Source organism: Lepeophtheirus salmonis, chromosome 10, assembly GCF_016086655.4.
Source record: "Lepeophtheirus salmonis chromosome 10, UVic_Lsal_1.4, whole genome shotgun sequence".
NCBI classification, from domain to species: Eukaryota; Metazoa; Arthropoda; class Copepoda; order Siphonostomatoida; family Caligidae; genus Lepeophtheirus; species Lepeophtheirus salmonis.
The window spans coordinates 13,074,397-13,146,485 of record NC_052140.2 but is presented as its reverse complement, the minus strand read 5'-3'; the positions used below and the strand labels follow the sequence as shown (position 1 = coordinate 13,146,485).

Below are 72,089 nucleotides of genomic sequence, written 5' to 3'. Positions count from 1 at the left end.
TTTTTTCATTCACGCATATCAGTATGAACCAAAAAAGTTATTTCCAACCATGTCGATATATAGGCTCCTAAATATACAAAGGGCCGGGTAAAACGTATAGAAAAGTAACAATATTAAGATGAGTTTGTTAAAAATATGACAGATTCATATTTTCTAGGATCCAGATCAGTTTGGATCTTGGAGACATGAATACTCTAGAAAATTATGAGTAACCGAATTTCTGGATCCTAATGTGAAACAAAAAATATGACGGATACTTGTATTAAACTTTATAAGTTTTTTATAATGAAGTACAGAATTAAATTAAATAAGATCGAGATTAAAGCTAAATTTTTACTGATTAATGATGCCGAAACAATAAATAACCAAATGTTATATCTATTAGAGCAGACATATAAATTATTGTTATAATTGTTTTTATAATAACATTGGACACGCAAACCCTCTCTTCCGCTTCAAAAAATATTTTTTTGGAAAAAAAATTCTAAAATACATGGTTATTCATAATAAATTTCAAAAATTCACAATTGCTACAAAAAATTCAAAAATGAAATAAATTTCAAAAATCTATAGCTATTCTTAAAAGAAATTTGAAAAAATCACAAATCCACAGCTGTTCTCAGTAAGCTTACACTTAAGCTTACTTACACTTTCAAAAATGCAGGCCCAGACCCATTGTTGAATAAACCGAACTTTTATATTTTAATACCAAGTGATTTTTTCATTTTTTTAATATAATTTTTCATAAAGGAGTTTTAGAAGAGTTATTTTTTAATACAAAAGATGCAAAGTTTATTTAACAAAATGTCTTATTTTTTAGGTTTGGATGTCAAAATGGTTTATCATTAATTTTTGTCAATTTTGTAAAGGTCTTGAAAATATTGGTTGCTCCCAAATATTTGCGATTATAATTATTCAACTTGGACAAATTTCACCAATTTAGAATTCTTGTACGACACTAGATCGTATAGTACCTAAACATTTTTGGCTCTCTTTCATCATTATCTTTCGTGCTATTTGCGCTCAAAGAATTTAAAATAATTTCAATATATGAAAATATTTTTTTTGTATATTAGAAGTTGAAGCAGTCTACTGATTTGTATAAATCGGACCAATAAACACTCAAGAATGAAATTGCGATTTAATAATTGAATAAAGTATTCTACCAAAAAAATTTTGTCAATATTTATTTTCGAAAACAAATACACTTTCTCCACTACTCTAACGCATGATAGCAAATGACCGTATTTCCAACAAAAATTTAAAATTTAGGCTCTAGAATCAAATACTGTCCACTCAACTTCTACTTCTACATCTTTATTTCTACGGATTATAAAAAAAATCTTGACACACCATGTATAAATATTGAAAGTTCTTCTCTCTATTACCGTAATACATATTCTTCCCCTCCCCCTCTTAAAGCATTTAACAATCAGCTAATATTAACAAGGATCTTAATTCAGTAGAGCCAAGGCTTATAGAAATACAAGGTTAGACCATCATGTAATCGGGCTAGATAGAATTTTCAATTTGAGGTATCGTACTGACTGCGGGGCAGGACATGCAGGTTTTGACAAACCGTTCAACTGAGCATCCATTTTAGTTATATTGAAATTAATTGATCGAAATAGTTTGAAGGATATTTCGTCTTAATAAATAAAATTAAATAGTAGTTCAACTAAATGTGTTTGGGAAATAATCATACAGATCTGGCCTAAAAATTAATAAAGATAAGACTGCTATTCTCCCAATTGGTTTAGTGGTGTCTGGATAGATCAACAGATTTGGCACAATACTACCCCAGAATATCATCAAGATATTTGAAAACTTTGAAAATAATTATTAGGTCTTACGAAACTTTTGGGAAGTAATTGTTTATAATGTGAATTTTACACTCTTGTCTCGGTGTTTAGTTGTTGTTATTTTTTTAAATGTTTTATTACAATGTCCAACAGCAAAAATGGTACCAAAATATTATATGTTCTATTTAATAGAGTTTGATCCCCTGATTCCAAATATGGCATTATTTTTCAAACATAGCCTCGTGGCCTTCAGAAAAATGGCATACATTTTTTGTTATGTTTGACTATTTTTAAGGTTCAAAGCTGTTTAATGCACTCGGTGTTGAAGATAGGGATAAATTATGTAAATATATTTTAAAGGCGAATGTTAAAAAATTCTAAAACCATTTTTAAAATGTCGACATCATACGTTTAACTCGAGTTATCTTTATTTAAAGTAGAAAATAGGTACTTTCAGTTCAGAAGCTCATAGCTTTAAAACGAATAGATTCAAAAAGCTTAAAAGTATTGCATTTGATAGGTGAAAGTATGCACTTTATATGAAAAAAAGAGCCTCTCAAAAAACGGTCTATATCGTTGTCAATTTAAGATAAGGCCACGACAATATATTTACTCATTTTTGACCTGATCTCATAATAAAAGTCATAAATATTCGTATGACCAAGCTACCTGGCTAAAAGAGATAGAAACAAAGACAGAAAAGAAGAAAAAAGATAGAGACAAAGAGAGAGAAAAAGAAAAGGATTTCCTCAGAGGACTCCCTTGAATGTCCATTTTTTGAAATCCCTTACTCACCACGGCTATGCAACGAGTCCTCTTGTGTCCATGAAGATTGAAATAATTTATTTATACAATTTGAGAGCTGAGGCTTAATGTTATAACAAATTTTATAATATATCATTCTTTTTCTCTCTCTTTGTTTCTATATAATTTCTTTTTCTCTCTCTTTGTTTCTATATAATTTCTTTTTCTCTCTCTTTGTTTCTATATAATTTCTTTTTCTCTCTCTTTGTTTCTATATAATTTCTTTTTCTCTCTCTTTGTTTGTATCTCGAGTAGTTGGGGCATACGAATATTTATAGACTTTTATTATGAAATCAATTGAAAAATGAGTTATATCCTTGAAATATTGTCGTGACCTTATCTCAAATTGACAACAATATAGAGCGTTTTTGGAGAGGCACATTTTTTTAAATCAAAGTTCATATTTTCAGCTATTCAATGAGATATTTATAAACTTTTTGAATCTATTTGTCCTGAAGCTATGTTTCTCTGAATAAAAAGCACCAATTTTCTACTTTAAACAAAGATAATTTGACTTAAAAGGGTGATGCAGACATTTTAAAATTGATTTTAAAATTTTTTAACGTTCGGCTTTAAAATATATTCAGATAATTTATCCTTATCTTCAACACTGAGGGCTTAAAACAGCTTTGAACATTAAAAATAGCCAAAAATAACAAAAGATGTAAAACCTGTTTCTGAAGGCCACAAGGCTATGAAAGAAAAAATAAGGCCATATTTGGAATCAGGGGATCAAATCGTACTAAGTTTAGCATACGCTGTTCTTGTTCATAAAAAGAGTGTGATTTTGTTGGATAGTGTTGTTTATGCTCATGTTTCTCGTCATATTCTATTGTTATTTGTTTTATTGCATTTATTCATGTTTTATTAATTACTTGAACTTTTTTATTGCCGTGTATCAGCACCTATTGAAAGGTTCTTTGGGAGGGGATTAATTTTATAATAAATTTTTTATGTACATATGTTATACATAACTCAATTCCTCTACCTACATTTTTTATACTATAATATAAGTGTTTATGACCCTTAAAAATAATAAAAATTCCACGTCGGTTTTGCTATTTTTAATTAAAATAGATGTTCCCTTGGAATTTTTTAATCAAAATATGTAATGTGTATTACTACAAAACCCAATAAAGGTTGTTTTTTTTTTTGTTTTTTTATCAATCATGGAAACTACCCCAAACTTTCAATGCAAACATCCACAAAATCTATCTCACTAGCTAATGAATTCGAACCAGAGATAAAATAAATAGTTAACACAATTAGTATAGTAAGGAAACAAACTAAACAATGCGTTTGGGAGAAATTATTCTCTTGAACTCAACTATGTAGGTTTATGCCCCGGTCGTTTCTAGAGAAGGAAATATTCTTTCTGTATATGTACAGTTATGAAAATCCGGTGAACATCCTTTCCTAAATATAAATGCAATTATATTGACAACCTGATTGAACATTCGTGCGTGCTCATAAAAGACCCATGAGTATTTTTTGTGGAGATATAATTCTAAGTCCTTGTTGGACACTGAGTAGAATTGACGATCTACATCGGAGTAAATCTAGCAAATGTTCTTTTTTATATCGTTTTCTCCTTCCTCTCTTGTCACAGTTGATCTAATGAAACATCCTGAGGGATATTCTTTCTCTCCTCCAAAACATTCTACAAATTGTCAGGGGTACCATGTTGATTTTTGGTTTCTTTTTTTTTTAACATGCCCATTTCCTATTCTACACTGGATTTTTATAGACTTCAAAGAAGATTCCTAGGTCAGATGGAGTAAATTTAATTCTATTATTTTTATTTGTACATAATCAGTGCAACTCCATCTGATCAATTAAAGGAAATTAAATTTAAAAAACAAAACAACAACTCGACAACGATTCAAATAGAAGAATTGCTTATCACTTCTCTGTTAGTAATTATCATTAGACATGAAGGATTATTCATACTAGAAAATACTCATAGATTGACGAACAAGCATAATATGAGGCAAGAACATAATTCCATCATTATTTTAACAGAAAACAAACATTTAATGCATTTCATGTTGCTTAATATTGCATATTTTGATTTTTTAAATTCAAAATGAACATCAATTTCAACCAGAAATTAACGCTAAGGACGTATAAACCTCGTTTATTTATATATTAAGTCGAAATATCTTTGAGGCAAAATGGCTTAATGGTTGTAGTGCATACTCTATGTTGCATTTTTTTCAATTATTAGTTTGAAATAGTCTTGGAGCACTAATACTATTTTAAATATAAAAGGTTCTCCTCTTTATAGCAGTAATTAATTTTTCACACCAAACTCATATAACAAGTAGATGATATTCTCAAGGGCCTTAATTCAGATTGTTCCATATGTCTAGCTAAAGGTGTCTGCAGGGGGTCCACTAGAGGGGATGTACCCTTCCCCAATAAAGGAATTTTTGTTTTTTCACTAAAAAATTTTTGGGGTCAGGATAAAAATAGAATGAATTTTTGAATTTTTTTTCCAAACAAATTAATATTAGAAATTTGTATCCTTATTTTTTTTTTCCAAAACATTTAATATTCGTAATTTTTCTCCTAAAAATTAAATTTAGTTCCGAACCATTTAACTTTCTGTGAATGGAAATGGATCCTTGAAATTTTTTTCGGAAAAATGTAATATTTGAAAATTTTTTTCTAAATATTTAAGTCTTGTGAAAAGCTGTAGATTTTTGTAATTTTTTTCGAAAAAATGTACTTTTTAAAATTTTTTCCCAAAAAGTAAATTTTTATGAACAACTGTGAATTTTTGAAGTTTTTTTTCCAAAAAAATTTAATTTTTGGATTTTTTTAGTAAATAAGTTCAAAAAAACTAACCCCCCAAAAAAAAAAAAAATAATAATAATAAATAAAATAATAATACATATATATATATATAATCTTGAGGAAGCCACTGCAAGCTACTGACATAATTTTATTATTTTTCTTCGTGACCCATGTAAGTTACCCCACCCCCTACATCATAGATAAAATTTATATAAAAGCCTATGTTTAGTCTTGGTTGGAAAAATAAGCTGAAAAAATTGAGCTTAGCACTCCAAAATACAGACTTATTTTTGAAATCTACTTTATATAATAGTGATTAATAATAGATTGACCAGACATCTCCGCTTTTAGGAGTATGTCCTCGCTGTACGTACCACCAGAAATGTTCCAACCTTGGGTCAATAATGCATTAAACAATTCATCTTCATAGTGATTATAGATTCTAGCTAGTTCATCTCAAAGTATTTTGTCCCGATGTGACCAATGCGAGGGAAATAGTAGCATTTTGGGGATTCAACGAACAGTTCTCCTAACAAAGAAGATTTGACATCATTTGGGGTGCATTGAAGCATTGTCTTTAATTCTTCCAACTCACCCTTATTAGAAGATATAATTAGTGACTTTTGGGAAGCATTACGGTCTTCAAAGGTGTAACCTTTTCCCGTTAATTTGGAGCGGGAATAGTTTCCCTCTCTGCATTTAAATAATAGGATATTCTATCATTATTACCTTATGTATTTCAAGCTTGGGAGTGAATTACCTACCAAGCTGAACGCTTGTGCCTGTTTGGGCTGAATAAATACAGACAGGGCATTGTAATATGAGGTTTTTGTTATATCTATCACTACTCATAATTCACTTTGTGAATTCATGAATTTTGCTTAGTTAGTTATAATTGATGATATCCTCAGATACCGTAGCGAAAAAAACGTCTAGTTGTAAGAAGAGCTGTGGACTCGAATCGCATGACTTGGACTTTAGTCATTAATCTAACGGCTTGTGACTCGTGACTTGACATGGCGAAATAATTACTTGTGACTCGAGTCAGACTTGAATATAAATGGGTTGCGACTCATAGGGGATTAAATTATATATAATGTTAATAAACATGTCTATACCATTTCCAATTTAATATGAGAATAATCCAATTCAAAATGAGAATAATCCAATTCAAAATGAAAATAATCCAATTCAAAATGAGAATAGTCCGATTCAAAATGGAAAAGTCCAATTCAAAATGGCAATAGTCCAGTTCAACACGGAATAGTCCAATTCAATATGGTAATAGTCAAACTCAAAATAGGAACAATCAAATTCAGTATATACATATATAAAGTATTACTCCTTCAATATATAATTATCTAATCCAATGATTGTATCATCTTTTTCATAAGTACTGAAAATGTATCATAAATATAATATTTAAAATGTTGCATCTCATTTTAGGGTTGCAATTTTTAAAATCTGCTTTTACATGTTATATCTTCTACAAAATCGCAGTTTCTACAAAATATGTATATATAAGTGCATACCTTAGGGGTCAATTATATACTAGACGTAGAAAAAGTAATAAGACATTCTAAAAATACAGTTTTGAATAAGTGTTGCTCATTAAATCTTAAAGTTCCGATTAATTTTGAACATCTTAGATTCTAAGCCTTTGATTGATTTACATGTGGTTAACAAAAATTATTTATATTTTCCGATGTAGGCAAGAAGAGTCATCATAGTTAATTTCATCCGCACAGGAAGGACCACCTCGGAAATCATGAAGGCCACAGTATGTTGGATCAGAAATCATTTGGCAGATGAGAACAACCTTAAGCACAAACCCAAGAGTGGAATACCCACCAAAGTGAAGCCTAAAGACATCATGGAGGCCTTTAAGGTCAACCCAACGATAAAGAGGTCAGAGTACGATACGCAGAGGCAGATGCATCGGTCTATTGTGGGCAAGGCCATCCGAAAGGATAGAGGAAGGTCGCTTTGAAGAATTGAGAGGCCATCCCTGTCCGAACGTCAAAAAGAATTCCGTCTTCAGCGATGTCAACAACTCTTGAATTAACTGAAGCACAACAGCATCCGGGTAATCCTTTTCTCTGAGGAAAAGACCTTTACTGTTGACCCCGTCTACAACAAACAAAAGGATGGGGTGGTATGCTTTGGCAAGGCTATCGGCAGCATCAGAATAGTCACCAAGACCAAACATCTGATCTTTGTAATGATGTTGGGGGTTGTGACATCACAGGAGAGAAAATGCATCCAATATGGTTTCCTGTTGATTACCGATTACCCGCAGCCGACTACTTGATGGTGTTGAAGGAAAATGTGGTCCCATAGATCACTAAGAACATAATGAAGGCCACATACGTATTTCAGCAGGACGGAGCTCTAGCCCATACTGCTAATACTATACAAGAGTAGATGAGTAGCAACATGATCTTCTGGCCCAAGAACTCATAATGTGCCTCTCCTTTCTCAATATTTCGATTTACATAACATTTTCTATTCTGCTATTAGATACAAATGTTGGTTGGGAACTGTTAAGTGATTATTTGTTTAGTAAAAAATATAAGTGATTTCTTAACTTGGTAGACTTATATTGGAATATCTGAAAGTTATTGCAATTCCTCAGCTTATTGAGAATGGAATCTTATCACATTTCCTCATTATTATTTTGATTACGTTAAATAATTAATAAATTAATATACATAATATTAATTATGTATATTAATGTTCCTGATTTTTACTTTGGTTAATTTTTTAATGAAGACTATGTCTGGAATACAACTATATATATTATAGTACATTTTATTAATCAAAAATATTTACTAGATTTGGTTCAAGTTGTGAATGCATTACTGAAAAAGCTTTATTATTACATAATTAATATTTCTGAGGAATTTTGTTAATTTCTTTGTATTACAACAACAACTTCTTCGCCATTAAATCAATCAAAGTTAAATCCGTACAAACATATTTTTACGATCATTATTGAGTAAATATGAAATTTTTATGGAGTATGTATGACATAAAGAAAAGTTGGAATTATTTCCTATAAACTCTTTTTCCACTCTATTCCTATTCAATGAAAGTGTTCGACTATCATTTTTCTTCTTATAATCGAAAATAGTTATAACTTCATCATATACAGTGCATCTGGTGACTTCTTTTCATACGCTCAGACTTTCATAAATTATTTTTTAGTCGCTCGATGGGTCCAAAAGTTAAATCATGTTCCTTTTTTGTAAAAAGAACAGATTTTTCACTCAATTTAGTCAAATTGTATCCATTCATTCTATAATCAAGTTGTACCTCATGGTCACATAATAAAATACCCTCATTTTCGTTGGGCAACATCCTTTTTCATCGAAGGAAGCAATAATTGATCCTATTATAAATACCCAGTGGTAAAACTATATTTTAGTAATAAAGATTTTCATCTATGCTAATAATGGTCATGTAGTATAGATCTAATGGTATAATTCGGTATGAAATAAGTTACAATTTTCATTATCTCCAAAATATATAATATTCGATCGCCGGAGGGATATATATGATGATGTTTGTGCTATCGATTAAAAAAGGGATTGCTGTAATTCACATTAACAGGTTTGGTATGTTGCCATTATTAAAATTAAAAGGGAAAAATATCGATACGACGAAGATACATTATATGCTAAAGGACTAACTCATTTGCAATAACTATAGGTGTAAAATATTTTTTTGAATATTCTCACAGGAATATGCATACTTTTAATTGACGTAACTTATTCCTTCTTATGAAGTGATTAGTCCCCCGGTCATTTTGGAATATTCTTCATTTATATCAACCTTCTATGTGGAATAATAATTCGCACAAGGATAAGCTCTTCTTATATAAGCGTAGAACAATCCCTTCATTCTTCTTCCATTTCATAATCCCACAATGATTAATGGATTACTACAATGCAACACTTTTAGCTCAAAAGAAGGAAGGCATTTTTGAGACAACCTACGAGGCGTTCTAAAAGTATTTGACCACACACGACGAATTAAGAGGTTTGCGTAAAGTTCCAATCCATTTTTTTCATTTATATGAGCTAAACTGGATTCCTTATTTAACGAAAAAGAGTGGTATCATTTTCATATGTAAATAATTGATGATAATGGAATCAAAAAGGTTAGAGATTGCCACATTGGTCGTTGGCGACCATAGCAACTCTGTCATTGTTCAGAGGCTGAAGGTTAACCTTCAGCACAGTTTACAAAAACAGAAAGCTTGTGGAGGATGGATAAAACCTCAGGAATCAGTGACGTTCACGAGATTATAAATATATATATTTTTTTTTTTTTTTGGGGGGGGTGATTTTTTTCGGGAAAAAACCCAAAAATTATAATTAAAAAAAAAACATATATTATTTTCTTTTTACAAATTTTGAAAATTAAATTTTGTGTGAAAAAAAAAATTTTTAAATATTAAATTTTTTTATTTCAAATATTATTTTATCTTTATTTTAAATAATAAATTTGCTACAGTCCTTACAGCTCACGCCCTGAGGACGTCCCTATAGAAATTTGCCCAGAAGTGGTAGACTAATAAAAAAAACACACTTGAAAAATATGAATTTCGGTTCCTAATAACTTTTGTTTGATCTTAATCCTGTGAATTTTTCGATATGGTTATACATTGAGGGGCCAAAGCCTGTTGAGTCCCCACAGCAACATCCTTACCTCAAAGCCTCTGTAGAGTCACATTGGAGGAGGAGGTCTAGGACATACTAAAGTATGGACTGCCTTCCCACCTCGACTGGAGTCTGTGATTGAAGATGGTGTAAGTAAATCCAATTTATAAATAACACTCTTCATAATGTGTTAATAAAAAGTATTTTTAAGATTTTCCTGTACAACCTAATTCTGATCTATTGTACATGGTTATTTAAAGCCCAATCAAAGACTTTTCACACACGATATGTTCATCTACTTTTTATTGATATCAGAGGGGAATAATTAGGGTGGGGTGGGATAATTTTTGTAAAATGACACTGATTTTTAGACCTTTATAACTTATTCATAATACATAGTGATGAAGATATCATAGCTGATATTATAGAAAAATATTCAATGTATCATTTAAAAAAACAACGATCTATTTAAAAAATATGCATCTCCATACTGTGAATTTGTCAATTGAATGCCTGCATTTGCCCAGGAGAGCTTGCCAAAATGGCGGCATAGTTAGATTGGGTACCCAGTGGATTATTCCTGTTTAAAAATTTACCCTTAGTTTTAACTACTAAGGGTAAAAAAGGCAAAGAAAAAGAAAGAGTGCATGTCCCATTTTACATGTAATATTATTTGCCCAAGGTAACTTATTTATACTGAACAAAAAGGAACTTCCAAAGAACCAAAATTGAATTTCTGTCGAAAGCATCTCTTTATGGATGTAACATAAGCACTGATATATTGAAGCTCTTATCATATTAAGTGGACTCCATAATATAATCCCTAAACAAATTTTATTTTAATGAATCGGCTTCTTGATACACGATGACGTCCTTATATGGATCTGTACAAACATATTTTTTGAAATCGAAACTAAGGAGTGACATAGTATTATTTCACATTCCATGTATGTAAGTAGATAATATGATCTGTTTCTACGATAAGCAGGGTGTTTATCGTGTAAATATTTCATTGAATTTGTCAAAAGTAACTAAGATATGTGATGTACTAACACAAAAATAATATGGAGGAAAAATCAAGTAAAGCAGAAAATTCCAATTAATTTTTTTACTTCATATATACAGGGCTGTTTTAAATTAGTTTATCATACAATTAAATGTACTCTAAATTATTTACGAGTGTTTTTTGTTTTTTTTGGTTGCAGGAGTACGATTAATAAAATGGCAGGGAGTTTTCTTTTCATACATGGAGGGATATCCCGGAGGATATGTTGTGTGCCTATGGTTAGAGTTGACATATGTAAAATGAAAAAAGTGATCAAGGAGAAGGCGGGAGCGATACATATGGTACCACAAAATTATATGATAAAATAATTTCTGCTATAAAGAGTAGAACCTTCTTCATTAACAGGAGCACTACAGGATTATATATATATATACATGGTCCACGGAAAGTCCTGTAAAATTAACTTGATATAATTTAATTATAAGTAAAGTTGCAAGATATTATGTTTAAACTTTAGTTGGGTCGAAACTAGAGCAAACAGTTTCGAATAAAATAACAGTTTTATAAACTATTATGGAAGCCAAGAGAGAGGGTATATCAAGGAGTACCTGAATCTCGACCAGCCATCTAAAGGAACCTGAAAAGCATGGAGGTCAATCCCATGCTCCTCAAAACAACCATTGAGAGGTACGCAGAGACTCAATCTATCAAGGACAGGACCAGATCAGGCAGAGCAAGGTAAAAAGAATGCACGTAGTCGTCAAGGCAAGGATTGCAAAAAATCCCAGGAGGAACTTCACCAAGATAGCTAAGAATTTCAACATGGGTCCAACAACAATCAAAAAGCCTTATCCAAGATTATTTTGGAATGTATCCCAACAAATTGAAGAGGCAACAGAACCTGTCAAGCAAGGTCAAGCCTAAAAGACTTGAGAGGAGCAATGTCATTTTTCAGAATCCGTGAACTGCACGGGTCCCAACATTGTATTCAGTAATGAAAAGATTTTCACTATGGAACAGGCTCTTAACTCCCAAAATGATCGGATTAAGGCCAAAAAAGGTGAGCTGGGAAAACCATGGACACCACAGAGTGCAGAAGCCACAGTCTGTGAGGGTTTGGTTTGCTTTAAAATCTTAACCACTACGTGGCTCTCTCATACTGAAAAACTTTAATCACTGATTTTAGAGGGCATACTTAGTATAGAAGTAGGATCTTTTTTTCGTATGATTTTTTTATTCGGATTGAGGAGCTTGAATTTTGATGTTATAATCAGTGTAAAACTAAGAATAAGCAATGATTTTGAATGTTTTTATGTTTCGTACGACATATCTTTGGGGCACAACGAAGGATTATTGATTAAAGTTTTTCAGTATGTGAGCGCCATCTAGTGGTTAGGATTTTAAAAAGGGCCATATCTTGCTACCCAGTTAGTTAATTCTGGTATATATAATACGTAGGACTTTATGCCCAAATACATTGTTCGAAATAATCTTGAAAAATAATTATCCACAAATAAAGGAACAGGAATTTCACTGTCAGAAAATGAATCGCATTTATGTTAAGCTAACTCCCTTTTCATTTTCAAATTTGATTATGAATACATATTTGAAAAAAAACTATATAATAGCTGCATTCGTTTCGTAATTAATGTAATTACTATGAAGGTTTCTTTGCATGTTTCTAATTCAATGTATTAAACCTGTATAGGAGTGGAATAAAAGATATTAATAGAATACTAGCAGAAACACGCTATTTTAAAGATAGCCAATGAAAAATTAAAAAGATTTAGCTTATTTACGTTAAAATTCTAAACTAAAACGGTTTATTATAAACTATAATAGGTAAATTTCTATTGTAAGACCTCCTTGTATACAACATCTTTTGTCGTTTCTGTCCATTTGATGCAAATATAATTGAACCTGCACGGCCATTTGACACTCTTGAAAATGAAACATTTAATTGACGATGTGAAAATACTTATTTTGGTTAATATAATGCATTTTTTTTTCTCAAATGCTTGACCCTGTGATTTATTTCTTGTCATTGATATTGCTTACTTACAACGTTCCTTCTTCAACCATAAATAAGTTGAAAATTGAAGATACATACTAAGAATAAATATCAATTAATTAATTAGTTATTTGTAGGTAAAATCCCTTTTGGATAGATAAATCCCTCCATTGCTCAAGGCAAAGTTTAATACTTCTCTTTGAACCGACATTTCCTAGAATATGTCATTCAATAATGAAGGAGTAATCAATATGCGCTTATTAGCAGTTATGAAAATCCTGTGTATATGAAAAAAAAAAACAATCAACAAATTACTTCTTTCGTTGATTTTCCTTTGGTGGGATTACTTAATGAGTTCTTATCATTGAACGTAGAAACGACTAAGAACAACATGGGGGAAATTAAAGTTTTAATTTTATTCGGTCTTTCATCCAAAAAATCGTTACCCAAAAGTCAAGCCCTGCATTTTGCTTTGTTCCGTGCCGATGCTCTCATCGCATCACAATAACTAAGGCTGAAAATAATTGCAACTAAGATTTTAGGTCAATAATTATGTCTGCCTCCCGGAGATATTCTGTTTTTTATTTCAAAATTCCAAACATGGATGGTATCTCCTGGGTATACGCCCTTGAGGTGATTAGTAATCATATTTCTAACTCCCTCAGATACTATTCGACGTTGAAAAGGAGGATCGTCCAACGATATGAACATTTTATTAAGAGGTCAACGTTTTAAATTTCACCAGTTTTACATTATTTTATCTTTGTTATTATTCATTAGTTAGTCAATACTCGCATTTTTGTAAGGTCTTATAGGTTAGGTAGTCTAATTTTAAGATATAATGCTTAATTATATTTTTTTAGTAACGCAATTCTTCCTAACATTTGATATTGTTTTAATTCTGTATGTACATAATAAGCAATATAAATAAACCCTTATTTAAAAATAATCAGTATGGTAACCCAGACAATTTGAGGAATGTTGTGGAGGAGATCAGCTATAATCAGCTGTAACAAGGGATAAGGAAATAAACAAGGACATTCCGAAGAATTATTATGATGTCGATCCTCAAAGTCCAAAAATAACTTACAGTTATAACTCCACTACAAACCTTCAAGTTTAATATCCATCGTTTGTGAGCACAAATAAATGTCCTATCAGGGTTTGAATTTAGTAGGAAAGGAAGTTCACTACTAAAGAGTTAAATAATAATGACAGGAAAAGAAAATTCATTCTTCTGTTTACCAATTCCAACAAAAAAAAACCGAACCAGCTAAATTTTTTATATCACTCCTTATGAGTCCATGTCAAGCTCTCAAGGAGGATGGTGCAGTTTTTTTATAAGCGATATTTTAAACCATTGTTCCCCCAGTTTAATTTCCTATATTTGTAATTATTAATTTCATCTTTGATATCATATCAATTCTACTTCTAGTCCAACCAAGACTTGCACTTATATTTTTCACACCATATCCTCAGTCCTACTCTTCGTCTTTCAGACTCTACTGATTACTTTTTAGTTATATATTCTTTATTCAGGAATACCAAAACGACCACGGGGTAGTGTAGTTACAAATAGGGTTGTGGAGTCGGAGTCAATGCCTATGTCGGAGTTATTGCTTAGAATAATTAGGGATCGACATCCGCGTAATTCCTACCTATGTCATTGTTCGATCTAAGAGGGATTTGTGTTAATTTCTTCATCTCATAGCTGTTAGCTGCTGATCAGATGAAACGTCATAGTTACTTCCAACTAATTTAATGGAACGTCATAACAGCCAAGCTGCTGTTCTCCCTAAACATCCTTCAAATTGTCAGGAATCCCAATATCAATTTTCCAGTAGGTCATCATTTATACAGCTCTACTATTGATTATGTCTTATTTGGGAAGAATAACTCAAAAAGTGTATTTTGACGAGATCTTTTAGTTAATGGCTTCATACATTTTATCATATTTACTTTTCCGACGGGCGATGCCAATCCTTTCATAGTACTAAAATACCATTAATTAATTATATTTACATTTTAAAAACATTCCTATACAATATTTATGTTTGTTGACGTCTTGTGCCCTAATCGTTATAATATGTGAATCGATTAAAGAAATATGTATTTATTGTTTGATGGCATGTAAAACTGTAATACAATTTACAATTTGTTTGGGCGTCTATTTGGGTACATATTAATAACTCATTAAGATGAAATAAGATTAATTAAGTCAAAAAAATACTTAAGCATGGACGTCCACAGAAGAGGAAATGGTTTATATCCTTTAATTAGAAAAAAAAAATAGAAAAGGAAAAATTGTGCTCTGTTTTCTTTGATAAAATGTGCAAGGTAAAATCGTGGACTTAAATTTAAATTAATCTGTATTTCTTTAGGCTTAATATTTTAAAAGACTAGATTGCGTTATTAACAGTAACTACTTTTCAAGTTAATAAACAATAAAAAACAAACCTTCAAATATTAATATTTGTCATCATGGAGGCGAAAAGGCAAAGGATATTTGATTTGATCCATGACAAAGTGAGTGACAAAGAGAACAAGAAGGTAGTACGGTGCTCCTGGAACAAGAGGATTACATACTAGGTAAAAGAGATTTACAATAACACATTACTTACCATTAATTAAATAATTAATCCACTTAGTAATAATAGAATATATGCGAACAAAGCCTCTCCATGGAGTATCTATTAAAAACAGAAATTATGCATCATGCCAAGGGTCTCAATGTCATTTATTAGACTATGAAGAGATATATGAAGGATTTGAAGATGGACTCTTATGTACGACGACATTGACAACGGTTTTCAACATCAACTAAGGCCAATTGGGTCTAGAGAGGCCATAAACTGTTAACTTTATTAAAGTATACACGTCATTTTGTCCACCCTCCTCACTGGTCTGTTCCCCCTCGACTATGCCATTGACATCAATAGAAGAGAGCCTGTGCTACCTCTCACCGGAATTTCGATGACCTCAAGGTCTCTGTCGAGTAGCAGTGGGTGGACATGTCCGAGGACTTCATCAATAAGTACTTCACTACCTTTAGGCTCAGGCTGGAGGTCAAGGTAGAAGCCAAAGGAAATTATTTTGAAAAATAAAACGATATATCAATAAATAAGTCTGTGATAAAGCCTCAATACTGTAGACTCCTTTTTTTTCTTTCAAAAGTTTAGCCTATTTGTTCTTAATCAAAAAGTCTGCCATTTTAACTTGTATACTGTAGATTATAGTAATGTTAACATCTTTCTCTGCTCATGATGAATTCCCGCCTATTTTTGGTTTAATTAAAAAAAGATTAAAAAATATATATACTGGTAGTTGGAAAAATACGCGGACTAGTTTTTAAACGCTTATATCTCGAGGTTCCGTGACCAAAAATAAAAAATTCCAGCACAAGTAGCTCGGTAAATCTTTTGGCTTTGTTTTTGTTTTTCTTACTCGCATCAAACAAAGCCGTTTACGATGAATGACGAGGCCAAACGTCATATGGTTGCCACTCTCCTCCGCGCCGGTAGGTCTATCTACTTTGAGATTTTGAAGGACAAGGTCCTTCCATAGGCCTTCAAGATCTCTAATGGAGGCCCTTTATCTTCCAGCAGGATGGGGCACCTGCCCATACGTCTGTAATGACTCAGGATTGGCTCGCTGCCAACATGCCATTTTGGAACAAAGACATTTGGTCACCTCAATCATCTGATTTGAATCCCTTTGATTACAGTGTGTGGTGGCAAATTGAGAAAAAGGCCTGTGCTACCCACCACCCGAATTTGAACTAATTGAAGGCCAGCGTCAATGAGCAATGGGCAGCCATGGAAGACCATTACATTATCAATGTGTGCAAGGCCTTCCGCGGGCGCTTGGAGGGTGTCATAGCAGCTCATGGCGGTTATATTTAGTAATTATATTAAACTTTATACCAGAATAATCATCTATTATATAATTCTCAAAAAAAATACGTTATACGAATTTTATTACACATTTAATTATTTGCCACAAATAGTTTGCGTATTTATGTAACTACCAATATGTTTAAAAATTATCTTTTGATGTTTTTCTCCCAACTTATGCACTTTTTAAACGAAGAAGAAGCTCCTCTTACAGTAGTAATTTATTTTATCCCCCACCCCTCACCCCCTCCAGTTGTATAATAGGCAACTGATCTAACAAGGATCTTAATTCAGTAATACCATAAGCCTTGCTCCCGCCTTCTCCTTGTGTTCTACAAAACTTTCATTCCTACTAATAATTGATCAAATAAACGGCCTATTACTAATGTTCCGCTCGAAGCTTGAGAGGCAATCACGTAAAATAAGACCACGTGATCAATATTTGCCCAAATATAGTTGGCTACACGCCCATTTTGTCCGTTTACGAAGGGTATCAACCAATTGCATACCACAAACCGGTTTCATTATAAAAAAGTCCATGAAACCAAGAAAATATCCTGTAGTTCCGCACGAAGAAAAGTTGATGCCTAAGCCTTGAATCTTGCTGCTTTAACATTTTTCGTTCGATTTAAAAAAATCAAAAACAGCAAGTGCTTGAGATACATGGCTACCTATGTATAGTATATAATAAAAGACAGTTCTAATATCAGTAAAGAGCTTTTATTGTTTTTATATTTGTTCAAGATAAATGGTCATACAATTGTTATAAATTGATTGCTATAAAAATTAAATAGATGGGACAGGTAGGTAGGCCCACTCATATATAAAGACAACAAGGCAAAGATATCATGTTTATTGATGCTCGGTGGTTGCTCAATATCTGTAAAACTATCCATTATTACTTTCCATAATCTATTTTAATTACTTTCTTCTTTTGATTACTGAATCCGTAATACAATAGCCTCTTAACAAAGCATAACAATAAACTTGATTTGGTATTCCTATTGGCTATTGCATAACATTATCCATGTGATTTCTTTATTGTAGATTTCTTAGAACCCCCGTAACTACAAGTTATGTATGATTACATATTCAAGCACAAGGGAGATGATAAATAGTTGGCATTAGAGCCGTATGTAAGAATGAATGACTTGTGAGTTTTCCCTTTTCGGGTACTTGCATGAATTCAACTTTAAAGATACGTTGTTCACTGTTTTGCCTCTGTAAATGATTTTTGTTTCCACCTAGTTTAGGGTGTGCTTCTTATGCAAAAAATATTTTGTCAATGATGAGGTGTACCTACAAATGAATTCAAAACAATTAGTACAAAAGCGGACTTAAGTATCTCTTTTGAAACATATTGTACTCGAATGAAGGCTTTGAGCATGGATATGTTGCAGGGCGTCCGCAGGACTTTATTTTTGAAAGGGGGCTTGATTTTTAAAGAAATTAAATTTAAGGGAAAAAATTTCAAAAATCTCCAGTTATTCACAAAAAAATAAATTTCTTGGAAAAAAATTCCAATATTAAATTTTGTGGAAAAAAATCTTAAATCAATAGCTGTTCACAACACATTAAACTTGTTGAAAAAAAATTTCAAAAACCTACATTTTTTGGAAATAAATTTCAAAAAATCATGGATATTCACAAAAAGTTAAATTTTCAGGAGAAAAATTAGAAAATTAAATTTAAGTGAAAAAATTTCAAAAATCTCCAGTTATTCACAAAAAAATTAATTTTTTGGAAAAAAAAAATTCCAATATTACATTTTGTGGGAAAAAAATCTTAAATCTATAGCTGTTCACAACAAATTAAATTTTTTTACCAAAATATTTCAAATATAAAATTTTCTAGATAAATATTTAACAAATTCATGGCTATTTTCAGAAAATATAATTTTTTGAGGCAAAAACTTCCAAAAATTAAGTTTAATATCAAATATTAAATTTTTTGGACAGAAATTAAGACAAATATCAAATTTTTTGAAAAAGAATCAAATATTAAATTTTGGGACAGAAATTAAGATAAATATTAAGACAGAAATTAAGATAAATATCAAATTTTTATAAAAAAAATCAAATATTAATTTTTGGGACAGAAATTAAGATAAATATTAAATTCTTTGGACAGAAATTAAGATAAATATCAAATTTTTAAAAAATGAAAAAAAAATCAAATATTAAATTTTCTAGTAGAAATGAAAATTCCTCAATCCTGCAGACGCCTCTGATAACCCTAAAATTTTTCATTGTTAAAGGATTGTCACATCTTGAACAAAGCATGAGTAATGAGTTGTTTGAAAGGATTTATTTATTAAGGTGAGCCTATACCATGGACGTTTTTAAGAGTTGTATCGAATTGTCTATTTTTTTATTGGTAAGTCTTATTTGGGGTTTCATTCTAGAGGGATGATTTTAAAAGTGTTTTTTTTTTTTAAAGTAGAGTCAGTCATTAGTATTGACAGTTGGAGTATTGACAGGAACGTCCATCGAAAATAGTGCCAAAAAATAATTTGACAGAATATTTATAAATACAAAGTAATTGCATTTGAGCAAACAATTTTTTATTCGAGTCATTTATATAAATCCATAATTGCTTATATTTCCAATATATACAACAAAACATTTTTTTAAATTCATTTTCATAGTTTTAAATTTGAAAAATTCTTTGAACACAAATAACTCCATTAATAACAATGCTAAAGAGATAACATTCTTATCAGATCCAGTGTTATGCAAAAAAAATTAAATTGGTACAATTTGTAAAAGTGAGTAATTGGAACTGGATTTGTTTCGGAAAACCCAACATCTTTAAGACCATAATAGTATCGAAAATCACTAATTACTTAATCAACCAACTATTCACAACGTTACTCAAAATATGTTACTAATAATATTTTGCATAGTTTTGTTTAAAATAACTATCCATCGAAATCCTCTTAATGAAAATTAATTTCAAGAGAAACAAAAATAAACAGAAAATGTCCCTGAGTATGAAAATATAGAAGTTAAATTGTATGGACAATGTGGGACAGGGGTGTCCTCAGGGTCTAACCCCCCAAAAAAAAAAAAAAAAAAAAGATAAAGGAATTTTCCCTTCTTTGTAGAAAATTTAATTTTTGAATTTTTTCTTCAAAAAACATAACATTTGAAATTTTATTTAATTAAAAAAAAAAAAGAATCCAAAAATTTTACTTTTATTTATTTTTCGAAATAATTTAATTTTTTTTTGAATAGATATGGATTTTTTAAATTTTTCTTTCAAAAATTTAATGTTTTTAACTTTTTGAGAACAACTGTAAATATATTGAATAATTGCTATCCAAAAAGTGAATATCTTGTGAAAAGCTGTGGATTTTGAATTTTTTTTTCCAAAAAAATAATTTTTATAATACAACTGTGAATTTTTGAGTTTTTTCAAAAAAAAAAAATAATAATAATAATTTAAATTTTAGTAATTAAATTCTTTTATAAAAAGTTTAATATTTCAAATTTTTTCTAAAAATTTTTTTTGTGTGGAGAACTATGAATTTTTGAAAAAAAAATTTCCAGACGATTTAATATTTTTCAAAAAAATTAATTTTCAATTTTTTTTTCAAAATCGAAAAAACAACACCCCCCCTGTCCCAACCTAGCAGGCAGCCATTGGGGACGTCAACTATCTGATTTAATTTTCAAAACTATGTAAAACAAAACTTTTAATTAGGTACGTTGACACCAACGAATTACGTATAGAAAACTAACAAATCTATTTTCAATTGTTATAACGCCAAAAGAGTTCATTTCCAACATTAATAATTATTGGTATAATTAATAAATTTTTTATAACAATTGGAACGCAGGAAAGTTGATATATTTCAACCTTTTAGCAAGTTTCAATGAGATCAACACTATGGATCCTTGAGAGTGGTAAGTCCTTTGGCCAATCCTAATTTGTGACACATCTACTGTATTTAGGTAAAACCTCTGAGTAAACATTCCTTTTCTTCATAATATAAAATATAAGCATAAATTCTCAGTTTATTTTTACTAAATATGAAAATATAAATATTTATGATTAATTAAAGAGTAAAATGGAGTTCATCGACTTAGCATTTAGTGAGATATTAGTGTTTGAAGCCATAATGTAGCTGGAGGAAAAGTTGACATAAAAATAGGTCGGATCTGACATTTCTAGTATCCGAGTCGGTTCAAATTTTTGGATGTAAATATTCAAGTATATTTAGGATATCCAAACTTCCAGATCCGAAACCAAAATTAGATGGATAGTTGTTTTGAATTTTATGTGTATTTTATACGTAGTTAGGATAAAATAGGTAGGATCTGGATTGAATTTACATTTTTACTGATTACTGATGACGTAATAATGAATAACCCAATGATACTACTATTATTTAAAACATAATTATTAGTTTTATTTTTATAATAAAATTGGAATAAACACGTGATACAACTGTTTATGTAGCTGTGCCTCCAAGTACTAATCAAGATTAATAGTGATTTTGAGTTCAATATAGTGGGTCTTACAATTTGTGACAACCATACATTATTTGTTAAAGCTTATAATAATCCAAATGATTGGTTTAATTAAAATATGTTTGTCGAGAATTTTTTTTTTGTCTTTTGGTGTGCTTTGGGAACAAATAGTTTGGGAACTACTATCTTAGGGAACATGTATTCATGAGGTTTTATGCACTATCATCCAGTTAAGCCTGATAATTAGCTTGAGTTGCTATAAAGGTTTCTCAAGTTTTTGAACTTATGCTTGCTTGAGATTGTGAGATCTAATGTCAGTTTACAACATAAAAATATAAAAAAATCATATTTTAGTTCGGAAAATTCGTTTATAAATAATATTTTCCATCTGTATCCCTACAAAGGTAGGAGCTGGCGGTAATGGTATAACCTTATATTTTTATTAACCTTGAGGGAACCGATATCTGAGTTTAATTAGAGGTAGAAACAGAAAAAGTAATATAAACTTATTTAATTGAGTGAAAATTCGAGAGATTTTATCGCTCTTCTAAAATGATGAGAGTGCTCTAGCCCAATAATTTGAGTGTCGCTCAGAGCGGCACTTAATTGAACGCAACCCACTAATGCTTTGGAATTCAGTAATACTATAAGCTTCCGAAAAATCCCTCGATTTTTTATTTATTTGGATAGGTGAAGCCTGTTTGGATCCCAGGGAATACAAATGTACCTATACTGTACCTGTGTTCTTCGAATCTAGATCCAACACCCGTGCTGTTTGTATTAAGCAATAAAATAAGCTTTTTAAATCCAGAAAATTCCTTGGATCTTTTTTAGGATCTGTGAAAGTTTTTAAGCCTGATAAGGTCTCGGATCTTTTGAGAGTACAGGTTTACATAAATGGTATCCGGTTACTTAATGACTAGGGACATTTATAAAAAAAGGGGAAAATCATTTATATTTGTTTTCCTAACTTTTTGTGTGTAGAGAACTAAATCGAAACCTTAAATGTTTAAAAATTAAAAGCGATGGGGCAAGGTGAAACAATTACATATTACTACAAAACAATAAAATTGATGTTACTATAATTAGACAAGGGCTGATGTCAAAAGATTTTCCAATCTTATAGATTTAAAAAAATATCATTTCGATATTCCGATCCAATCTGGTATTTATATATATATTACAATATATTATGTAATAAAAATACATTATATAAAATTAATAAGCGCATATGGAAAAAATATAAATTTTTCGATCCCGGCTTCACTCCCAAGATTGGGAAAATATCAAGTTTCGAATTCCTATAAGTAATACATATTTTCTATGCCAATAGGTTATGTAGACTTCAAATCTTAAGTCAGGAATACAAAATATCCAATGGTTTTTTTTTTAAATATACTCATTTTTGTAAAAGGTATGTCTAATCTGACGGAAATAAAAATATATCTTCTGCATTTTCAGGTTCTACAAATGAATTATTTAGTCAAATACATGTGGTTTTGAACCTGTACTTGTTTTGTGAGAAATTGCACCTGGATTTAGTCAATATCCAGTAGCTGTTGGTCATATGATTGCGCAATATCACGTGTTACGAAATATGGATATTTTGCTCAAATATCCAGTTTCTGTTGATTCGTAAAAAAAAAAAAAAATCCAGAAGTATTAAGTAGTTTGACTCAAATTGGTTATCATTTTCATGAAGAAGTATATACTGAAGTTTTCAGGAATATCACTCACTCTGTATTTTGGTTGAGGCCTCTTGTAATGTGAAATTTTGCATAAAATAAAAATTGGAAATATTAAAGCTGGTAGGAGAACAATAAACAAATCAGCCTAAAATATACTATTTCAGGTACAAACGATCAAATTTTCAAGTATTTAGCTCCAAACGTTTTTATGTACCATCCATTTTAATGACCGACGGTATTTTTTTAACACGTCAATAAAATTAGGGAGTAGGCGTAATATTTTTATATTTTAAATGTTCCTGTAGAAGAGTAACGGAATATAATAGTATCAATTAAATAAACCTTATTAAATTTCCAACAAATTGATATGTCAATCAAGCTTGTAGTCCCTTTCTATCAGTAGATATGGCTACCTAAAGCCAGAAATTTATCCAAAAGTGTGAATTTTCGATTCTGTTTGTCACTTGAGACATATTTTTTAAACAGGCATTGTACAAAAATTATGAAAGAAACAACTAGACAAACAGTTTTATTATCTATCATTTAAACATAAATAATGGTTTTTTAAATTTACATTGTAGATTCTATAGGTCTACAAAATTGGGGTTTCAAAATTTTTGTCCCGCAAAAAACTGTCATTTTTGGAAAAATTGCTCACAAATTCAAATTTCTTAGCTAAACGACAGAAAAACAGGATTGAAACTTAAAAAATCATAATCTACAGACATTTTTACGCTATAAAAGACTTATTAAACAATTCTCAATATTTATTTTCTGCCTTAAATATTTTTATTTACACTTTTGGTTATGAAACCGGAGTGAACTCTTTTACCATGTCATAAACGTTGTAGTTTAAAATTAGTGTTAAAAAAAAACTTATTGAGTTACAAAAGTACAATAAATAAATAGTACAAAAATAAGATGAATAAAAAATATAAACAACAAAGAAAAATCTAAAATACCCAAAAAGTCGGAAATCTAAAACAAGTAGCAAGGATTCCCCTATTTTATGACTATTGAAGATTTTGATAATGCAATTCAAAATTCTAAGGAATTTTATAGAGCTCTCCGAAAAATACCGTACAAATGATTAGATGATCATTTATCCATAAGACAAGCTAAATATTTATTAGTAGCTTTTCAGCCATAAGACTTTTATAATCTGTAATCACCTGTTTAGTTTATGGTTATAATCACTTAAGAACATGTTGTTGTTTTTTTTAAATTCCTCTTGTTCTAACCCTTATTTGTTAATACTTTACTTGATTTAAAAAGTTGACTCGTGAGATATATATTTATTTGAATAAAAATATTTGAGTTATAATGTCTGGATACATCAATCTGATCCCGATGTAGTAATGTTGGCAAGATGCTCCCTTAAAAATATAAAATCATTTTTAATGTCAGACAAACAAGGGTTTGAATACATCTTATTTTGGATTTTTTACTTGATGTAATGTCCAGAGATGCATTTTGTGCCTCACTCTTTTAAGAGTAGGTACATAATCATAACAGAAACATTCATCTAAGTGTGAGTTCTCTTTGTATTAAACATTCCCTTGCTAAAAAAGATCAACAACAATTTAAACTAAAGTAAAAAACTCTTGTTAGTATTTTGAAACAAACATTTTTGGAAATCCGTTGACTCTGAGTGAGTTATGTTTAATTGAAATTTGGAGATCCTTCAGAAAGATCCAAACATTAAAGGGGTTCAAAATAAAGATAAGATGGATGCACTGTTTTCTCAGATCCGGGTCGGTTAAATCTTTGTAAGTAAATATTCGAGTAAATCGAGTACCCAAACTTTCAGATCCAGATCATAAACCAAAGTTGGACGGATACCTGTCTCAAATTTGATAAGCATTTGACTCAAAGTTAAGACCAAAATAAAATAATAGGATCTGGACGGAAGTTACATTTGTTCGGATTAAAGATCCCAAAACAATAAATAATTACTATTACTATTATAACATAGTTATTAGTTCGATTTTTGGCGGAGCAACGTGGGAAGGAGAAAAATGCCTTATAGCCTTATGAACTATTCCCTACTGGGGTTGTATCGTTGTTGGTGTATTCTGGGGAATATGATTTCATAGTTCTACTTTACCTCTTTGCCCAATACTACACCAAAAATCGACATAAAAACTAAACGACAAAAAATACTGACAATCGGGAAGATTCCATAATTCTACTTTGTCCGTTGCTCCAACAAAAATCAACCTATTATAACAACATTGAAATAAGCAAGCGATGCAATTGTTCATGTAAATGTCGCTTCAAGCAAAAATATAAGCTTATTAAGATCAGAAAAATGCCTCGGATCCTTTTTAAGAAACGTAAAAGGTCGAGTACCTCAAACATATCCTGATCCCGGATAATTCAAATTTACCTACACTGTACCCCAGTACTTCGATTCTGGATCCAAGACACGTCCTTTCTTAATCAAGCAATACTACATATAAGTTTTTTAAGATCCTTAACAATTCGATAAGAGAAACCGGTCGGGGTTTCAGGTAAGGAATCTTTTTGGATAATACAAGTTTAATTATACCATAGGCAGGTACTTCAGATATGGGTCCAAGACCCTTCCTATCTTTACTCCCAAACGGACCTTAATCTCTAAAATTTACATTTAATGGTTTTTTGTTCTGATAAACACCCTGATCAAAATAATTAATCAAAATCGGTAATGAAGATGCGTAAAGAGTTTGTACATTTTACATGGAATTATCTTATAAAAAAAGTTTTATTGTGTACCAACTAGCCCCTATATTCCCAACATATTTAGTACTAGCAGAAGTTACCCTCCGTTGACGGGGTTAAATCCGCTTGACTCCTTCCTGTTGCCTTGCCTCTCTCTGTGCTGGACTCACCTCTGCTCTTGAGGCTGCTGTGTTCTCCATAATCTTTTTCAACCTTTCATTCCTCTGTACCCTCCATTCTCTTGCTCTTGTGTTTCCCAATTATTTGTTTGAACCTAACATTCCTCTCAGCTATTGTCTCTACTGCTTGTATCACTGTATTCGGGATCCAGTTAGCTTCCTTCCTATGACCCCCTTTCCCCCTTAGTTAATTGCGTAGGGTCGCTTGTTGCTGCCGAGAGAGGTGGCACTTCTGTTCCATATACTACTTTTGGGGTTGCTCCAGTCACGTTTGTCAACTGGGGTGCTGGCCTTGCTCCTGATGTTGCTTCTTGTTGAGACATCACAGGAGTAAATTGAAGGGCTCCTCTGGATCCTAAGCAGGGAGGTAAGGACCTCTTGGGTGCAGGCCTATAAAGATAATTACTATATTGACTCATCGTCTGGGTTCTCGTGGGAGGCTTAACTGTGTTTAATCCGTGGTTGTTTGTTCCAAGGAGTGTTCATATGATAGAGGATATTAATGTTTACGTATTTTTTTAATGTAATGTATTTATCCTGATATTTATAACTGGATAATAATATGCATATGAAGAGATTTAATAACGGAATTTTACAATGCCTTACAATCATTAAACCTTATTCTACCACAGTATACAATGTACTTACATTCATTTTTATAAATGAAGAGTTTTGCCTATATTCATATTTCATTTTATACTTTTCTTAGTTGCATGAAGTAATTCATGGGTCACGTCTTTTTGAAAGGTCATTATTATTTCAATTTATGCATTATGTATTTATCTACACACCTATGGTCACAATTTTTGTGATGTGTCCGAGTAATGACCCTATAATTGAATTAAAATATGCTTGTTTAAAAGCAAAGTATTTAGAAACATAAAGTGCGCTTTTGTAATTTTTAGAGATGTTGATCATTTAATACAGTGGTTCTCAATCATTTAAAGGGTGTGCAAGCTATCTATGCTGCAACTTTAGTGCACATCTTGGGCAAACGTGATCACTTAGGCCACAGATTTCTTTGTTAAATAGCTTGTTCAAACCTGCAACAAAAATGGAATTAATTGACAAATTCGTTGGTCTTAATATTTTGAAAATGTATGGACCCCTCCATAGAACCCTCGACGGTAGCGACAACATAGCGATTTTTCGAACTCTATGACTCAGTGGAGCGTTCGTTCTCAAGGTTAGGAGGGAATTTGAGATGATTAAAGTGATTTTGAGTCATGCCGACGAAGTTTACAGCCCACGTTATGGTTTTTGTTTTGGTTAGCTCCAAAGACCACGACATACCTCCTCAAGGTCTCAAGGTAAACACTGATCCCTAATTGGACGTGCTAGAGACTAAAGTGAAGCGCTGGATCGACATGGTTACCAATGGGAGGTTTTACATATGGTAGCAGGACTCGACTTCCTATCACAGGTCGAATGAAAGTCTAAAATGGCTCCAATATAATTTTGAGCAAATTCAATGTCGTTTAATTAACATTCAGAACACTGATATGAGAAAAAGGACCAACAAGATCGACAGCTGACAAACATTGCAGTGTCCATTTTTGTGTTAGGAAGATAACACCTTTTCCATGTAAACTAAAGTGATCCTTAATCGCTAAGTAACACTTTTGAACTTTCACAATTGGGGCTGTTTGATGTACAAGAATAGCCAATAGAACACCCTCCATCCATTGAAAGCCTAATGAGATCTCAAACTTTAAACACTAAGAGGAAATAACTTACTTTTATTATCTTTGTATTGAGCTTAGATGCTTCACAATTCATAATATTTTCAGTAATAATTATCGTTTAAAGTCATAGTTAGTTTTGCCACTATACTAGAGACGTGCATAGGCCGACAGGAGTTAGACAGCTGGTAGTTGAAGTTATTCACAATTTCAGAGAAAACTAATTCTTATTCAACCAATCAACGTTTAGAGTACTGATTAGGAGAAAAGATGTTAAAACATCGACATCGGAAAACAAAATACACTGAATATTTTTTGTCTTAACGAGGTAGAACCGTGATAAATTCAAACACTTATATCTTGCAGGTTACCGAAATATTTATTTGATTCGACCTGTTCTGATAATCAAATCATATCAATGTTGACTTAAGAGTTAGTATTTATAAAATATATTAATAATAATTTTTTGTAAGAGTAATGCATTTAAGACAAGAATATTAAAAATAACTTGAAAGTGCAAAGAAAAAATAAACAGAATAAAATAATCCCAAAATGCAAATAATATATTTATAAATATGTCACACAAAAAAAGAATTAACTAAAAATCGCTTGATGTCACCCTCACTTCTTTGACAAAATCATAGAGGTATAAAATTCCACAGATTAACCGATCTATAATAAAAAGTATGCTTGAAAATTTCTATATTTGTTTTTGGGAGGTAGATATTGTTATAATCATAGTCTTGTTTTACAGAAGAGGTACCCTTTGTTTGGTATCCAGAGTGAGGAAGATATGTTTACCTTTTTGTTTACAATTCAGTGGAGTGTAATAACCTATTTAATTACACGCCTATGATGCAAAGTGATGAGGCCGAGTATTTTGATTTTGCATGTATAATTTTCCCAATGAAGAAAAAACCACAAAATCCTAAATATTTCATATTTTACAATTGATTAAAAGTGAGTTTTCAATATTTTGTAACTTACTAAATATAATCATTTTTTAATATTTGAGAAACACAATTTAAAACCTTTATAACCTATAAAAGTTTTGAAGGAAATGATCTGTGAATCCAATATATGTCTGTATAAGTCTAAGAATAAAGTAATGTATTTAAGAAGCTATTAATGTTTAAATTCTTTAAGCGTGGAAGGATTTATTTTTGTCAATGTATTAACTGGTATGTTATAGTTATTTCAACTTAATATTCTAAACGTGCTGATAATATTTAAAAACAGGGAATTGTGAATTCTCAATGGATTTTTATTTATTCTATTCAATAAAATCATCTCCATTCTCAATTAAAATCTCTATACGAGGCCGAAAGTGTGAGCAAACCTTCGCCACTTGGCCCCTTGACAAATCCTGGAATTCCTTCTTTATCCGACTGCTTTGTTTGTCTCTCGATCACGCCCTACTCAATAAAATACTTCGTATTCAGATCCGGGGAAATTGGAAATAAAAATTCCCGCTAGCTGAAGACCTCAAAATAAAATTGCCCTGCACCCATTTGATACTTTTTTCGAGATTTGGCAGGTACCCAAGTCCGGCTGTAATATGTAAAGACTCCCATTGGCATCCCTTCCGATCCAGAGCTTCACCTTGGTTTCTACCAAGTCCACGATGTCGCTCTAGGCGTTGATTCCAATGATGGCTCCGTCCCTTTTACTGATATTTTGGACAACGCATTCGTCAATCGATTCCATTAATTTTCAACTATTGTAGGTTTGAACAAACACTCTACTAATGAATAGCTACCTAAGTGTCCCTTTTTGCCCAAGAAAGCGGGCCAAAGTGGGAGCATAGATAGCTTCCACACTTTGTACAGTCAGTAGAATTAAATATTGCAATGACAAGCAAAGCCCATAAAATATATTATCAAATTAATGGATGTCTTGGAACAACTTTACAATAAGCCAAAACGAAATGTGTGTATCTGTAAGAGAAGATAAATAAAAAATATTTAATGTTGTATGTAAGGCTTTTGATGTACTTCCAATGTTTAATTAAAGATATAATTGTTGTGTCTTGACGAGGGAGAGGAGACACAAACTTATTTATAGGCGGAGAGATCCAGAATGACCGAGAGCCAAATGAGAAGAAGTAATGGCTTGGAGGAAATAATACAATAATTATTAAAGGAACATCTGTATTCTTTATAATACAAAAACCTACTCTAATTAATATACAAAATACATGACTATTTATACTACGTAAAAGACAGTACTTTAATACATATATATATACACAAAAGAAAATATAAGACGATAAGAAGAAGAACAAGGGGGAAAAAAAAACAAAAATATTGTCTGTAAAATTTTTCAATAATTTATTAGAGATAATGGTAAAAATATTTGGATTTTATGTTAAATGGTTACGAATTATATTCAGTAGTAGCATCTAGAGCGTGCAGCCATTGTTTAAGAAATAATTTAGCAAAATCTGTGCATACGCCAGTAGGATTCATCAATGAAGTATTTATTCTACAATCGCGGACAAGTCAAAGTTTTCTTATTGTGATCCATGCCGGACGAGACAATGTTGAGATTGCAAACTTCTAACATGGACAAGTCCTTTGTCTGGAGAGTTTTGAAGGAAATACGAGAGTCTGGAGGGGATGATGAATTAACAACAAAGCGTGCTAATCACAAGATGAGGTCAGACTGCCATCATATTTTTTCTCCAATAGCCTCAAGGTCAATGCTAATAAGTAAATCAAGTTCCTGGAAGAACCACATCAATGTATCCTCATGGAACACAAAATCTGAGCTTATATCCAGGATTCGGGAGAAATTTCGGAATCTATTTAAGGTTACTGATCTTAGTCGAATCGAGGCCGTTATTTGTGCCAAATGCATTCATTTGGCATTGGTTTTATTAAAATCCGATGATTAATTTATTGGGTAATCTATTTTTTTTATTGTGTTGGTTGTATGTATAGGCGATCAAAACATAAATCCCAATCATAATTATTATAAAAAAGAAAGTTGGAATGGACATATAGGTGCACTCATACCTGTGATGAATAATATATTATAGATCAATGATGGCGTCTTTTTTTTTTTAATACCTAAAAATATCTATTGTACTCTTAAAAGATTAATTATATTCTAAGTCAAATGACAATTGATATTTGCTGTAAAGCTTTGAGCACTTACAGTGTGGTCCAAAATTAGAGCCCTATCCAATAAATTATGTTACTCAGTGATTATGATTTCTATTGGAGTATGTATTCCTACTTTATCACGGATTTCTTATTGCCCTAGGTACAGGATGTAGCTTGTAGTTGTGTTAATAAGTTTCCACCATCAACGTTATATCTGACGAAAAATAATGCCGCCTTATTGGTTTCCTAAGTGCCTCAATATCGCGTGCAGAAGCACTTGAAGGTCTTAATAATGGTGGGTTTGACTTGGCTGAAGTCAAACTATGTATTGACAGCAGGATTCGGCACCTAGACATAGTGTCTCAACAACTTGCCAAATTTTGGCCTTAGACAATATGGTCACCCTTCATACCAGACCGTAACCTTTTGTACTACGGCATCAAGGGCACTATCGAGAAGAATGCCTTTGACATCCAACACTCAAGTGTTGAAAACTTGAATGCTTCTATTCAGAAGGAATAGGCCAATATGTCCGTGGATTTTCTCAAAACACTGCGTTTAAGGCTCCAGATTGATGTCACAATTGGCGCCAATGGAGGCCACTTTGACCAATAATTGTATATTTATGTATGAAAACTCTTAGAAGTTTCAAAGCTGAGCTCTGTATGCTTTTTCAGAAACTTAAAGTTGTTTATCATGAGTCAACATTTTCACGATTTTCATACACACAATATATTGCGATCATCTTTGAGTAGAAGATAAATGATGTGTCAATTGAAGTTTCCCCTTAAAATATCAATAAAACCCATATGTTTTTACTATGGGCATCCTTCTTTTGTACAATGATTCACTCGTCCGATTTTCCACCATCTTAAATGTCATGAAATGGCGTTGTATTTTCTTTTCTTTCCTGAGAGCCAACATAAAATAATATGTAATCATTAAAATTCATTCTGTTTTTTTTTAATGACTTCTTCTTCTTCTTTTTATTTTCCTTTAATAAAAAATTTCCTAGTGGCCCTCCTCTGTTCCTCAAACCACAACTGGATATGGAAGAAAACAGCTAATTGACCATCCCTTGATTATATAATTTCACATTTTTTGAGCGTTGTAAAACCTCAAAAAATAAAGAGGAAAAAAAACTGCGCAAGCAAAAAGAATCGTAGAATGAAAAAATACAGAATAATAACTTTACTTCAATGTTTTATGAGATCATGTTGATACATGTACTATGTCAGAATAAAAATAATCTTGAACAAAAATCAAGAAAAGAAAAAACAGCCAATTTAAGTACATTGTAAATACAGCCCAATATTTTATGGCCATACTTACTTCAATTATAAGCATTCTATTCACATTTCTGGGATAAATGTTTATACTGCAGAATTTTAGCTATAGTTTAAGCCTTTATTTGATGTAGGAGACTTATATTAGACCCGATATGCCTTCTTTCAACTGTAATGATATATCAATTAATTTAAGTACAATTTGCAGCGTTTCAAAAGCGTCCATAAGAATAATTTGTTGATGGAAATGGGCGATGATTCAACAACGAAGAATTTAAATTTAATCTTCACTCCATTTTAAAAAAAATCATTCTAGCTTGCTTTTGTATTGATAGACCACACATATCACTATGGATAGGTAGGGCTACAAAAAGTGGACTCGAGTGAGGGCTTTAAAAATACATGAATAGTTATATATTGTCAATAAAAAGCAAAAAAATAATGTTAACAAAAGATGTAGACAAGGTTTTTGCAAAACTTTTTTTATTATCAATCACAGCCATAACACGTCACCTGAAAGCCATGCAGAAGTTGACGACAAATTTATCTGACAAGTTGTTCCATGGAAGCCACCATGGAGGGTTCCATTGAGTCCACATTTGGGTGTGATGTCCTGTTAGTTTCCTTCTCTAAAATGCCAGTGGGTTCAAATCTGATAAGGAAGGCAGCCATATCTCTTTCAACCAAAATAGAGAAATGTTATCTGCACAAAACTTTTGGCACTTGGCGGACGTGTGAGGGGGCGCCTTCCTGAGTCCACGTGTAGTTACCCTTCGCGTAGTTGGTCTTCAGCCATGACAAGATGGTTGACCTAAGTACTTTATATTAGTCCTCCTGGCAAATTTTCTGTCTAGCCTTGAAAAAGAATGGAAGCATCTTCGTTCCTATGATCAAAACACCACTGGCTAATGTGTGGGTCATATATTTGGTGTGGTAAGCCCCTTAGACCTCTTCCTTTGTTTCTGCTAGCCAGCAGTGGTTCCGGTAGTTGTGGTATTGATCAACGGTAAAAATCTTTTTGTCTGAGAAAATTTTCACAATTGACAAATTTGCCTTGATCCATCTAAGGATTTTCTTGCACCTCCCAACCCTTCTGGCTTTCATACACTCTGTCAGAAAGTGGTTTGAGGTCCTTGAGAAATAATCTAATCACAAGTTGTGCTTTATAGTCCTCTGGAAGGTCTTCTCCATTTTTTCCATCCTGCCCAGCCTTAAAACCAGGATCCTAGAACTCTTAATAATGCCCGTAATCTTCATCACATCAACTCCAGCATCTAGGAGATCTGAGATGCGCTCCCGTTTTGCTTGTTGCTCGCACATGATGTTGAAATGAATAATGATTAGTATAGTTTGTTTATATAAAAAGGACGGTGGAAACAGAATATTAAAAAAATCCCAAAACCATTTCATGGTAATTAAAGAAAAAACATTAATTATCAGTCCATGTTTTGCTGCCCCACCCTGTATATATTGTTATTAGTGATGGGACCATTAATTGGAATCGGAAAATCCGTTGTTTTTTTTGGTGGAATCACAATCTGCATTGGTATAATAATCTATATATTTGTCATGATAAAAAAACAATCATGTGAATTTGTTACGTGAGTTTTATAATTTTATAAATATAGTAATAAAATAATTTATAATAAAAAATGCTCAAAAACTGAGAGGAAATAAATTGAAGACAGACTAAACGTGAACAAAAGTGTTCTAAACACATGTAGTCCGAGCAAATATTGTTATGTTATGGGAATAAGTTTTGTAAAGGGAACTAGGAAAGCTCACTTTTGCAAAATATACCTTTAAAAAGTTTGCTGTGGGAGTATTCGCCTCGCAAAAAAGCTGGCCGGGTAGAGGAATGTCCTAGATTTATTAAGTGTAAATATTATTTACATTAAATAAAGAAATGCTATTATTTATTTTATCAATTGTAATTCTTAGAAATTTATTCCAAAATGGTATATTTTTTAACTATGATTTCAAATAAAATATAAAAGTTACACATAGATTTTGATCTAACTTGATCCTAATATAATATATGGTTGTCGCAGTAAGAGGCCATTATTTAGAGGTCAAGGTAGCACAAAACCTTAAAAATACATAATCATAACTTTGGCTATCATACACAGATACCAATGTAAAGGTACGCTTTTAATATAATAGAAATAAAAAGGAGTTGGTGTGATTGACTTATTTGGATGATTACTATATGATTTTTGGCCTTTTTTCTATTTCTTTTTGTAAAAGAAGGTTGCCTGATACAATAAAAGTATTTTTTTAGATCAATAAAGTGAAATAATTTAACAACTTATGCCTTTGGATTGAACTTTATAGGAGTTATATTGCCTTTATGTTTTTTTTTCTTCATTAAATGCACTCTGAATGTATTATTCATCTCTCAATGAGAGGTGATGGGGTTGCATATTCTCGAACCACATATTTTAAGGGTCAAACTCAAAAAAGTGTGAGAATCACTGCCATGCCGCAATGAGGCAAATATCTACCTTGCCCAATACTCCTCCAAAAATTTGTGGGGAAAATCAACAATCAGTACCTTATAAAGATTTAAAACTCATTTTTGATGAATCATTATGAAATATAGTTGGAAATCTTATCATTCAAACAAAAAACAACTAATTCGACTTTAAAACATTGAATTTATGGGTCCTAGTGTGCAAAATGGTTTAATGGATTAAACCAAATTATTATGATTGTTTTTTCTTTGCAAAAGAGGTTTGGCAATTCTTTCTTTATAAAAAGTTCCGGTCATTTTTTTATGTTACTTTTATGATGTGTAGTATTATAAATGGATTAGGGAGAAGAAAAACACCAAACGGATCCCACATTCATTGGAATGAATCTTTCTGAGTCCATGATTAAGAGGACAAAAGTACTTCTAATTTAAATAAACAAGGAGTTGGCCAAAGAATATACAAGTCACTACAACATATATCTGAGATATCTTAAACATCGAGCATGCTGAGGTTTTCGAGGAAGAGTTATCACTATCAGCATTTGTGTAGTAACATTCAGGAATTTATGATTTAGGAGTTGAAATTGTTTGCCAAGAAAAAGACACTAGAAGAACATCGACGATGATTTAGATCTAGAGTAGCTATCATCAACGTTTTTATATATACAAAACCTTGTTACCTTTTATTTCTTGCGCGAATCAATGTATAATATGAATATAACTTTGAATACTTAATATTATATCTTTATTTATATTCTTTTCATATTTGGACATGTTATTATAAAATGAATTTAGAATATTTATACAGATACTGATCCTTGTATATTATTAATATAAATTATAAATACAACTTTTTCTTTATTTCATACATCAATGTTTTTATGAAGGACTACGAAGGAGTTTAAGTAGTTCACTTAGACTTTAATTAATAGAAAAATGTGAGCTTCTGAGGTTTCGTTGACTTATAAAACTTCCGCTCATCCACTTTTCTAGAAATTGACACTAGGTAATTTTGCATTAAACTAGTTTGTCTTAAAAATTTCATGATTAATGCTTTAGTTTGCCTTAGGACATTTTGCCTTAAAACCATTTTGCCTAAAGGATATCTTGCTTTCATATATAAATAAATGATATCTATTAGTAGTTTTTTGTTTATTTTTGATTAAAGCGAATGTTTCTTTGGAACTTTTTAACCCAAATATGTTATGTGTATTACTATAAAACGCATTAGATGATTGTTTTCTGTTGGAAAAATGATGGACTCATGCCCCAAAATATCAATGGATACACCAACAAAATCTCACTAGTAATGAATTGGAACCAGAGACAAAATAGTTCATGAAATGAGGATAATAAGAAAAACAAAAATACACACACATGACAACGATTCGAATAGAAGAAGTGATAATCGCTTCTCCGTTATTAATTATAAATAGACATGATGGATTATTCATATTAGAAAAGACGCATGGATTGACGAGCAAGCATAATATGAGGCAAGAGCATAATTCCATTATTTTTCCAACTCAAAACAAACATTTAACGCGTTTTATACTAATAAATATTATATATTTGATTTTAAAAAATCAAAGGGAATATCAATTTCAACCAAAAATATATAAAGAAGACGTATAAATCTCATACATTTTTATATTAAAGTGAAATATCTTTGAGATAAAATGGCTTTGAGGCAAAACAGTTTAAGTGAAAATTACTGGGCACCCAAGGAAATTCATCAATTATTATTCATAGGTGCCTTGTATTGGAGTCCAACGATACGGTGAATAATTGTTCCATTCCAGGATACCATAGTAGTTATAAAGAATTGAAGTCTAAATAAGTCATTTTAGTGCTCCATTATCTATGTGTGTGCGTTTCGTTATGCAATATTTCAAGAAATTAAAAACAACAGACCTTATATTTAAAAAAATTATATCTTAAACAAAAAAATATATACATTAATTATATTTTAAAACTAATAGCAGAAGACCTATTTTTTCCTGTAAATTCTTTATATTCAATGCAATCAAGAGCATCCTTTTGATCGGTTTATTATACCACTGATTGCCAGTCAAATTTTGGACTGGCTAACAAAAAATAAATGTATGCTACACCCAAAAAGTTATGGACAATAATGTCGTCGAATTTTTCCTTTTTTTTTCGCCTGAAAAAAAAAACAAAATCGAAACTGCTATTTTGACCAATTTCTTTATTTCCCAATATTTTTATTTTATTTTGAATAAATAAAGAAAACGTTCTTTTTGTATAGTTGTTTGTAGAAACGACAGTCACTTTTTAATTTATAACTCAATCTCCTAATTTTATAAAAAAAATTGTGTCTTGGGGTTTGAATAAGCCCCCCTGAACCTTTCCAGGTTCAAAAGAGGCAACTTTATAAGATACACACACAAACTGTATTATATTTATAAATATAATAGTTGTTCAGTCTTCAAGAATGAAAAAAATAATGACAACAGTCATAAAGCATAAAAAAATCCTGTTCAAATAACTAGAAAAAGTCCTTCTCGCTTTTTAGGACATGTTTTATACACCTCTATTTACAGAATGGTCCATTAAAATCTGAATACTTTTAATTTTAAATTTCTACCTGATATAATTGATGAATTTACAATATAATGTCAACGAAATTATTACTATAAATAGATGTGTATCTGAGCTCTCTTAAACATTAATGTAGCCGCTTTTAGCCCCAATGACTTTCAGGCGGCAGTGGAAGGCCTGGCACCCACTGTGGACGTAGTCCTCTCTTGAGGCGTCCCAGTGCTGACTGACAGTAGCTTTTAGGGTATTGGTGTTTGGAGGAAGGACACTGCAGGACTTTCCATCAACGTGCATCCAAAAAGTGTAGTTTTGAGGGGTTTGCATCAGGGATTCAGGGGGCCAAAACTTTTAAAAAAGAATTAAAAAGAACGCAAAAGAGTATTGCAATGGAAGATATAGTTTTTTTAAATTTCTGAAGTCAAAAGTGGCCTCTCCATCCTCACTAAGCTCTCTTCCACCAACTTTTTTGATAGTTCTCTAAATAGGCTAGTGTTGAAACTCAGAGATCTTTTGCATGGACCTGAGGGGATAAGCCTCAACCTGTTTTCTTTAACTCTTCTGGGTATATTTTGGCCTTTTTGACAGACCCCTTCTTCCTCTCCAACGTTTCTGACTTGCTGAGAGAGTAGACGGTAGTCCCTGAGGCGCCCAACTGCTTTGAGTGTGCGAATGGAAATTCGTCGATCACGTTCAAGTGCCATTTTATTGACTTGTGCGTAAGCTAGAGAGTTCATATTTGTTTTGCTATGTAACTAATTGCTTATGCTTTAATATATTGAAATATGAATTAAATTCAATCACTCAACCCTTTATTAATTATTGAATTACTAAGAGTTCAGATTTCAATGGACCACCCGGTATTTAGCTACAAATTCATCGCGAGTAGAAATATAATATACAGTTTTACACGAGTCTTAAGTTCAACTAACCTTGTCTACAAGCCTCCCAAAAAAAAAAAAAAAAAAAATATATATATATATATCTTTGAAGATGACGAGATGAATCTTGGTTCATAATTATAAGCATAATAAAAAAATTAAACTGTTTTTAGGTATAAAATAAGCGATTCTCACTTTTATTCCGTATTTTAATAAATAGTGCAACTCTTAAATAATTATAAAAATATAAATATCAATGAAATGAAAATATGGTTTCCCAAGAATGGAAAAAAAAGGTATTTCTAGGCATAATCATATCCTTAATAATAGATAGATCATATACATTTTAATTAATTGGATCATGAGTCATATTGATAAAATCAAAATTATATTTCCAGTCGGTTTACAATGTTTGTATGTCGTCATAAATCTTTAATCATATAAAGCTAACCGGAGCATATTTCAACAATGAATTTTAGAATCCTCAATTTGAGCACTTTGACAACTTTGTTACTCAAAAACTTATGAATATAATTGCAAATATATGGTAATTGGATCTTTTAATATAAAAATGTGCAAATGTCTTAATAATGATCTTTCAATGTTTTGCAAACAGAATGCCTCACAGAAAAAAAGGTTAACGTATTTCAGCAAAATTATAAATCTAATTTTTGAGGTCTTATACAGGGGCGTCGCAGGATATTTTTTTTTTTTTTTTTGGGGATTTGGTTTTGGAAAAAAAAATTCAAATAATTAATTTTTAGAAAAAAAAAAATTAAAATCCAAAACTATTAGGAAAGAATTAAATTTTGAATTAAGATCCGCAGCTGTTTACAAAAAATATTTTTTTTTGGAAAAAAATTTCTAAAATTGCCAGATGTACTCTCAAAAATAAATTTTTTGAAAAAAAATTCAAAAGTTGAATTTCTTATTTAAAAAAATTAAATATTAAATTTTTAGAAGAAAAATTTCAAAAATCTATAGATATTTAAAGAAAATTAAATCTTTTAGGAAAAAAATTTCAAAAATTTAATTAAATTTAGAAAAATAAATTTTCTAGTAATAGGAAAAATTACGTTATTATTATTTTTATTTTGGGGGGGGGGGGTAGAGAGGGCTTAATTTTTCCAATTTCTGAACCAATTTTTTTTTTTTTGTGAACAGCTGTAAAAGTTTAAAATTTTTTGAGAATAGCCGTGGATTTATGAAATTTTTTTCAAAAAATTTAATATTTGAAATTTGATTTATGAATTTTGCTTAGCAGTTCTGGATTTTCGAATTTTTTTTCTAAGAATTTAATTTTCAAAAAATTCTAAAAACTAAATCTCCCTCACACCCAAAAAATAAAAAAGTATATATATATAATTTATAAATAAATATAATATGCCTTTGGGGTTTAAAGCTCATATGTGGAGAGGAAAGAAGAAAAAAATGGTAATTCACTTAAACGAAACTAGCATGAACAGAAGCTATACCAATCTAACATTTAGATCCATAAATAATTTTTTTTTTTTTTTTTTTTTGGTATCATTTCATAACAGTCTCGTTCATTACGTATAAAAAAGAAAATTGGGTAACAAAAGTTAGTGATCTGGAAAGTGAATGTTCTGAGATGACTGCTGTTTACGATTCCATGTGTGCTCTTGCTGTACTATTTGTTGACTCCCCCATTCTTCCCCTTGAAACTCATCCAAAGGAACAACGACGCCATGATCAACTTCAACGATTAATTCTGATTCAGGTTCCATTTGAATAAGGCTTCCTTGCTTTCCATTATTGGAAATAATGTCATTGACACGGATGTCACTATCCCCAATGGGGCGTCCATAAGCGGGTAAATCGTTTGGAATTTCCTCTGCGTTCCTCTTAGCTATTTTGTGATTATCTGTAATTGTCTGAAAGGAAAGATATAAATGTTTTAAAATATTTTCATAAATTGAGATTTGGTTAAACGAATATCATATCATTGTAAGTGTATTAATATTAGGGAGGCATTTCCTCCCCAAGTGACAAATTTGGACGCTCTGGAGGGTAGTGTAATTGAAGAAGATACTTATTACATATGTTCTTAAAAAAGGTCAATAAAATTATTTTCAATAAAAAAACGTCAAATCGTATGATAAATTTATCTTAAAATATATGTTTCCTTGTTTTGTTTTGTTTTTTAAATAGACTTATTAAATTGTTTTAATTCTATATTTCTAAGCAAAAACATCTATGAGGGCGATTCTGAAAATATTAGATGGAAGTAAAAATGTTTTGACGAATATAACTTTGGAGCGAAACAATGATTTTTAAACACATTGGAAATTACATTTTGGCATATTCACTCCTATTAAGAGGACACATTTTAAATCACAGAACCTCTCTTTTGAAGAAGGATAATTGGCGAGGTTTGAATGTTATTTCATGCAAAGTCCTTAGAAATAATCTATCAATTAGTACGTTCCCAAAAATATACAGGTTATTTTGTTTACATATTCGATAAATGTGGGAGCAATATCAATTTTTTTTAGAAAGTTATATACTTAAACAAATCCCGTTATAATAGCATTGTGCTTCCAAAGATGATTTTTTTGTGACATTTGACTCTTACAAAAAAGAAAAATCAAAGAACCTCCTCTATTGGAAAAGAGAAATTGATTTGAGGGACTTGGTTTTTGGTTTTCAAAAATTCAAAACTCTTCACGCTAAAATTACATTTTTGAAAAATAAAATTCAAAATCCATTGGTTTTTCTCAAAAAGTAATTTATTTTTTTGGAAAAAGTTTTAAAAACCCCAGATGTTATCAAAAAAAATGAAATATTAAATATTTTGGTTAAAAATATCAAAAATACATAGTTACTCACAGAAAATAAAAATTTTCGGAAAAAAGTTTAAGAAACTAAATTTCAAATATTATTAAAAATCACATACAAAATTATTTAAAAAAAAAACAATTAAGTATTAAATTTTTGCTGGTAAATAGTGAAAAAATTCTAATTTAAAGGGGGGCTATGATTCAATAACTTACAAAGGTAATAAATTGTTAAATACCAGTTGTAAATAGGAATGGAAATCGCTAATTAAACACTATTGCAAAAAAATCATCAAATTCTCCGATTCCAATTAATCGTCCCATCACTACTCTATACTGCATAAAATATGAGTTGAGAACTCAATTTTAACAACGAGCGTACGTAACTAAAGCTTATGTTAAAGAAAAGAAAGGAAGTACATTATATAAAATATCAAATGTGACTTTAGATGATGTTTGACAATGTGTTTGTGTAGCTAAAGCTCAGTCAGTTTGCGCTCTCCAAAGTACTACTCCCTGGCTCATCACGTCACATTAAAAGAAATCTTAAGCTGTAATTATTATTCCTTTATTCTTGAGGAGAGAACATGAGTTGAAAAACTAGTGAGAGTGTGTTCATGAAAGACAGAGATTAACAATGGCTATTTGTTGTGAAGTTATCTTCTATGCTATAAAAGTAAATTTTTTATGTTGGTCGACGCATAATAACTCCAAGCAGTGCTGGGTACTTTGGCTAGTGGGTATATTATAAATAAATGATAATAAATTGCTTCTTTCCCTTTGCTGATCTTGATATTATTTATCAATAAGTTAGACTGATTTATAATAATTAATAAGTGACTATGAGTATTCAATTTGTGTTTGACTACTTACTTATTGACAAAACATCACGTTTTTGTCATGAATAAAGACACAACCCTACTGACAAATCATTATCATAATATAAAAAATTTTCAAATCAGAAAATATCTAACAATTCCTTCAAAGAAAGTGATCCTTGTTTTATGTTTTTAAAAAATGATGAGATGGAGTCAATCATTTTTCTACAAAATTTCCGCCTTCTTCTTTGTATTTACAATTTGAGATCCTGTGAGTGACTATCCATGTACATCAAGCAGTGTTTATAGGGACTGTATAACGTCCAACATGACTGGTCTGCAGATGCACTAGTAAAGTAACAAAACGCAATTGGATTTAAAAAAAATACTTTTTACTGAAAACATTATAAACTGTGGAAAATCTTAGTTCCAATCAAAGTTTTTATTTCAAGAAAAATATGCCACGGAGTCATATTAATTTTAGGTAAGAAATTTTACTTAGTGCTTAGAATTTGAGATCTTGTGAATTTTTGATTGGATAGAGACGCCCTAGTGGCCATTATTGTATATCTAACAGTTCCTATACGAATTGCTTAAGTTGAATCATTTCATTACCTTGTAATTAAATCCGTAAAGCCTGAACATAAAATGGCCGCTCCTTAGATTAAAACTATATATTGTTTCTTCTACAATATTCTTCTCACATATATGTACAATTTATTCAAGGATAATTCACAATTATAGCCATCAAATTATAAAATATATTATATTATTGTTGTTTCTTTCAAAGTGCTGGCTACTTTTAAGGTGTATTTTTAATATTAGTGTAGGGTTTCAGTTTGGAAGTCTTAGACCGGTCCGTGAACCTTATATTTTTGTTAGACCCAATCAGTTTCACTTGAACGGGTATTGTAATAAAACTCAGTTCTATACATGTTTGTTCAGGAAAATCCAGACCATATCACATTACATCCTGAACAATAAGATTATTTCAATTTTAAAATGAGATCTTGAGCGTTAGCTTTCAGTTAGTTGGGCAACTTTTGATATAAAACAATTATTTACGATGGAGGAGAGCCAAATAAATACCATAATCGAATTGGCTTGATCGGGACACAGCCCAGCCTACATCAAGATGCTCAAGTATCCAAAAAGCACCATCTACGACGTCTGCTGAAGGAGAAGGGCATATAAAAAAAAGCCCACAAGTCCCGGAGTGATAAAAACACACTCTCAGATTCCTAGTTACGGTCTCTGAAGGCATTTCCTGGGACTCCAATTAATGTTCTTGGTAAAAAGCGCCACGTAAGCCGTGCAACAGTCTCCAGGGCCATACACTGACCTGAGAATGAAGTCATACCGTTTCCACAAAAGTAATATCCTTTCAAACAAAATGAAGGTCACCCAGACTGCTGCCGGTTAGAAAATTGCTGAACGATCTGAAGTCCCATGGTAATCGAATCATCTTTTATTCGGATAAAAGACAATTTAGTGTCGACATATCCCACAACATCCAGACGATAGATGGTTGGCGATAGAGAGAGTTAATGTCCCCCACATCTTTAAAAGCAAGTTTTTGGGCAGTATCATGACCTTTGAGATTATTGGGAGCAACAGAAGTATCATGCCACCCATCTTCTTTGAGTGTCGACATGTCCTGTGAGCTCCTGTTTGACCAAGTAATACTTTAGATGAAAGCTGAGACCAATGAGTTCCTGTTTCAAAAAGGCTACGCCCCCTCTCACAAGGCCCAAAACTTATTGAAAGAAGAGAAAGTGTCATTTTGGCACCCCCAGACTTGGCCCACTAACTCCCATGATATGAATCCCATTTATTACTCTTTTAGAGGGTGTTAAAGAAGAAGATTTCTGCCAATTCACACAGCAACATCGACTCCTGGAAGGCGTCCATCATCAAGGACTGGGACAATGTCTCTCTCACGGACGTGGTCAAGGCCTGCAAATCCTTTAGACCTCGTATCGAGCCAATGATTGGCGAAAATGGTGGACCCATTGAATGATTTTTTTCTTTTGTGTCATTATAACTTGTAAATAAAATTTTAATCTTCTGGTTGTTAAAGGTGGTCCGGATTTACCTGAACGACCCTGTAAATAAAAAATCGCCCTTGATCCAGTCACATAAAGAAGTAATTAGAAGAATAAATAATTAAATATATTTCTTTAGACAATAAATTTCATTTATTTTCTTGCAGTCCACAGTTTCAGACAAGAGTCTGGACCAAACTATAGGTCTAGAAAAAAATACCTTAGAACAGCACCAAAAACACCTCAATACTATTAAAAATATAAGGATGGTTATCTGTGTATTGCATTGTCTATAAGTTATATATTTACGATTGACAAAGGGACTCCAAACACTAAAAGAAAGAATTAATTACGAAAACCAGTTTCCAATAGAAAAATAGGATAGTATTAATAATATATTATATTATGGGTTGGTCAAAGCTTCCTGGTCCTAGAACAAGACTGTAAGTATCCAGGATTTTCATTCACGTCATAATTTATATCATAATTGAAGGAGACGCCATTTTGGGGAATCAAAGCTAATAAACTTATTACATAAAATGAATATCTTTTCATTAAATCTACATACAACTTCATCAAATGTCTTAATGAATGAACAATTACTAAGCACTTGCATTCCTATAGTACTTGATGTCAATGATAAACAGTAGTGTTTGAATTAAATCAAAGTTAAATGTACTGGAAATCCCCAAAATATGAGGATTAGTAGGTACAATTATTATTATTTTCGATCGATTAGGGAGATAAAAATATCTTATTTTTTTCCATTGTAATAGATTGTAAAACGATATAATAATATATATATTTAACACATTTTAGGGTCTGATTTTTAACTTATTTATTGATCTCATTTTAACATCCAAATGTTTACTAGTTTTCTAAATATTAATGAAAAAGGGGAGTTCATTGTAATGAAACTACATACCTTGTTTTCGAGCCCCAAAATCTCCGACATCAACTATACTGACGTCACATGAAAACATTCTATAGAAAAAATGGATCTTGCTCTTTTTCAGAATTTTTGGAAAAATACAATTTTTTGATATGTTGGTCATGACAACGAAATCCAGATGATTAGGGGCTAATTTCATGTTTCTAATCCCCCTATTCAGCCCTGAAACGTAGGCACCTTCTCCTAGTTTTTAATAAAATGATCGTAACAGAAATGTAACCAAAGTCATGCAAAATCTCAAAAAGGAATTTTATATAAATAAAAAAACTAACCAAATAAATTAATTAGTTTTCCATGAAAATTCAAATATATATAGATTACATCTTTATATTAGACAAAAGGCCTTATACTTTGTTTTTACCTTGAACCCTACTCACGGTAAAACCAACTCTGTGAGAGAAACAACATCACTAATAATAATATACTCTCAACTTCAACTGTAAATAAAATTTATTCATAGTCCATTAAATATTCCTATTTCAATGGCGTTATCATAAAAGAAAATCGGGGTTTTAATGTAAAAATACGGTACTATTTCTTGAGGGAAGAGATGCATCCCGAATACCTAAGTTGATACATTAAAACAAATTGATTTTAAGGTTTAAAAAAACAAAAAAAAAAACACGTAGAAATAAAAATGAGCATTAATATATTGAGGCTCAAGTTTCTTATATTTCCACACCCAAAAAACTACTGCAATTTATGTACTCGGAACAAGAATTAGGAAAGATAATATGATCTTTTTCTTTAAACAATACGAGTACTGTAAAACCACTCTACTCCTATAATCAAAGACAACATTGAAATTAAGGAAGGGCCCGGGTAATACTCGTACATCTTGGCTCGGGCCCGGAACATCAACGAAGAAATACAAGTATAGGATTTGCAAAAATGGGTACTTGGCGCGCAATTACCCGTTGACTAGTGTCGGATCAGTCTAAAAAAAACTAAAAGTACAGCTGTCCGGTACCGTATGAAATGACGTTGTTAATCAACTACGTCATTTCAGTTGTGAAGTTTTATCAGAACCTATTTCAAAGAGACAAGATACAAGAAGCTTAAAAGTAAGAGGTCTGTAGCTAGAAATTACATAGTATTATACGTTCTAATTATTAACTTTGTTTTCTTTTTTGAGACCGTTGAATGGTAAAAAAAGATCAGACCGATAAAAAAAAGACTAAAAGTAGGGAGATTAGGAAATCAGTTCAAAGACAGAACCCAGATCTACTGTTGACGGATAAAACTTAAAAAAAGTATTATGGTTTCTTTTTTTATCGCAGTTATCCGTTTTTATCGAGGTGTTTGTCATATATTTATCTCAATTGGTGAATAAATTCGAGTATTTTTGTTGTTGGCTCTAAATGTTTCTGCTCTTTTCCTCTAATCAGTGTTCTAAACCTTGATTGGTTGAATTAGAACAAGCTCAGGGTAAGCTGTGAACAATTTACAACAATTATTGGATGATTATTCCATAGTTGGGAAGAATTGGCTATCAAACAACTGATTTTGGGCGTTTTACTGTTTCTTTTCGTATAAAAGGTTACATTATACAATAAAGACAAGGACGTGCAAGAGGGAACGTGCCTAGTTTATGGGAGAGAAAGGGGTAGTAAGATAATTGTGTATTAATTTTTTAGTCATTTTTGTGCTTCGAAGGTTTATTTTATCGTAGCACTTTCATTCCTAACAAATAGGAAACATTTTGAATCACAGAACCTATTTATTTTGAGAACGAAAATAGAAAATGTTCGAAGAAATAAATTGTTCATTCGTCCGTTCCAAAATTATACGGGTCATTTTTGTCATTACTCGTCCAATAGGTGTGAAACTCAACTTTCTCTACTCTTACCTAGGTAACGATGAATGAGATTCTTGAAAATAATAAACGGGTTGAATGGTGCCAGCATCAGGACAAACAATAGAAAGGGCACTAACTAATAACTAACAATATTTACAAAAATATAAATAATTTGAAATAATCACACTTAGCATCAAAATTAAGGTCTTAAAGTACCCCCGTACAGTTCAGTTGTACAATTATTATTCCTATTTAGCCGTCGATCACAAAAATGAAGATTTTAACCTTCCACAGAAACATGGCTCTGAATCGTAAATATACTAGGTACATCTGTTGGAGGTTTTAATGGTCATTTTCGTGTTTACCGGATTAAATTGCAATAATACATCTGGACTTTAGAACTACATCATAAAGACTATTCCATAGGGTAATTAATTAAACCGTAACCATTCGATTTGCAGGTCTTTTAATAACATTTTCTTTCTACTCATCCTCTTTGAATACGTTATATCAGATAGACGATTGTCATCATTATAAAACAGACTAAATTTCCTACTAAACAATGATATGTCATATTTTTGTCTTGGGCAAGTTAGATTACGAGTCCTTGATGTAAATGGTTACTGTAAAATCAAGGAAGGATATCATTAATTTATAAATTTGGTATCAATATGACAAGAAATCCAAGGCAAATACAAAATCAATCATAAAAAATTATTTAAAAGTACAAAATTCGAGAAAGAATCTTTTTTTTCTAATATCAAGGAGACTCTTGGGATTCGTACATCCCTTTAGCATAAAATTATAGCATCACATTACTTCTCAATGAATTAGCGACATATACACGTAATACCTAAATTGCACAACATAATTAGTATAAAAATTTTTTTGTTAATAAAATAATTATTGGGAGTTAGATCATATCAATTACAACTCAATTGAACGACAAGAACTATCTACGCACACACAAAAAAAATAATCATATGACTCAAATATCTATCTAAGGTCATTTACTTTTTTAAATATTTTAAACACACTATTCACCTACCTTTCGTCAAATCAATGTTGTTCCAACATATCTTACTCAAGTCTTTCATTCATTACTACTAATAACAGGGCAGGCCTTAGGCATCCACTTCTGCAAGGCCACTTGATTGAAAAAATATATTTGAAATTTATTTTCCCAAAAAAATAATTTTTTTGAGTAATATTAAATTAAAGGTCAGTATAAAAATAGAGAGGAGTATTTTTTTCAAAAGTAATCCAATAAAATTTTGACGTAATTTATTAGAAAACGCTTGTCAATTCATAAATAAAAAGTTCTCTTTTAAAAAAGGGGATTTGAAAAAAAAGAATAGTCCCAATTTTATTATTGATTAATTAAGATTTATGCTTCACGCAATCTGTTTCATAGAGGGTCTGCAATGGATAATGCTAAAGAGACTAAGAAAAATGGACACATGCCAGTTGAAATATTAATGAAACAAACAAAATAAAACATGTTTTCTGAAATATGTTCACTCATTTACACAACTTCGATCAAAAAATGACTAGTAAGGGAACTTTTGTAGAGCGGGAGGGTAATAATTATCTAAAAAGATAACATCCCTAACAATGATGATTCAAAAGATGTAAAAGCGCAGTAAACAATTTTAAAGCAATTAGAATTCAAGGAGAATACTCGCTTGTTCGTCGCATCTTCCCTTAGAGTCTCTTTAGGTAAGGTCGGCCCTGACTAAAAAGTCATACAAGGATAGAATTAAAATACATACTTCAAGAAGATAAAACAGCAAACAGCAAAAAAAAATCACACAAAAGACAAAGTACTACAATATCTACATTTAAAAAACACAAACAATGTACAAACTCTTAAAGGAATCACAGGAAAATATATTTTGTGCTTTAAATAAATGCCATTCAAATATGGCACTCGCTATATAAAATACTTTATATAAGAAGTATAAACTAACAATATGAGACAAAGTTAAGTTGCTATTTTAGAAAAAAGTAATACACACGAGTTGTAAAATTTGTTATTGAGTTAATAAGCCTCCATCCACACCTACTTCGGAAACTTCATTCACGAGGGGATCAAAGTCTTCTGGTAGTTTGAATCCAATATCTTCGTCAGGGATTGCTTGAACAACCTGTGGCCTATTGGACTCGGGCTTCTTGGATGGTCCCTCTGGGGATTTATCGTCATCAACTACTTTGTCATCATCCTCATCACTGGGTCCACCAATAACATGGGTGGAAGTATGGAAGAAAAAGGCATTGCCATCTTTGTCTGCGTCGCTGTAGGTAGTTTGGTTCACTCTGACGACGCTGCCATCAGGTAAAGTCTAAATGAATATATAATAATAATTTAAAGAATATATAGAGCTGAAAGTCTAACCTTTTCTGTATAAGTGGTGTTGGACTTATCTGGTGAGGATACAGAGGTGAAGAATGGGTTAAATCCTCCGATACCCTTGTTGGGTGTGTTTACTCTACTGTTGATCAACCTCAATTCCTTCTCAAATTCAGCAAACACCTGACAAAACACTCCACATTTGGGTGGTCTATTAACATCTTTCTCATCATCTTCGATCTCATCATCATCATCATCATATGAACTAGCGGAAGCGGATGCAGGGAAAAACTCAATCTCTACTTCTTCATCGATGGGGCTAGCGTGGGATCGTCGAGGAGGAGGTGGTCCAAAAAAGTTTCCAAAGGAAAATGGAAATGCTCCACTAGTTGGGAAAGTGTCTTGTATTCTAAATCCATTAAAATTTTGTGGGAAACCACCGTGAATGACAAGAATGGGTGTTTGGCCAATTCCAAAGAAATTATTCCCAGAGTCCTCTGGTGCATTAGTATTGACAGGCTCAATCAATTCTACTTCAGAGTCATCTATTAAATAGAAAGAAAAAATGAAAACATTAGAAATTTTATTCGTCATTACCACAAGAATAGTTCCTCTACAGATTTATGTAATACCCCCCTTTCCTTAAATATTTTATTTCATTTAACACGTCGTTACTCTTATTACATCACGAAACCTTTCATCAAAACAAAAAAAAAGGCCCAAAATTAGTTGGTAGTCGGCTAATTCTTCCCAACTATGGAACTATTGTTCAATGATTGTTGAGAATTGTTCACAGTTTAAAAGGAGCTAAATATAATTCAACCAATCAATGTTAAGAAGGTTGATTTGATAAAATAAACTCAAATAATTGACAGCTGAAAAAAACCCGACTATTTTTGTGTTAGTGAGGTAATATTAGTCTTATATCTTAATGCCATCCCTAACACGTTGTTACCTTTATTGTACCACGCAACTTTTCCTGCAAAAACAAATAGAAAAAAGGGACAAAACCATCAAGTAGTTAGCCAAATAAGGCAATCATACCAACTGCTATTTTTAAAATGAGTTACATATATATTTCGTGATATTAAATTCTACCTAGTATTTTATTCAATACTGTTTTATAATATTGCTTAGTAATATTCTATTAAAAGCGTAGCTATAAATTTCTATTTCCATTATTTCTTCATATAAATAATAATATATACATGCTGCAGTTAAAGTAAGACATCCGTTAATATGCAAAACAACTAGTTAATGTGAATAATAATTAGGTAATCTGCATAATAACGCTACAAGACCGTTAATGTGCAAAATCATTCAAATAATTAATTTCACATTATCTTCTGAGACCCATTCTATATACAAAAATTGATGCTCGACTCATGGGATATACAGCATGTCCATAGGGCTTGATTAAAAGTAAATACTCTTCTTCAATTCATGTATTACGATCAGGAATGCCATCTACTATCACCCCATTGCTATACGGGTTGTGTTGGGTGCCAACGCCACTAACAAACAGTTTGTAACACTGCGCCAACTCATGTAATTTCATCAGAAACGGCATGGAAAGGGTCTCGGAAGATAATGTGAAATTTATGATTTTAATGATTTGCACATTAACTATCCTTTTCAAATATTATGCACATTAACGGTTAACGGTCTTTTTCAGTTATTATGCACAATACCTATTTATTATGGGTGTACGGTAACTTTGTATACAAATATATTCGTATAACACCATTTCGTATAAATTTATGAGGAAACGGAGTATAGACTTTATGAATTGTCATTTTGTACGCCAAATGTTGGGAATGTTGTGGTGTAACACCGATAATTAAGAAACTACTCAGAACCTCTCTCAAACTTCAATTGTACCCCGAGTGTTGGGCGTGTCTTCGGGTACGGCCGGATTTCAAAACGGGATGGAACTCACCGCCGATATTTAAGTACCAACTCAAAGTCACTCTCAACCCTCAATTGTTCCTCGAATGTTGGGGGTATTTTCGGGTAACACTGGGTCCCAAAACGGGGTGCAATCCACAGTAGATACCGGGGGAAAAACTAGTAAGAGCCCCCCACCACCCCAATTGTACCCCAAACGTTGAGAGTGTTTTCGGGGGAATAAATAAAGTATTATGCTATACATTACCTATGCTCTGTTTCCAAAAGAGTAGGAATACAATTGACTCGTTGTTGTATAAATATATATACCTATATATTGGCCATTTTAATATTTCTATAAAGAATTACTAATGTATACTTGCATATAGCTGCACTATAATTCATTTAAATATTGTGGAGAAATAATATGACAATGATAGTCTAGGTGTACAAACAGGGACAAAATGATTTTGGGTCTTTTCTCCGTTCCTTTTTGAAGGAAAGGTTGTGTGATACAATAGAGGTAACGACGTGATAAGAATACAGTTCTATATCAGACTATTTGCAATTCCACTCCTTTTAATATGCCTAAGTGACAATGACTCAGGTATTTTGCATAATTCACTACTATACCACTCCTAGCTGGATAATTATATTGAATAATAATTGAAGTGATGTTTTTGATTGTAAGTTAGTATAAGTTGTGTACTTAAAAAGGATTTGCGTCATTAAATTTTGTTATTTTGCGACACATAATAACTTTCAAATTTAATACCATAAAAACAAGTCTATAAAGTATACAAAGAGCGTACAATGCTGCACATAGTCGACAATATTATGATCTGCTAGTATGCTAAAAATACCCTAATAATTATAATTTGTCATCCTGACCATTTTAAGTATGTTTGGGAGAAGAGCAGCATAGTTGTCATGACCTTTCATTAAATTAACTGCAAGTAGTTTTGTTTCAGTCCTTATTAAGAAGTGAAGACTTCAGTCCCGTTCGGTTCAGTCTTGGTCCGGTCCAGTTCTGTACAGCATATCAGTTCTAAAACTGATAAAGTTCAGTCCTTCAATCAACTTTATTTCTACTTTTGTAAATCAGTTCTAAGGCTTGGTCCCAAGGACTAATAGGAGCGGTCCTAAGACTGAATTGGACCAAATAAATCAGGACTGGAACAACAATTGCTGCAAGTAGATAGGTGATGAAGGAAATACACTCCAACCTCACAGGAGCTACTCCGATGTTGATCCTCAATTCTACTCAGAGTCCCACAAGGACTTACACTTATAACTCTGCAAAAGAATGCTCATTCACTTACAAGAGATTACTTTATATTTCCGTTATATCTTCAAGAATAAAATAATAACGATACAGCTTTGGAAAATAAAAATAAAAATTCAGGTACCAACTACAAAAAGCCGTTTCATTATTATTTTTTTTTTTTTTTCATATATGACAATGTTCAAAACAGACACGTAGGACTAGTGTTGGATCGGTGCTTGGTCTGATTTTCTAACTAGTCTTCCCCTTTTTTATTTATTTTTATTGGAGCGATCTTTTTTACCATTCAATAGTCCTAAAGACTGATACGTTGGTCCTTGAGTGGGTTGAAGAAGATAAAAACGAAGAAAATAATAAATGATAGCTAGAACGTATATTAAAAATAAGTTTTATTCACACACCTCCCTACTTTAAACTTCAGGGTTTTTATCTCTTTAATAGAGGTTATGATGAAACTTCAGCAACTGAAATGACTTAGTTGGTAATTACGTTATTTCAGGTGTTATAATTATCATAAAAAACTGATAAAAACCGCACCTAGAGGACTGACAAATTTTATTAGAACCAGAATGATGGGACTGCAGCATTTTTTGTTTTTATTTAAATAATAAAATTTAATTTAATTCAACTCACAAGTAGTTAAAAAGTGATTACAGTCCCCCCTCCCTTTTCAGTTTTTATTTATCAGCTCAATCTTTTTTACTATTCAAAAGTCCTGGAGACCAATAACTCAGTCCTTCAAAACCTACGTCATTTCAGCTCTTGTAGTTACAAAAAAGACTGATAAGGACCTGTCGTAGGACTGACAAATTTTAGGAGGACCTCACTGATAGGACTGTAGTCTTTTGAGTTATTTTAGAACTATTCAATACTACTCGTACATGGATAACTATATTAAGTAACTTTAAACATTTTGTAACATTCAGATCTTTTCACATTACATTTAGAAATGTTAATAGTTCTCGTAGTTCTATTAGAGGTCACTAACGGTTTTGTAGAGTCACATTATATTACTAAGCATCAATGATATTTAACTTTTAGAATAGTAAGGGAATAGTAATACATGTACTTACATGCATAAAAGCCAAGCCACTGCATGAACAGTATAAAATTATTGATTTATATGTATTTTTGTATTTTATATTCGTACATAATATAGAGAACCTGATGTTTCACATTAATATTATTGCGTTCGTTACAACCTTCCTCTAAATACATTGTAGATATTAGTGTTGGATTCGAATATGACTCGAACTCGAAAAAACATAATTTACTGAAGCCAAAAAAATTCTGCAAATTATGCGAACGTCCCTGATAAACTTTTCACTGGAATTCAAAAGCTCAAAAGGACTTAACAAACTATAGAACTTTTTCATTGACGTTATAAATTGCATTATAATGGAAGGAGACGCCATCTTGGGGAGGAACATATTCCACATTTTTACTGTACAATTTTCTAATGAATCTTAATGTGATAAACAGTCATACTTGCATTAAATCAACGAAATAGGTACTAAAAATACCATTAAAATGGCTAAATTTGTACAAATATTATTTTTTTGATCAAATAGGGACGTAGAGATAAATATCTTATTCTTACCATTGTAATGGTTAATTTATTCTGTACAATTTGCAAATAAAGTTGTCTAATGATGTAACAGAAATATTTTTAATACATATTAGGGTCTGATATATAATAAAACTAGTGGTTTTAGATCGTTCAGAAAAACTAAAAGTCTGCAATCCTATCAGTCCTGTCCTTATAAAATTTGTCAGTCCTAGGACCAATCCTTATCGGTAACTTATGGTAACTACAATATCGTCATCTGACTTGTTGAAGTTTCATCATAACCCCTTTCAAAGAGACAAGAGCCCTGAAGTTTAAAGTAGGGAGGTGTCCGACTAGAACTTATTATTAATATACGATCTAGCTATCATTTATTATTTTCTTCGTTTTTATCTTCTTCAATTCAAGCTAGTAGTGAAGAAAATAAAAAGATAACTTGGACTGTAGATTCGTAAAAATTTTCGGACTGATAAAAAAAGACCAGAGTAAATCAGTCTAATCCTATACTGAACACTAGCCATTAGAAAGGTTCATTTTTGATAGAGAGTAAGTCCCTTTTTTTGGTCCCATTTTGACATATAGAAGTTCACTATTTACCTTAATATTAGATACAAAATTTGGGTTTCGTTGCTATAAAACTTTGTTGTTGAGGGGTCCCCAAGTTTGGTAAACATTAAAAATGCTGACGTCACATGAAACGCTCTATATATAAATCCTTCTTTCTTATTAAGAAGAGTTGATGTATTAAGAAAGAGAAACCAAATAACATATTATTTGAAAATTATCAAAAACTTAAAATCGACTCAATTCGAAAATCTTGACTAAAATAGAGCACTATTGTAATATATTGCATCTTCCTGTTCTTTTTTTTCCTTTCGGTTTGTAAAATCATTGAAGAATTGCAATATAAATGCACTGACCATACATGGAAATACTCTTTAAATAAAATCTTTTTTGGTTAGTTAAAAAAAATCAAACAAACAGGACTTTTCCATCATAAGTTTGTATAATCACAAGAGTAACATAACTTAAGTTATAATCAGGCTTGCAACTTGAAATTAAGAGGACTCAAGTCTTCTCATATCACTTCTGAGTTGTACTAGATAATATCACTTGCTTGTTTGACTCAAAAAGATTTGTGTCACATAAATTAGAGGCGTAATTGTACATTGCCAATGAGTTCAGAGGTATGAACTCGATTCATAATACACGAATCAAATAACTTAATTAAGATGAGCCAAGTCCTCTTAAGTCAATTATCAGTTTGTCTACTTGTTCCTTAGTATCGAAAGAATTTGATCCATAATAATCAAGTACGCAAGCCGCAAGTCTGACTTGAGTTTTATGCCTCAAATCTATTTATTTGGACTGTGAGACTAGAGTCAATTACATTCGTGAAAGCTAGGGATCAGTTTTGGGTATTCATATTTTTTTTGGATCCGGGTAGAAACGGGTAATTGAGCTTCAAACTCTGGTATTTGATACCCACAAGTAATTTGGTTATACATATACTTATTGTCTTAATTATAAAGAACCTTTAAGAGTACATAATAATTATTAATGCACCAAAGTTACTGATGGGTGATAGGATTCCAGAAAAGGGGTATCCGCCAATCCATTTTTTGAAAGACCATGCCTATGAAAACTTGCGTTATGATATTGTCATCAGTGATGATAGAGCAAAGGAATGCTCTATAGAGCGTTTTCAACGGCGTCATAAATTCCATCCTAATGGAAGAATAATCCATCTTCGGGTCTCAAAGTTGATATTTTTACTACATAAAATCGACAAATTTCAAATAAACTCAATCAAACGACTAAATGAATAAAACAGATTTCATATATACATTGAATACTACTTGAAGTTTATGATAAACACTGATATTTGAATTAAATCAAAGTAATATGTCTTGAAAATCCATATGATACGTCTTAATTTAAACATTTTTTTTTATTGATTTGGACGACAAAAGGTGGATAATTAGGGAAAAATCGTTTATTTTTTTCAATTATAATAGTTAAATTGTATCTACAATATAGAAAGAAGACGATGTAATGACAATTTCTTACTGAACTCATGGTCAAATATAAAATAATAAAGCTAGGGAATATAATTTCGATGAACAATAAGGTTTAACTATATTTATTTGTTTACCTCATTTAGATACCCAATAGTTCGCCATTTTCCTTAATATTAATCAAAACAGAAGGTAGACTGTTATACTACTTGGTTGTTTAGGCCCCGACAACGGCAGACTTTAACAATGCTGAAGTCACATAAAACGCTCATTACACAAGTGATAACTCATCCCTTCTGTAATTAAGTACTCGAAAGACTCTAAATTACTCGTCAATGAGGATAAACATGACAAATATTCGGATAAAAACGGTTACACACCAAGTAATAATATGATCCGAATACGTTTTTTTGCTTTTATTTTCTACATTGCTGTTCGGGGTGCGAGTCGGCGGTTAGGTATATTGCCCGGACTTATCCCTAAAAGCCATTACATTTAAACACGCAACATTTTTACAAATAAGTGATAACCAATCACATTGAATTCCATAAGTGGTAATTAAGTATTACATAACTCATTCTATGTAATTACCATGGGAACTAAATATACAAAATAGAGTAATAATCGCTAAAGCTAATTGGAGGGGGTTGGGGGAACAAAAGAACTCACAAAAAAGGATGTTGTACTCCCATGATGCAAAGTCTTACCAGGTACGTTATGAACTTTCAAAATAAAACGTGGCTTTATTGTACATGCTAGTAGTATTTCAAATATTCGGAAACAATAATTACTAAGTAATGAATATAATCCTCTTACCCACTGGAGCAGAATGACTCAGGCCCACAATGAGGCAAAAGAGAAGAGTGTATTGCTTCAACATGCTAGGGGTTGTGAATATTAAAAAGATATAGTTGGTGATCGACGTCTTCGTTGTTCCTCCTTCAAACACAGGTTTGAAACTATTCAAAAAGCCAGTTTAAAAAAACAAGACGCCGAGACACACACTCTTTTTATGAGGCGTTCGAGAGTGTTTAAGCTGTTTTCTATGATTTTATAAAAATACAATAATATGTTGATCAACACATTCTATATATACATTAGTGGTGGATTTCGGTATGGAAATCCATCCTAGACAAGTCTGACATCTTAATAATTTTTAATAATAGGTCCAACTTTGGTGTAGTAGTAAAATTTCGTCTACAAAAAACGCAATCTTAATTATGGCGTTACCTTTATTGTATTTTGCAACCTCTCATCCAAAAAGAAAAAGAAACTAGTCTCTAAATTGGTTAGTATTCACGGGGTGACCTCGCTAAACCAAAAATATGCCATGTATTTTGTTTTAATTGTTTAATTTGTCTCCGTTCCCCTCCTAATCAGTGTTCTGTACGTTGATTGGTTGATTTAGAATTAGTTCTTGTTGCTAGCTGTGAGCAATTCCTAACAACTATTGATGAACAATTCCATAGTTAGGAAGAATTGGCTAGCTACCAAATTATTTTGAGCCTTTTTTTTAGTGTCGATAAAGGTAAATAATTGTAGTTACCTTATTCTTACCAAACATGGAATTACAAGTATTATTTACTAATAATTGTAGGAATTCCTTACAGTTTAAATATATATGTATAATTCAAATTCAACCAATCAACATGCAGAACACGGATACGGGGAGAAGAAGTAGAAACGTGGCAGCTGACAACAAAATACAGAGTACACTTTTGTGTTATAGATGTAAAGCCGGGAGATCCGGTCCCAAATTCAGTTTTTATAAGATTTGATTACATTTATTTGCGACTTTTCATAAAAAAAATACTCTCTACGATTTTCATTTCGATCCAGGATTGAAATTAAAAAAAAAAAAAAATTGAGATCAATTGGTAGATTAATTCAAGTAATAGAGGTATCTTAAGTTATTAAAATCAAATATATTTTCCTAAAAAACTAAAAAATTAAATTATAAATTTTGTCAAAAAACTTTGTTTTTACGAGAAAATTGGACAACAAGACAGAAGGGTATAGTCTAACGGTGTACACGGTACTTTTACCTAAATCCATTTTGCTTAATGATATTTTGCCTTAAGATATAAATAAAGCAAGGTTATACATAATTATCCTTAATTTTTGGTTGAAATTGATATTCCCTTTGATTTTTTTTATCAGAATATGTAATGTGAATTACTATTAAACGAGTTAAATGGTTGTTTTCTGCTGGACCAACGATGTAGTCATGCCCCAAAATTTCAATGCATACACCAACAAAACCTCACTATATAATTAATTCCAACCAGAGACAATATACTTACTAAAATTAGCATAATAAGTCAAACAAAAATAGAAACACATGGGCACAATTTGAACAGAAGAAGTGCTGATCCCTTCTCCGTTAGTAATTACAATTAGACATGATGGAATTATGCTCTGTACTAGTATTAAGTTTGTTCGTCAATCCTTGAGTCTTTTCTAAGATGAATAATGCATCATGTCTAATGATAATTAATAAGGGAGCAGTAATTAGCACTTCATTTGTTCTAATCGTTGTTTTGCTTTTTATTTTTATAGTAATTTTATTAACTATTTTGTCTCTGGTTCGAACTCATTATATATTTAAATTTCAATAGTATGTATGTATTGAAATTTTGGACATAATTTTATCACTATTTTTGTATATTTTAAGGCAAAATGTTCTATGGCGAAAAGTTTTAACACATGATGTCCGTAGGTAAAATAGTTAAAGGCAAAAATACCAAATGCCAGTCTGTGGCCGGTCTAAAAAAAATCTTTGAAGACCAATTTGAAAAAAAGTTAGATATCGGATCAAGTCTCAACACTAATATAAATATAGGCATTTCTATTGAAAAGAAATTATGTTTTTCTACTGTATGAGCAGGTAGAATAACAAACAACAATGACTCATTATTGGGGGAGGAAACATTTAAAAGAATAAGATAGCATGTAAATTATAATTTATATCATCATTGGTGAGGCTGATCCACTATAATTTGTTGTCTTTTTGTTTATGGGGAAAACCAAGTTTCTTAGAAGAGAAAAAACTGCTCAAAATTATGACGTTACATTAATTATAGTATACTCTGAGTCGAATTAACAAACAACAAATGTAGCAATTATTTTCAACTAGTGTTGGATTCGACTTGTAACTGCCGAGCTTGAGTATCTGAATATTGAGTTGAGTCCAGTTGTATTTTTGTGGATAAAGCCATGTCAAGTTCGAGATAAGGCATCAAGCAAAGAAAATATTTTCAGCAGCTTTGCTGTGATGACGTTTCATTAAATAGCATTCAAGAACCCATCTAAGGAAGGCAATACACACAAATCCCACTCCGTATATAGAAGGACATATAGACCGGAATTACTCCATTGTCGATTCTCAATTCTACTCTGAGTCCAACAAGGTCTTACACTTTTAACTCCCGAGCAAATACACAATGTTACTCTCTGTCTTTCATGATAATGGTGGAAGTCAAACATCAGTCATACACGCGTTATGATATAACCTTGTATTTCTATTAACCTTGGTTATTACTTTTTACTTATGTGTCCCATTCTCAAGAATTAACTAATAATGATAACAGCTTTAGAAGATAAAAATCTTGTTTGAATTACTATCTAGAAAAATCCTTTCCCGGTTTCTAAAACATATTAGGTAGGTGAAAAAGTCATTTTTCTAGTTATTAGTCCCATCGGTGTAGTAAAGATGTGAGTATATTCTATAAACCCATTTTTGACAGTATTACGCATGGACAGTTCAGTCGTGAATTATCATATTTTAAGTATGGAGGTCTCCAAGGAATATTTTACATTTTTACTACATGAAAGGGAGAAACGCATCCAAAACAACTAAGAAAATTTACAATCTATAAGGGTCTGATTTATTTCTGTTAGCTTTGCACAACCTTTTTACAAACGATTTTTACCCGCTCAATTCTGCCCTCTACTGTGAACAACTCGTCCATTTGAAGCTGGCCATCGAACAGAAGTGACATATGTGAATAGGAGACAACATTGCATCATTAAAACAACGATAGGTCGCACTTTGATAACGCACCAGAAGCTCTGGGAACTGAAATAGGAAGTTCTTATGCATCCACCCTATCGAAGTTACTACCACTTGTTCCAGTATATGGCCAAGGCGCTTGGTGTTCCAATTTGGCCTAAATAAAGGACTGTGAAAATTGGATGTGCAAGTTTTTTTAACAATAGGGACAAAGGGCTTCTAGGAAAGGGGATTATGAATTCTCGTTGGCAACAAGTAAGCAAACAAAACAGGGAGTAATTGTCTTAAATCGGATGAACACTTCTTGTTAAGCATTAAAATAAAGTGAAAAGCTGAAATTACTTTTTCCCCAACCAATTATTTTATATACCATTACGCATTACTCACTACCAATTACATTTCTTTTTATTATACAAAATTTTCCAAGAAGTAGAAAATGCACTTCCACTTGACGCCAAAGTCGCAAATAAATGTAATCAAATCTTATAAAAACTGAATTTGGGACCGGATCTCCCAGCCTTACATCTATATCACAAAAGTGTACTCTGTATTTTGTTGTCAGCTGCCACGTTTCTGCTTCTTCTCCCCGTATCCGTGTTCTGCATGTTGATTGGTTGAATTTGAATTATACATATATATTCAGTATTTTTTGATGTTATTTTTATTTAGTAATTGAACCAAATTTTGTATTCTTCAATTAAAAACGAAAGAGTGAGCAGTTATAAATTAAACAAAATCCCTTTGTAGATCCAATTACTCCCATGGATATCTAGTTAGAAGCAAAATATCATCTATTTTATTTTATAAAAAGTTGGGAATATTTTAAGGAACTTTTGTTTCCGCTATATTTAATTTAGACCCATTATACGTATGTCCTGAAAATGAGACAAAAAGTTATAATTTAAAGAATATACCGTATTGGCGGTAGAGTTGTATAAAATATGACTTACCTGTTGGGTAAAAAGAATTAAACAGGCAAATTACATGATAACTAGAGTTGAAATGAAAAAAATGATCAAAAATTAGAAAAGAAAAAATGGTTGTTATGTGTGGTCTATTTTTCGTTCACTAATTAATAGGCCGTGTTGGTGTAAGCAACTCCCTCTGAAGTAAGCATTCTTGTCTGTATTTAGTGTAAAATGTTTTAAAAATGTATAATAAAATAAATATATATGAACAATAATATTTTTCCTGTACTAATTCTATTTTATATGTAATTTTTTTTCTCTTTATAGCAGTAATTCAGATTCTCCTCCCATAACTGAACATATAACAGACAGCTGATATTAACAAAAGTCTTAATTCAGTTGTACACGTGTGTCTTGCTCCCTCCTTCTGCTCGCACTCTTTTTTTCATTAAAAAAATATCAACCCTAATAATGAACAGTGATGCTAATCTGATGCATTAGTTAGCTCGGACGTTTTCTTTTTAAATTGGCAAACTCATGAAGGAATTTTCTTTTGCTAAGCTGTTTCGATTATTATTTAACTATCGAAATGTTAACTTTCTTTCCTCTACATTCAATTTTATTCAAAACGGGATTGAATATGCGTATGTGCTCATAAAACACGGAGAGCAACGCTAAGGATTTGTTACAGAGTTATAAACGTTGGACTCGGAGTAAAATTGAGCTTCGAGGTCACAATAATTCTTTGCAATGTCAATATTTATTTCCTTCTCCCTTCCTTTCTCATCACAGCTGCTTGTTACTGTTTTGTAACTGAGACGTCATGACAGCTAAGCTGTTTCCCTCCAAAATATTATTATTCCTACCATGTTGTTTTACGTGGGTTTCTTAATTGACCAAAGTACTACCCATAAGCATCATTAGGGGCGTCCACATGTGATTGGCTGGAGGAGATATAACCCCCCTACCAAATTAAATAATTTTCGCTTTTTACTAGAAATTTTATGGGTTAGGATGAAAAAATTTTAGGCTGAAATAAATATCAATTCTATTTTTGAAAGATTTATTTTCATTAAAATAAGGTCATTCTGGCAAATTATGCAGCAGAGCAAAAAATTTAATTTTTTTTTTAATAGCTATGAGTTATGAAATTTTTTTCCAAATTATTTAATATTTGAATGTTAATTTTCAAAACTTTTTAGGAAAAAAAAAATAAATTTGGCGAAAATAACAGTAGATTTTTCAGGAAATTTTTGTGAACAGCTGTAGATTTTGAAAAAAAAAAATCATAAAAAAAGATTTTTTGTGAATAGCTTAGGATTTTGATATTCTTTTCCAAAAAATTTAGTATTTGAAATTTTTTGTAAATACTTAATTATTTTTGATTAATTATTGGATTTTTTTTTTAAATTGCAAAACCCAGAATCCCCCCAAAAAAAAAAAAAATTATGTATGAATATATATAATTCTGCAAGCATTCTGTTTCTAACTTCACAATAAATTAGAAGTCTCTGTCATGAAAAAATGCACTATTAATTACTTTTGGTTGACTTCAATATTCTCTTCAAGAATTAAAGAATAATATCAACAGGTTAAGAAAAAAAAAAACTCAGTTTAAAATACCACACGCGTTCTAGGTCATATTTTAGGAAACTCTAGATGTAAGGAACATAAACTTTTAGTATTACGAACAAGTTTGGTTACCTTTGCCTCTATTACACAATAAAAATTGACTCATTCTTATTTATAACTGTAATTATATTTGTCCATTAAATATGAAAGAGTTAATTGAAATTGTGTTGTGCCTGCCTTAAAAGTCTTCTGCACGATTTAATTGATTGGCAAACACACAGTTTCGAGAGGTAGAAGGAGCTGTAAAATACGGGGAAAACGTTGGTTTCATATTTCTTATCTATCTTTTTTTTTGCACGTTGGTTATTTTATTTCCCTAAAAGCTGCTTCAACAAATATGCCAGGTCATTATGTCGTCCAGTTATATTAGAAAGTGTGCAACGGCGTCCATAACTCTTTATATGTACAAAGATGCAAAGGTCATTTCAATGTGTACATGCGACGAATGGATAGATGTAACATTTATGTGTTTGCAAATATATGTATTACTTCCACCACCATACCTTACAATTAATTTTTATGCTTGTTTTGCTCGTATACGAGTGTCGTTTGTAAACTCTGTAGCAAGTCCAAGAGATGGCACAGCTGGCGTGTATTGTGGTTATGTTTAGTTAGTAGCATATCTTGGAGGGACACACAAAATTCCATGTACCATTTTAATTATGTTAATGAGCTAATACTGTGGGAAAGGAAGCCTCAAATCAGTAGTTAGCATGCCAATTACGTCATTTTCACAAACTGTTGCATTATTATCTATTTAATATTGGGTCTATGCACGGCTCAATAATAGTAATGCATCCATTAAAAAAATTTCTCAAATTGTTAAAAAAAGGATATGAAATAGAGACAAAGTTATTTCATTTTCGGATTCAACACATTAACACTATTTTTGTCTTGTGTAGTTATTCTATATTTACTACAAAAAATGACATTGAATTATATTTTTTATGGAGTTAATGAAATTATCAAGTATGTGTTAACGTATTAGACTATACTGGGTGGTCCATTTAAATCTAAACACTTACTAAATCAATAATTAATGCAGGTCCGGTGAGTGAAATTAATACATATTTCTTTATATTAAAGCATAAACAATTAGTTACACAAAAAAAAAAAATCTGAGCTCTCCAGCTAACGTACCAGTCGAAAAAATGACTCTTGAACGTGATAGACGAATTTCTATTTACGCACTTCACGCAATTGGCGTCTCCAGGACAACCGTCTACCTCGTTAGCAAGTCCGAAACGACGGAATAGAAAAAGGGCTATGTTAAAAAGGAAAAACTGGACCCATAGGAAATAAAGAAAACAGCCCGGGCCAATCGTCTCTAGTCCGTGAGGTCCCATGTAAGAGATTTCAGGGTTTCACAACAGACAATCCTGAGAACTATAAAAAAAGGGACAGAAAGAACCATGTTAGGGTGGAGAGCCCACTTTTGACACCAATAATAAAAGAATTCCATCTACGTTGAAAGACTCTTTTGAACTCATTTTTGACCCTTTTGGGCCCACTACAGTCACAATGCCAACTTTTGGGTCTATGTCGAGGGGAAGGCCTGTAAAGTCTGTCCTCCAAACACAGAGGTCCTCAAAGCCACAGTCTGCCAGCACCGGGACGCCTTGACAGAGGACAACAACCGCAGCGGGTGTCAGGGCTTCTATAGCCGCCTGGAAGCCATCATTAATGATGAAGAGAGCTCAGATACACATCTATTTGTAGTATTAATTTTTTTGAAATTATATTGTACTAAATAAATTATATCTTGTTGAATCTTAAAATTAAAGGTGTTCAGAATTTAATGGACCACTCGGTGCATACATATAACAAGGTTATTTATCGCTATGAAGGTTTGGCTGTAAATGACATTGAAAGAATAAATCAAGTCATTGCTCCCCCCCGTTTCAAAAAATGGGAAGTCCTTAAAATTTAATCAATCGCCAAAAAGTTTAACACTAAATTATAAAAAGAAAAAATTTTGCCACGCAAACTAAAAAGCATGCAAATTAATGGAATAATGCCATGAGAAAACAGGCATACTACACTAAAATGTTTTTAATTTCATTTACACAAGAACCAAGGTTGTACCCTTATACGTCTTACAGTTCAAGATGATCCGGTTCTTGAACGGCTAGAACTGGAACCAATAAATTCGAACCGAGACCGGAACTGAGACTGCAATATATTCTTGAGCTTGTTTTCGTTTGTTGTATTTTTTGGAATATTGATAATCTTTTAATATTCCATCTACATAATTTTATGTATATGAAACACTTCGTTACCTTTAATGTATCTACTGAACCTTTCATTCAAGAAGATTTTATACTTCTGAAGAACTATCGATGTTTTGAACACACTATCAATTTAATAGCTACTAAAGCTTCAAAGGTTTGAAACCTCGATTAAAATACTGCCTTTACAACCGGAAATTATTTAGTGAACTTCAAACACTTTAGAACAAATATTCCAGCAGCGTTAAAGTTTCGGACTTTCAACATACTAAATTTAAAATAGGTATTTTGGTACCTTGTGCCACGAGCTGGAATTTGTTCTACGATGCAGTGGTTAGGTTGAGGGAGCCTTCAAAAGAAGATGCTATTGCAACGCCGATACTATGGTTGAAGCTCATTCTAAGAGTCAACAAATAACATCAGATGAAGCTATATGTATTCTTGGACGAGTCCATTAAAGTAATGATACCACTTTCACAAGTGCTTGATATTTTTCCAGCCCAAGAAAATATGTATATTGGCTATTTGTTGGCCACCATCTTAGATCTTCATGAATAAATTGCATCGCCAAAGGATAATGTATCCACTTTGAAAAACATCGTTTTCAGCAACCTTAGTTTTCGGAGGCCCTGCGGAACTTGGGACACTACGCACTCAGCTTATAATTTAGCTGTGGCTTGTTTGTACCTGAGATCATTTCTGGGGGCCAAATTTTCTAGCAACTCCCATTATACTAAGCACATGTTACCAAACTGAAAATGTATAAAATAGAACCCAGAGTGAAGACCAGAATCGAGACCGTTGGAATGAAAGAACCGGTACTGGGACCGATAGATCTGCTGAACCTGAACCGGCCACAAACTTGACAAAAACACATAAAAAAGTAAAGTAACTTAACGAAAATTCAACTATCAATTATCTACATTTGCACACACAGATAAATTTGAATTAATGAATAATTGTCTTTCTCATGCACTTTGGTAATAGATACAGTCTACATCCCGACGGTTTCTGACACAATTATCGGAATTCGCATCCCCAGTTTAAATATTGTTATACTTTTTCTCTATACCCACAAAAATAATTCAACTTCTGTGTGTGTTGTCGTTGTAATACTATAAAAAGTAATTCTTTTGTATAAAGGTCATATAATGAATACCAGTTTCTAAAAAGTGAACAGAGAATCTTCAAGAATATAAATCACAAGTTATATACCCATCTAGATGCACGCGATATTATACATTTAGATATATATTTCAAATATAGAACCCAGTAAAAAAATAATCAACTCTCAAATTACCAACGTAATTTAAAAAATGACTTTAATTATGTACACAGCATCAGTTTTTCGTTATTTTTATTCAACTTCATGGGCAATTTATTCAGCATTACGTAATTATAATAACATATTGTAATTAGATTTAGTAGTGATGGGAAAATCAGCTCTTTTTACTTACTCAGTTTTTAAGTAATAGTTAATAAACCTAAAGCATTTTCTTTACCGTCACAAATTACAGTATAATTGAAGGAAACGCCATATTGGCGGCTTTAAGTTGATCATTTTTTTATATCAAACGGACAAATTTCCAATAAATCTTGATCAAACTCCATTAAATAGCTTTAAGAATGAAAAAAAAACACCTTTGCATCTGCATAAAAAATTATTTGAGGTCTATAATTAATAGTAATGCTTGAATAATACGCAGGGGAACTCTCATTTTTTACAAATGATTTCAAGCCAAAAAAAAAAAAAAAAAGGAATTTATCTTTCAGCGCAGAATACATAATTGATCTTAGTTTTTCTATTAGTCAAATATCTGGGATTATATAAATTTGGACTATTATCGCTCAGAGTCCTTTTTTACCCTTAAACAATCCACAAATTAAAAGCAGGATTAATAAAGCTGATGTAAAAGTGTTTTTATTGATTTTTTATCTTGTTCTGAACCCAATGTATTTGAATTTTTTGGCTGAAAAATTATGAAAATGACACTCTTTTTTATAACTTTAAAACTTATTCATAATACTTAGTGATGATGAATAGCTTATCCTATATAACTAAAATAATTTATGTGTGTGTGTGATGTATGTCTCACATAGTACCAGAGAAAGGAAGAACGTATATTAAATACGAATTAAAAGAGGGAATGAGGAATAGGATGAGCGAGTTAGTCTTAGTATGTATCTTTAATCTTCATATATTTATGGTTGAAGAAGGGACATGGGAAGTTAGCAATGGCAATAAATAAATCACTTGGTCAAACATTTGAAAAATTGCTTGTTATTTACCAAAATCAGTATTTTCACATATTATATACATATTTTATAAAATTAGAGTTTATAGTAAATATTTTTAGCTTAAAATTTTAACATAAATAAGCTATTTTTCATTGGCCATCTTTAAGATAGCGTGTTCAATGTATAATTTAAAAAATATGGATCTCCAATGATTTTTGCTCCATTTTGTAGTGATCCCATGTTAAAAAATGGTCCACATCAATACTCATACGTTACGTAAAAACACTCTATTGTTGTGATAATGTCTGAAAATTGACGTGAAAAAAAAGTAATCGTCAAGACTGCTATAGCTAGACACCTTCTTTAAAGTTATTTTGGGCCTTTAATATATTAATAGTTAATGAAAAATTTATGTCACTAAGTTATAGATACTTATTTATTAATAAATAGCGCACAAAAAAAAGTAGAAAAATACAATTAAAAAAAGACAATAAATATACCGCGTATAGCGCGCATCGCTTTCTTCTTGTAATGGATATTACATTCCTATATATATATATATATACCGAACAAAATCTCTAATCGATATTATTAAAATCAGTTAAAGGTAAGCTTAAATTTTTGCCTCATTCTGCTGCATAATCATGTCAATTTACCATTAATATTATTCAAAACTTGATGTAGTACCCGCCATTGTCCGGGTATTATTAGACATCGAAGAGCAGACAAACTTTTTTTAATAATACAAAAGATAACCTAAAAAAATTATCTGGGTTACTCTCTTTTTTTTGGTTTCCTTTTCTATGAAAGATTCTCTAATTCAATCAACACAACAAGATGGGTAAAATATACATAGAGTTTACTAAGATCACATCATGATGAACGTAAATTACCACTTGAATGAAATGTTGTTACAGAATATATTAGGCACAAATCATGATTTCGCTGGAAAAAGGATTTGTACTACCTTCATTTTGTTTTCAAATCCCGAGGCGGATGTTTACATTATAACTTTGGTAAAGGCCCAGTGGGTAGATGTTATAAAATGATTGCAGCATACTGTAAGTACCTCAACAACAAAGGAAATTTCCTCTTTTGCAAATTTACATGATGTAAACTTCAATACTTAAATACTAGTGATGTGTCGTTCATAAACGATTCACTCACAATTAACTTTTAAAAGTTGGAGAGATTCAATAAATATACCACCCTGGTATAAATTGATGGTTAGTTTTAAATTTCCTTGAAGCATTAAAAACCCTTTATTCATATAACACATTGGTGGTGGCACTATCCTTGAAGATATAATAGTATTAAAAGCGTATGTCTCATTTTAAAAGTATATACCCACTTTTACAATCAAAAAGTTGTATAAATATCCTTGAATAACTTATAAAGTGATAACAATATCAAATGGAACAAAACCCAAATGGAGTTCGAAAATGAATTAACTTCAAGAACTTCCATCATCAGACATCTGGAAGATATATTACTAGAGGAAGAGCTCGTTATGGCAGCCGAGACCTTATTTAATTTTTAGAGTAGGTAGCTGACAAGAATAAGCTCTCTAGATCTAACAAAAACATCAATGAGAAGTACACGAAGTGAATGAGTTGTGGAAAAAGAAAAGGGGATCACATCAAAATTGAAGAACTCTTGGAATAGCATAGTAAAAGACAAAATTTGGGAATGTTGTGGAATATGTTTCCTTTCTACACTAGAAAAACACAAACATCATATTTGTGAAGAGATTAGTTATCGAATGGTTATACGTGTTAATTTGTGTTCCTTCCTCTTATAGCTAATTGTAACTAATCTAATAAAACACCATGACAGCTAAGCTACATCCCCGCCCCCTCAAATTGTCAGGGTGACCATGTTCATTTGTTTATTTTTTTAATATTATTTGACTCTGATCAAAGATTACAAAAATATGATATTTGAAAATAGCGCTCATTTTGTAATTACTACCTAAACATAGCTTTTTATTCTTGAAGAGAGAACGATATGTTTGGAATAATCATTAGTGCGTGAAATTCATTCATTGGAGTCATTCTTAGACGTATCATGACTTGATACGGAGATGGGGTTGTGTTTATTTCCTTAATCTCAAAGCTCCTAGAAGCTATTACCCCATTCATGTCATGTAATGACAGCTAAGCTGCTCTCAACCCAAGCATTCTTCAAATTGTCAGTCTTATGACATTTATTTTCGGTCTCTATTTTTTGACTAAGCGGAATATAATATGATTATTTTAATGTTTGTAAAGATATAAACACATGTACAATTCTTGCAATGGAGGTGTAACATCTAAAACCACAACAAAGCTACATTCCTTTATATTTTGTATACATATAATACCTATGTGCTTGATGATATGAATTAATTTATATAGTTAGTTTATTACCTGCTATGATTAGTATCTATGAATGTATTTTATCTCTATTCATCCCAAATAAATATGGCCTCATCCCAAACAATAGGGAAATTATATTTAGTAATATGACTCATTAATCATCATTATATTATTTACAACTACGCAGCTACTTTGGTTGTGGTTAGAAACGGATATTGATGCCCAGATACAGGAGATTATACTTATATAAACTATATTTATTGGGTACAAGTTCTATTTAAGAACCAACAGGATTTAAAAAAAAAAAAGATTTTCTCCTTAACCAATCATCTGATTTTAATAAAACCAATACCAAATGAAAGTTGAAAAAAAAAAAGGCTGTTAATATTCAATATAATAACGGCCTCTATTCGGTATGGGGAAATGGAGGAGGTCTAGATGATAGTCTTCGTTGGGAGATTTCGAAATTTCTCTTGGATCCCGCAAATCATCTTGGATTTTGTGTTGCAGGAGGATCTGTTTGTGTGTGGCTCGACTGCACTCCACATAAATAAGTCCAGGGGGTTAAGATCCGTTGAGCCTGGTGGCCACATACTATGTCCTATACGGTGAAACTTTTTTTCACAACCAGGTCATCGTTTTTTTGCGGTATGGAGCGGAGTTTTGTTGCTAGACGAATAACCTCCTCCCAGCTGCAAATTTGTCAATGGAGGGCTTAATATGATCTTCCAGGACCTTGACGTACTCCTTAGCATTAACCTTGAAGCCTCCTGAGAAAAAATATGGTGGCAGCCCGACTTCATCTTTCGATCATCATACATAGTTATTGGTTCATAATCATCTCCAGACTCATTCAGTTTCTTCATTACTCTCCTGGCAATGGGTCAGTCCAGGTTTAAGAAGTTTGCAGTTTCAAGTATGTTTGGTCCGGTGAGGATTGCTACAAGGACAATCTGCTTTTTACACAATTGTTGAATAAATACTTTTTGGATCAATGCCATTTTGTTTTGAAAGACGCCAAGTACTTTTGCTTAGTCACCAAAGCAACAAACAACGTCTTATTTGCGCATGCACAGCTGTCACAAGCGCTCAAACTTTGTTTTTAAGTAATGGTGGCTCCATGTATAGGAGATGATCATTTTTTTTGGAAGACACCTTTAATTACATTCTAATATTAATAGATACCCCATAGCAAATTTGGATTTCTATGTTTCTAAGCTTTTACATTTTGGTAATATTTTAGGAAAAACGAATAGTATTTTTGAAATTTTACAACTCAAGGCTGAAGAGCACTCTTTTGAAGTATTTTTTAAATATTTTAACTCGAAATTACACTTTCCTTCAACTATTTTTCTAGTGATGAAGATTGTTTATGGCTCTCCCGTTTTTTTGAAGATACCAAATTGAAGAGTTATTAAAAAAAAAAAAAACAAGAACTTTGCATGTGTGCATGAAAGACTCCGTTACTCTCTTTAACCCTGCAGATTTGTTGACGATTTATGATTAAAAGTCCATGTTGGAATCAAAGTAGAATTGAGGATCTACATCGGAGTAATTTAGGTTTATTTCCTTCCCTTCCCCTCGTCACAGCTGCTTGAATCTGATCTAATTAAACTTCATGACAATTATGATGCTCTCCCCCAAATCATTCTTCAAATAATCAGGGTTACCATTTTGATTTTCGGTTTTTTAACATGCCCAGAATGTTTCTGATTAGCATTACTGGGGATGAAAAACAATGTATGCCCCCTTTGTTGCTCAAAAATAGATATTCACTTCTTTGTTTTTTCTTAGTTTATCAAAATTGAAGAATCTCGAGTACTGGTTTCGGATCGTTTTTTTACTTTTTAATCAATTTAAAATTTCCATGCGTATATACATAAGTTTTTTCAATGCCCCTCTTGATTGTGTTGCTTAAACAAAATATAAAGGTGGAGATTTGGAGATGGATAAAGGTGAATCCATATTTTGAAGTCTTGCGACTCAACTTGATCACACAATCATACACTCGAGACATGACTTACATTTTGAGTCTAAGTCAATTGTCAAGTTCCATCAGAATCTTGCACTTTTGTTTTTATCATTCTGCAACATTAATCCCTTCACAATGACGAGGGAATTTCAATATTTTAAATTTAATTAGTATTTGCTTTATTTGAGTTTGTACGAAGCATGGTATTATATAGAGCTATTAATTATTATTATTTATTGCCAAGTATGACGTCTTCATCCTTACATTGAAATAGTGATCCTTATTAAGATAATTTATTGAAGTATTATTACGTATGTTTATAAAAGTAAGTCAAATAAGTATGGCCAAATTTTGAAGAAAATACGACTAAAAAACAATTAGGAATATTAATTAAAAAATTTGATATAAGTTATAAGCAGAGAATCAGACAAATTTAAAATGACAAATGATACAATATAGAAGTTATAAAAACAAATAGATTCAACAAATTAGTAGTGACATTATACATATTGTTATACAAAGATAAATATACTTATTAGCAGAATGGAATAATCATTGTCAATGCAGACAAAACTATCAAGAAAAGAGAGGGATATATCTTAAAAAGTTTAGAATTATTTTCCACTCTGTTTCCAATGACAAAAGAGGCAAACAAGTTGTTAAATAAATCAAGGGTCCAGTTTATATAATTATCCATATAGATTTTACATCACAAACTCCGCCTTATAATTGGAATTGTGATTGAAATTGACTTAAGAGGAAAAGGACTTCAGAATGTCAATGAAGGAGCAGTGGATGGAGGATGAGAGCTCTTTCTGTTCCTCACTTCGGCTTTCATTCGACTATTCTGTCCTTCTTTGGAACTCTTTACTTCTTATAGTAGTATACAATTATTTCGTATAAGATTTGGAGGAATTTATGTAGTCTTTATTAGAGAGGAATGTCAACAATTATTAATAAATAATCAATAAAAAATGAGAAAGAAGACACGTAACAATCGTTTTCCTTTTCTAATCTCAAAAGAGTAATTTATTTGATCAAACGTACCCAGTCTTAATTATAAAGTTTTCAAATTTTGAGCTAGTCCTTACACCCCCAAAAATATATAGCTATTTTCCTAAAATTACATTTTTTGAGAAAATTTTCAAAAACCAAATGATGGTGAATAAAAATTAATTTTTTGTAAAAAAATCTTTATTATAAAATTTTTTG

The 72,089-nt window shown here is 31.5% G+C and overlaps 1 protein-coding gene and 1 long non-coding RNA gene across 2 annotated transcripts; one reads left to right on the top strand and one right to left on the bottom strand.

Annotated features, from left to right (window-relative positions):
- The first annotated feature begins 15,045 nt into the window (after positions 1-15,045).
- On the top strand, positions 15,046-16,229 carry LOC121125480 (uncharacterized). The gene is made up of 2 exons (XR_005866673.1): positions 15,046-15,675; positions 15,735-16,229. It is a non-coding gene; the product is annotated as an uncharacterized lncRNA (long non-coding RNA).
- Positions 16,230-38,178: 21,949 nt separating this feature from the next.
- LOC121125753 (uncharacterized) lies at positions 38,179-56,559 on the bottom strand. The gene is made up of 4 exons (XM_040720957.2): positions 56,347-56,559; positions 48,819-49,318; positions 48,490-48,765; positions 38,179-39,907 (listed from the first exon to the last, which is right to left on the bottom strand). The coding sequence occupies exons 1-4, from the start codon at positions 56,408-56,410 to the stop codon at positions 39,596-39,598; spliced, it is 1,152 nt and encodes a 383-aa protein (XP_040576891.1). The 5' UTR covers positions 56,411-56,559; the 3' UTR covers positions 38,179-39,595.
- Between the last annotated feature and the right edge of the window lie 15,530 nt (positions 56,560-72,089).

Excerpts from the sequence above, each read along its gene's own strand:
- LOC121125753 (XM_040720957.2), bottom strand. The coding sequence starts at position 56,410 with ATGTTGAAGCAATACACTCTTCTCTTTTGCCTCATTGTGGGCCTGAGT. Across the intron at positions 49,319-56,346 it reads GAGTCATTCTGCTCCAGTGG|ATGACTCTGAAGTAGAATTG; the intron begins GTAAGAGGATTA and ends TCTATTTAATAG. Across the intron at positions 39,908-48,489 it reads TCGTGAATGAAGTTTCCGAA|ACAATTACAGATAATCACAA; the intron begins GTAGGTGTGGAT and ends CTTTCCTTTCAG.